General features: G+C 39.9%; 1 protein-coding gene across 1 annotated transcript; it reads right to left on the bottom strand.

Moving 5' to 3' along the window:
• Positions 1-30573: 30573 nt before the first annotated feature.
• On the bottom strand, positions 30574-65034 carry LOC126469542 (uncharacterized). Its single transcript, XM_050096660.1, has 4 exons — positions 64963-65034; positions 54678-54738; positions 43510-43656; positions 30574-31499 (listed from the first exon to the last, which is right to left on the bottom strand). Exons 1-4 carry the CDS (start codon positions 64966-64968, stop codon positions 31351-31353), a joined length of 363 nt encoding a protein of 120 aa, XP_049952617.1. The 5' UTR covers positions 64969-65034; the 3' UTR covers positions 30574-31350.
• Positions 65035-72089: the final 7055 nt, after the last annotated feature.

The following is a 72089-nucleotide window of genomic DNA, read 5'->3' as shown; positions in this document are numbered from 1 at the left end:
GAAAGTCGTAGGCCACTGTGTTGTCCACAGTGAAATGTAATGCCTGAAATTTGGTATTCTTTGCACATACATATTGTATTACCTGGTGATATTCGAAATGGAATGTTCCATATCTCTAGCTCCAAGTACTATTCCGAGTTCAGAGTCTGTTAATTCCTGTTGTGCAGCTATAATCACGTCGGAAACCTGTTCACACAAATCTCATGAGTACAAGTGACAGCTCCACCAATGCAGTGCCTATTTATACCTCTTATATGTGGTGCTACTGCCATTGTGTATGTAGCTGTCCATGGTGGACGAGTGGTTGAAGGCGCTTCAATCAGGAACCGCGCGACCGCTACGGTCACAGGTTCGAATCCTGCCGCGGGCATGGTTGTGTTTGATGTCCTTAGGTCAGTTAGGTTTAAGTAGTTCTAGGTTCTAGGGGACTGAAGACTTCAGATGTTAAGTCCCATAGTGTTCAGAGGCATTTGAACCGTTGTGTATGTATATATTGCTACCCCATCACGTTTCTCTCTGCAATGTGTATTGACTACAGACACTATCCTTCCAAATATATGAATGTTAATAGGAGTAAGCAACAGGTTGTACCCAATTGTCATCTTCCTCTCAATGTATTCTATCATACTGCACAGCTGGACCACTTGTACTGTATGTATTATACTCAATGACCAAGCCATTGGACATTCTACAGTACAATTAATATGACAAAGTGTCCTCTCCTGGTAGCTGAGTGGTTAGCACGATGGAATGTCATGCCCAACAGCCCAGGTTCGATTCCCAGCTGGGTCGGAGATTTTCTCTGCTCAGCGACTGGGTGTTGTGTTGTCCTTATCATCCTCACTTCATCCCCATCGCCATGCAAGTCGTCGAAGTGGCGTCAACTCGAAAGACTTGCACCAGGCAAACGGTCTACCCATCGGGAGGCCTTAGCCACTTGGCATTTCCATTTCCAATATGGCAAAGTCACTATCATGCGCCAGGATTATGTTAACCTGTTTAGATCTATTAACAACAAAAATTGTAGCTATTGACTTTATCAGTATTGTGGAACCACTAAACTAAAGTAGTTTAATGGTTATTGTGGTGACTGTGATAGTACAGAATAGTCTGATAAGTCCAGAAGATCACCTGTGGGTTGGTGTTTGGTGCTGACAGTAGTAAGTTGAGAAAGTGCATGTTCTGGTCAATTATTTGCGCTAGCTCTGCATCAAGGACTCATTGTACTGCTGGACAAAAAAGAATAAGTAAATTTAACACATAGATATTAATAACATATGGGGTGATCAAAATGTTTCCGTTCGACGGCGTTGCTGCAGTGTATACGCAACATAGCGTTACTCTGATATGGTTGTATGACTGACATGTAGGCAGGGGATTAGTGTGGCACTTGTGTCTTTCAGATGAGCATGTGGTAAATGCAGAAATGTAAACTTTGGCGTTATTACCAAACATGTACAAACAGGACTAACATATTGTTATTCTTTCCTTGGTTGCCAAACACCAGTAGACATCCATCATTGGTGCATGAAGAACGTATGTGGGGCTGCATGCTTCTCGAAAGCCGTAGATGGCGCAAGGGATACTACTGCTTCATGATAACGCACACCCCCATATCACAAATGTCGTAATGCAGAAGTTATGGCAAATCATGTGGGAGATGCTCAAGCACCCACCCTATGATCCTGATCTCCCCCATGTGATTATCACTCCCTCGATCTCTAATAAAGTGTCTTGAAGGTTCAATGGTTTCTTGAGGACGAGGCAGTTATAGACTTCACCACGCAGTGATAATAGTATATTACCAAACTGGTACCTCCAACCTGTCAGTGGGATGATTGCCTCAACGCTCACCGCAGTTTTACGTTATTGGCAGACCGGTTCTGGACTGTACAGCCGTCAAACAGAAACTTTTTGATCGCCTCTTAATAATAGCATTTTAATAATACTTTTTAATAATACTAATGAGGAATAGACAATTATGTACTCACCTTTTTATTGATCAGTCTCTTCTGACAGTTCATCGTGATTCTTTGGCTACAGAGTACAGACTTTGAATGTCTGATGAGACTCACACAATCAGAATAATGAAAAAGGGGAAGATAAGAATAACATGTTTCCTATTGCCCCAGGGGGTCGCCAGATGCCCAGAGGATGGGGTCCAGTTACCTCAACATGCTATAACAATGGTTCCTTTTTCTCAGAAACTATACTATTGTTCAATGATCTTGCCATTGCCTGGATATGGGAATTGGAGGGACTGGTAGAGAGGTCTTGTGTTATCTTTAGATAAGGATAGCAATGGACCCTTTGTTCCAGTACTGGTATAATAACTCAACTACTGAAATTGATACATTGAAGTTAGCTGTAACAGGTGTTAGTGATGTTCAGTGGTTGGAACACTTCTGGTCAGACGAGTACAGAGTTGGCAACATGTAAGCAAAGCGGAATAAAGCAAAAATAAGTCTAATAATGAATAATAAAAATTAGCATGTGGGTAAGCTATTATGAACAGCATAGTGAATGCATTATTGGTGTCAAAAGGGATACAGAATCAATGCCTACTACAGTAGTAGAGTTTATACTTTTATTACCTGGACAGATGATGAACAGATTGAAGTATAACATTATGAGATAAAAGGAAGCATTCGGGCGAAAATTAAATGTGATTTGTGACTGGAATTAGATAGCAGGAAAAAGAAAAGAAAGAAAGTATTAGGAGAATGTGGACTAAAGGAAATGAACTAAAGAGGATGCATCTTGTAGAATTTTGCGCAGACTGCAACTTAATCACTGCTAACACTTGGTTCAAGAATGACAGAAGATTGCATATGTTGAAGAGGCCTAAAGATAATGGAAGCTTTCATATAGATTATATAATGGTAAGACAGATTTCTAAGCCATATTTTAAATTGAAAAAAAAAACCATTTCTTCCAAGAGCAGATGTAGAACAGATGAAAATTGAAGAAATCTGTGAACTGCAGGAAATTAAAGAGGTGGGAAGTGGATTAACTAACAGAAAAGAACAGCCATTATGAAGAACTCCAAGGGGAGCATTACGTGCTGACTGACTGCAACAGAGGAGAGTAATACAACAGCAGACGAATGGCTTACTTTGAGATATGAAATAGTAAAGACAGCAGAGAATCAAAAAGGAAATGCCTAGTCTAAATCCTTGGATAAAGCGTTTCGTCTTGAATTTAATTGACGAAAGAAGAAAATTAAGAAATGCAGCAAGTGAAGCAGGCGAAAGGGAATATGGATTTCTAAAAAATGATAGTGTTAGAAAGTATGGAGTAGGGAATCAGGAATGACGCCTACAGGAAATTAAAGACAACTCTGGAGAAAAGATAAGATTCTTTATGATTATTAGGAGCTCATATGGTAAGCCAGTATTAAGAAAAGAAGGGGGTGATTCACTAAGACACGCTAATATATTATTCTACAAGTGAAACTAAAGAAAAAAGTTAATATAAACATAGGTCGAAATAAATTTAGTTACAGAGTTACGGATGATAAAAGGATTTGCCTGAAATTTAGTAACTTCGGTAATATGAATCCATGGAAAAACTGTACGCGGCTAAAATAAAGAAATATTTCCATTTATTTTGATGTTATTGGTATGGTGAATCTAATAAAACATGTCCCAGACGTGTATCCTAAGTAGCTTTCCAAAACATCGAGAGAAACAAAGATTATTATTCAAGTAAACATGTTTACTTTGCATTAAGAATGTAGAAACGCCTATGCCATTGCTGGCAACCGTTACTTAGTTGTTTCAGTCGTTTCCTAACCATGAAACGAGTTAGTTTCCTGTATTGTTCAGTGAAAGAACATAATAACAACAGTATTTAGTGAAACCACATAGTAACTGAAACGATGCTCTACTATGGAAAAGGGAAATATATAGGAAGGACTGCACCCCTTTTGTTATCACTCGTATTATTTAACAATCATATAAACAAAGTCCTTTAGCACATCAATATCTTAATCTGCTACCAGTGTCCTTTTTTCAAACAAAGTCTATCTCATATATAAGAAAATTATAAAACCACTGATGGCTTAAATTAATTCACAATTGTATGTTGTTTAATAACTATAATAACTATAATTAATTATAATAACTATAATAAATATCCGAGTAAACATAATTAGCACTGGAATTAATTAGCGAGGAGTGACGCCAGGTCGCTCGAAGACCGAATGAAAACTTAACTTGGAGAAGCCAAGGCGGAAGCCAACAGTTCGAACATGACCCACTTCTTGAGCTTTGACCCGGAGTAATCTCCCGTTATCCAGGATTTCACAGTCCTAGACACCCCTAGGTGGAAGGTAGCGCTTAATCCAAAACACCAACCATCCAACTAACATTTAACAAGTGCACAGAACAGGTCCGCAGGGACAGTGTAATCAACCACCAAAAGGTATTAAATAACACGTTAAATTATTCACTAATGAAATGGCACACTGCCTTTGCCTCACTACGAATGAATTACACAGACAAGGTACAACCAACAGCGCAAATATTATCAGTAACCTTAAGGAAAATTGCCTGCTATTAAGATATAAAAAAATTTACAATTACTAGTAAGGCCAGCGGGCCCTCCAGTCTTAGTCACAATTAAACTACGTGAACTCTTGTGCCCCACTGTTCAGTGAAAACTGTAACGAACACCAATCTGAAAATTTCATTATAAGTTTTATTGGAACTCACTACGCTAAGGCTACCAAACACTCGAATACAGTATATTTGATAAACAGATTATGTCCTTGCAGCTGATTACGATTAAATAAAAAAAAATTTCCCACGAGCTGGAAGAGGCATGCTCATGCATTATATTAATATTTAACATGTATCTTAAACACCATGAACTCTTTATAGGCACACCTTTAGTTCCATGGTAACACCCATGTGCTTACAGTTACCGGAAGTTAGGTAGCAGTCCTCAGCACCTCCACTCACATGCCCTAAGTACAATCTCACTTAACTTTTCGCTGAACTCCCGATATGTCTTGCGTCGGATACAGCAGATGGCAATAAGGCAGCGGATGACCGTAGACAGCCGTGTCCGGAACTAGCAGCACACAACCCAAAGCAGCAACAAGCCTCCTCACAGGCGACAGGAAAGGCTCTCCACCAAGCTGCCCCATACACATGGTCAGTTCCCGATCTACTACAAGTGCACTCCAGCCTCAGGCAACATCGAACGCCAACTGTCCACGTTCTTCGCGAAAGCCTCCAGTTAACTCCCCCGGTAAAGGTAAGGCAGCCAAGACTCAGTATGCATCAGAAGCAAAGATAAGAGCGCGAAGGCGAGGCACTTGCAAAATAGGCTGGCGTGCCACCAAAACGCCATGGCTTAACCTCCCCCGCTAAAGCCTGACCAATGGGACAGGGAAGTGCCGAAGGAAGGTCACTTAGCCGGCCTCAGCTGACTTACATGGACCCGAGGACCTGAGACACCTTCCAAGTAGCCACCTCCTTAACTGACAGATTTACTGGGTCCAACACCTTGGTGACGACATATGGTCCCAGATAACGGTATGGTTCCAGTCTCCAAAGTTTTTCACAAACAGCCTATTGCCTGCCTTATCCCTAAAAGGCCACCTTCCCAGGTTATAACGTCGAGATTGTCGCTGGTGGGCTAGTTGCATGTTGTTACAGGACTGCCGTCAGTTTCACGAAGAGTATTGGGTGTAATAGAGATGGGTAATAGGTCATTAATCCTCCAAAGGTGGGAAAGGGGTAAATTAATCGGATAGGCTAACATTAACTGGGCGGGAACTGCTCGTGAAGCTTCATGTTGGGCCATATGAAAGGTGGAGTTCAACCAAGGGAGGATGGTATCACAGTGACAAGGGGAATTAGCATGATAAATAATTAGGGCCGCCTTCAGATTACGATTAACCATTCCAGAAAGTGAAGCTTGCAGATCTTAAGGCGTAGTGGTCACATGGAGAATGCCTTTACGAAAACAATAATGCTTAAAATCCCGGGACACAAAGGCAGGAGCATTGTCACTAACCAACTGTTTAGGTGGACCAAACCATGAGAATGTACCCATGAGGTGGCAGATGGTTATCCCCCCCCCCCCATAATCCTCCTACTCAGAAGGAACCAGACGTAACGTATAAAGTCATCAACTGCCACAAACACGTAATGGTGCCCTCCTTTTGTTCGGGGCAAGAGACCCACAAAATCTACAAACATTTTGCCCATGGGTCGCTGCTCCCAACGAGACTGCAATAATCCCAAGGAGGTGTTCAAACAACCCTTACCCCTCTTGCATTCCTCACATTCACCAACCAGGCAACGCACATCACGGTATAGTGACGGCCAGACAACATGTCACCGCACCTTGGCCAAGGTCTTGTAAAGTCTGAGGTGATCTCCTTACACAGAATGATGGAAATATCTAAAAACCGGATCAATCAAATCTAGGGGTAAGCAAATCCTAAACTCGCCGGGCTTCCCAATCTCCTTACACAAGACACCTCTTCTCAAAGAATAACCCGGGAACTCTTCTCCAGCCTTAAGTTTTTCATTAAGGGGACCCCAATGCGGATTGTGATCCTGCTTAGTGTGAAGGTTGGCGAAGAGCTCTGGAATATCCATGAGAACACTTAACCAAAGTACACTGCGACTCAGGTTGTTCACTCAATTGAGAGTCGCGATCTTCACCAAACATTTGACTAAGTGCTTCCACCACCTGATTATCGGTTCCTTTGATGTAGTGCACCTTGAATGGAAAGGCAGAAATGTGGACTGCCCACCTAGTGATCCTCCCTGTTTCGCGAGGACGAACCAGAACCCAAATTAAAGTCTGGTTATCGGTCTCCAGGTCAAACTCTCTATGCTCTAAATAGAACCTAAATTTTTCTAACGTAAAGAGTATGGCAAGTGCTTCACATTCATAGACGGAATAATTTAGCTCTGTTCTACTGATCTTCCTTGAAGCATACACAAACGGCCGTTTAACACCCTGATCCTCCTGAAGTAGTACAGCAGCAATTCCTGCATTAGACACGTTTGTCTGGACAATAAAGCGCTTCTTGAAATTCGGAACTCCCAACACCGAGGGATTCGAGATAGCAGTCTTAATCGCTTCAAATGCTGCCTGCTGACTATCTCCCCAATTAAAGTCCTGTCTCTTCTTACGTAGATCATTCAGAGGACCGGCCAACTGCGTAAAATTGGGCAAGAATCTTCGAAAATAATTGGCCATGCCGATAAAACGTGCCACCTCCTCTTTGGTTCTCGGCGGAGGGTACTTCTTGAGGGAACTTGTGCGCTCTTGGTCGGTTCTGACTGTCCCCAGAAATAAGATGACCCAAGAATGAGACGTTCTGCCTAGGCAGAGTAATCTTAGTTGGTTTGACAGTTAATCCAGCAGCACAAAACCCACCGAGCACCTGCCTACGATGGAGGAGTTGGTCCTCAAAGGTGCGACTATACACGAACACGTCGTCCAAATAATTGTATGCGAATTTAAACTTCAGGTCTCCGAAAACATGGTCTAACAAGCGCGCCAACACTGCAGCACCAGTGGCCAAACCAAAAGGAACTCTGTGGAACTCAGAGATTTCAGTCAGTACAGATTGCAGTGACCTGCTTAGACTATTCACTCAGAGGAATTTGAAAATAAGCCAGGTTCAGATCTAGAACCGTAAACCACCTGGCGCCCGAGAACCAGCTAAAACAATTGTGAATATCTGGTAGAGGCACAGAATCCAGAGTAACCTTTTTATTTAACACAAGGTAGTCTACCACTGGTCGAAAACCCTTGCCATTAGCCTTAGGGAAAAGGAACATAGGGGAAGCATAAGCAGAGGTTGATGGTCTAACAATGCCATCTTTTAACATGCTCTGTAACTTATGCCTTAATATTTTCATCTTTGGGGGGTGAAAGACAATATGGAGACTGCTGAACTGGGATATTATCAGATAACTGAATTTGATACTCAATGAGTTTTGTGACTCCAAATTTATCAGAAAGAACGTCGGGAAAATCGTCTAACAACCCAAGAAGCTGAGCACCCTGATCATGTGAGAGGTGGCTAATCTCAAATTTGCTATCCCCCTTTTCAACCACATTCACCGAAGCAAACTGACAACACACACAAAGCGCAATCTTTTGCTGAGGTCTAAAGCTAAAACTGAAAGTTTTGCTCGCATAGTCAACTATCAGTCCGGTACATTGAATAAAGTCACAGCCCAGTAACAGTAACATCGTCAAATTCTTAACGACCAAAAGAGTAATAGGCCAAGTGAAATTACAAAGAAACACTTCCCTGGACCTGACCCAGCACAAATAAAGCCTGGCCATTGGCATCTCTGACATCTCTGAACTGTCGTTTTAACAGACATCTTATTCAAATGCCGGAACTCGAGGTACCAATCAAAATCAATTAATGACACCGAACTGCCTGTATCAATTAGGCCACACAAAGGTTCCCTTCCTATTTGGGCGCAAATATAGGGTAGCTGGGGTCTGGTGACAGTAGGAATATGAGAACACCGAAGCCAGAGCTTATGCTTCCTGCTTCTGCCACTAGCTTGGTGTCAGCCACCTCATTTAGATGGTTTCGGAACAGGACAGTCACGCGCTACATGTCCTTCATCACCACACCTAGACCAATGCCTTCTGGACGCAAATGCAGATTCAACACGTTCATTACTATTCAGTGCGACCATAGGCACCGTAACTGAAATCCAATCAATCCCAAGCCAGGAATCGGCGAACACAAGAGCTTGGACAGACTGAACCAAGGTGCCTAACTCCGCAAAACTACTTGGTCGATTAGAAAATATGAGGTGAGACTGATCTTCGGGGTGCATGCTCTCCAAAATATTTGTTGCTGTATCTGCTTCAGAAACCGACATGTTCAAAGCCAACACAGCAGTTCGGATTCTGTCTACATATTGTTCCAAGGTTTCTACCGACTCTTGCACTCGCCAATAAAACGAACATTTCAGTTCATTTCTCATTCGTGCCAATAATCTCCAGGAATTAACTTGCACTCTCAGATCTTTGATTGAGCCTCCACACCTCACAATATCTGACACCAATTGGTTCACGGCCCCCTTGGTTAATGGGTAAAGCAATTGGGGAGCAGCTCTGTGGGGAACACCTAACGTGTCAGCCCAAATCTCAAGTTTAACTAACAACCATAATAATTTCTGAACCTTATTTAAGTCATCCATTGATACTTCTGATAATCCTGACAACAGGTTTATAAGTCTGGTCCCTTCAATCCCACAAACCAACCAACCAGGTTTATAATAGGGTTAGGTAATTTACTGAAACAATCCACAGCCATATCTTTAGAATGCCCTACTTGTGAAACTGGAATTTTACTGGACTGCTGATTTCAGTTGATGCCTTGCTCTGAATTCGTTCCCTCGTCTTCCACATGTAACGATGCGGTTCTAATTTGTAACCCATGCACACGATCCATAACCTGCTTAACTTCCTGTCTTTCCATGTCTTTAAGCTCTATGCTGTCCTAGTCTTTTAAACGATTTATGAAATGAATTAACTGTGGTTGAACACGACACACTTTTCTATGTGTGGGTTGAAATGTTCCTATCCATCTCCTCTACGGCACCGTCAAGAAATTGTAAGACGTCACCTACCTTGCCAACGACGTCGGGGGAGATGGAAACTGGATGGTCTAACACCATGCGCAACCTAGTGGCTAATTCTGGAACACTTCTGGCTACCGGTTGCTCTCTAATATGAAGCTCGCACTGTAACGATTCTTTCTTCAAATAACTGATGCCTGGACACTCCCTTAAAGCCATATCAGATGACAAGCACCTGAGAAGAAAACGAATGTTAAGTGAGAACTTACAACAACAATATTTCAATCACAAATCCAAAAATAAACGAGTGATAAAAATTAGAAGGGAAAACAATTCTACCCCCCCCCCCCCCGCCCCCTGCCAACAGAACGAAACCATGCTCTGCTACCACTGAAACGTTGTTCTACTAAGGAATAGGGAAACAAATGGGGAGGACTGGACCCCTTTTCTTATCACTCGTTTTATTTAACAATCATGTAAACAAATTCCTTTAAAACAACAATATCTTAATCTGCTACCAATGTCATTTTAGGAAACAAAGTCTAACTCATATATAAGAAAATTATAAAAACACTAACAATTATGCTCCTGATGGCTTAAATTAATTCACAACTGTATGTTGTTCTTCAAACAAAGTTTAATAAATATAATAAATAACCGAGTAAACGTAATTAGCACTGGAATTAATTAGCGAGGAGTGACGCCTTGTCGCTCGAAGACCGAATGAAAACTTAACTTGGAGAAGCCAAGGTGGAAGCCAACAGTTCGAAGAAGACCCACTTCTTGAGCTTCGACCTGGAATCATCTCCTGCTACCCAGGATTTCACAGTCCTAGATACCCCTAGGTGGAAGGTAGCGCTTAATCCAAAACACCAACCATCCAACTAACATTTAACAAGTGCACAGAACAGGTCCGCAGGGACAGTGTAATCAACCACCAAAAGATATTAAATAACACGTTAAATTATTCACTAATGAAATGGCACACTGCCTTTGCCCCACTACGAATGAATTACACAGACAAGGTACAACCAACAGCGCAAATATTATCAATAACCTTAAGGAAAATTGCCTGCTATTAAGATATAAAAAAATTTACAATTACTAGTAAGGCCAGCGGGCACTCCAGACTTAGTCACAATTAAACTACGTGAACTCTTGTGCCCCACTGTTCAGTGAAAACTGTAATGAACACCAATCTGAAAATTTCATTATAAGTTTTATTGGAACTCACTACGCTAAGGCTACCAAACACTCGAATACAGTATATTTCATAAACAGATTATGTCCTTGCAGCTGATTACGATTAAATCAAAAAAAAATTTCCCACGAGCTGGAAGAGGCACGCTCGTGCATTATATTAATATTTAACATGTATCTTAAACACCATGAACTCTTTATAGGCACACCTTTAGTTCCATGGTAACACCCATGTGCTAACACAGGGCTTAACAAGTGGCCGGTTTTGAGCGCGAGTACTCGCGTCTGCTCAGGCACCTGCTCTCGAGCAGGTGCAAGGTCGTGGAGTAGGGAGGTAGGGGAGGGAGGGGAAATGCGCGCGCACGTATGAATAGGACCGCAGCGTGCCTATTGAATTCGCGCCGACTGTGTAACGTTAAAAGTACTACGATCAGCTCTAACAGTGACTTTGCTGGTTAAGAATCTTGTCAAGTCGCCGTTGTGTAACCTCAACCATGCTTTCGCAGTTCAACCCCCATTGGGAGGAATTGTATCTGTTTACAGAAAAAGATGGTGTTGCAAAATGTTTAGTATGTCACAAAACGCTGAATTCTTTTAGGAAATTTAATTTGCAGCGACATTATATGTCGTACCACGCGAAAGACTGCGGCAGTGGAAAATTTGATGGACCAGATCGTGCACAGGAAGTTATTGAACTTAAAAGGAAGCTATCCGAAGAAGATCTAGATGACGAAGAAAAATCAACTGAGGCAGCTCTCAGAGTGAGCTACAAAATTGTTTTGTTTTTAGCAAAATACCTGCGCCCCTTCACTAATGGCGATTTAATATAAGATGTTTGGTAGTTGCAGCGGAACATTTGTGTCCTTCTCAAGTTGAACAGTTTCGGATTGTGTCATTATCTGACATGACCATTATGCGTCGTATACAGGACATGGCAGACGACGTCCAGAGCCAGCTTTCAAATATCTATAAAGATTTTATGGCGTATTCTCTAGCTCCGGATGAAAGTGTTGATATCACTGGAACAGCGCAGCTTTCCATATTTATTATAGGTGTTAACAGAGATCTTCAGGTGAGGAAGGAGCTCCTCGATGTAGTAGCCGTGAAGAACACCACAACCGGAGGTGATATTTTAAGTAGTGTTGAAGAAAGTGTTGAAAATAAAGGATTGTCGTGGAATTCTTTAGTTACAGTGTCTACAGACGGTACACCAGCGATGACAGGGAAAAAATTAGGATTCGTTGCGCTGTTGAAGGAGAAAATGCAAAAACTGACTGTGCCGAATGAAATAAGAGGCGTTCACCGTGTGATCCACCAGGAAAACTTATGTGCAAAGAGTATCACTCTAAAAAATGTGATGAGTGTTGTTGTTCGTACAACCAATTATATAAGGAAGCATGGGCTACAACACAGACAATTTAAAAGCTTTCTTGAGGATGTAGAAAGCCAGTATGGTAGCCTGCCTTATTACAGTGAGGTCCGCTGGCTTAGTCGTGGCGAGTTATTAAATCGAATTTTTGCCTATTAGATGAGATAAATATGTTCATGGAAATAAATAACATGTGTGTTCCTGAATTGAAAGAGCCTTCATGGAAATGTGATCTCGCGTTCTTAGCAGATTTAACTAGCCATCTGAATGCTTTGAACATTTCACTACAAGGTAAAGATCTGCTAATTACTTATTTCGTAGATCGAATACGAGCTTTTAAGATAAAATTGACACTTTGAGTGAGTCAGCTGGAAGCAGGAATCTAGCTCACTTTCCTAAATTATCATCCATGCAAGATGTTCACAAAGACTGTGAACGTTATTCACATAGTTTAGTTGCCCTTAAGGAAGAATTTGATCAACGCCTTCAAGATCTGAACGCACTAGACAGTGATTGTGATCTGTTCTCCTCTCCATATTCAGCGAATATTGAAGAGATTCGTCCTGAGCTGCAACTAGAAATTATTGACCTGCAGTGTGACAGAGAATAGAGAGACAAATTTCAGGACAAGAAAAACATTTTGGAATTTTACAGACACTTCCCTCAGGATAGATTTCCTCATTTGCACAAACTGGCGGCTACAATAATATCAATGTTCGGTTCCATGTATGTTTGTGAATAACTGTTCTCTGCAACGAAATGTAACAAGACGCGCCTGAGAAACGCATTGTGTGATCGAAATTTAAACTGCACGCTGCGCCTACGATGCGCAAGAATAATTACTCCAAACATAGACGCAATTGTAAAGGGCAAAAAGTACAAGATAACAGAGAATCCCACACTTCAGTGACACCTTTTATTGTGCAACAGTTCACAAATTAATACGAATGTAGAGGCATACACTAAGCTAAAAAATTATGTGGCACGTGTACATTCTCCTTTATTTGTTTCATTTGTCACAGTAATAATTCGTGAGTGATATCCCTGCAGGTGGCCGCGGATTTACATTGACTGGCGGCAGCTGTTGTGTGCCCCACGTGACTCTCCACTCTGCGCTCTGGTCCGGTAGTGGGGGTAGCGTGCTCGCGCTGCTCCGTGCTTGCGCCTTGCTCCTCACACCTTGCTCCGCGAGCACGTATGTTGTGAAGCTCTGTGCTAACAGTTACCGGAAGTGAGGTAGCAGTCCTCAGCACCTCCACACATATGCCCTAAGTACAATCTCACTTAATTTTTGGATGAATGTCCGATATAGCTTGCGTTGGGTACAGGAGGCGGCAATAAGGCAGGGGACGACCGTAGACTACCGTGTCCGGAACTAGCAGCATGCAACCCAAGGCAGCAACAAGCCTCCTCACAGGCGACAAGAAAGGCTCTCCACCAAGCTGCCCCATACACATGGTCAGTTCCCCATCCACTACAAGCGCACTCCAGCTTCAGGCAACATCGAACGCCAACTGTCCATGTTCTTCGCGAAAGTCTCCAGTTAACTACCCCGGCAAACATAACGCAGCCAAGACTTAGTATACGTCACAAGCAAAGATAAGAGCGCGAAGGCGGGGCAGCAAAACGTCACAGCTCAGTAACTGTTGTAGTTTATAGATTATTTATGAAATAGGGATTCCTTTCAAATTTAAGACAGAGGAATACGCCGATATGGTGTTTATATATGGTAAATGCTATGGTAATGCTATGGCTGCAGTTAACAGATATTGCATACGTCATCCATCTCGGAGGATTCCGAACGCACGAACTATTAGTGGAGTATTTCGAATGTTGCGAAAGACAGCTTCTCTACCTAGCGTTCATAATCAGTACGAGCGCTTGATACTTCAAGACGATGATGAGGATATTATGGATGTTGTTCAACGTAACCCAGGTACCAGTACACGACGTATCTCTCAACGATTAGGCATTTTACAATCTAAAGTATGGCGTACACTGAAGTATAATGATCTGTATCCTTACCATAAATAAAAAGTGCATCATTTACATCAGGGAGATCCAGCCCTTCGCTTGGAGTTGTGCAACTGGTTAAATACTAATCGGCAGTTACAGAAATACATTTTATTTACTGATGAGGCTTAGTTTACTCGCGATGGTATACACAATTACATAATGAGCACATATGGTCTGAAGCAAACCCACATGCAATAGTACAATGCAAATACCATCAACGATTTAGCATAAATCCATGGTGTGGTACAATAAACACTCACTTTATTGGACCATTAATTTTCCCAGGACGTCTAACTGGCGATATGTACTTGAAAGGGTCCTGTAGCCACCTTTCATTAGTCCGGTAGCCCATTTTCATTACCATTTCTCTTTCTTTTCCTTGTTTCTCTATTCTCTTTACTCTCATAGTAGTGTGATTGAATGAATGTGGTTGTGTGTCACGTTGCTAGACGGTGGTGTAGTCTGCTGCAGAAAGTCTGCGATAGTCGTACAGATTCAGCAGCAGTTGCACAGAATAGGCAACTCTCGTAGTGGTCAAGTCGGCAAAGAGGTTTCCGCTAATTGTGAGAAATCCACCTGCGTTAGGTTGGTGGCGGAAATGGCATCTTGGGGTTTTCCGGTCCACGCGGAGCGTGGAAGAGGCTGGAGGAGCGGGAGGCAGTCTGCCGCCGGTACGGGAAGCGTCCACAGCTGTGCTCCAGTCGAAGAAGGGTGAGTTAGACTGACCGCGTGGCGCGTTGTTACTTGGCGAGGGGAGAGCTGTTAGACTTTGGTGTCGCTTTTCAAATCTGGAAGATTGCTTTGCCTTGTCGCAGCAAGGAATGCAAAACTTTGGCAGATTTTTCTTTTAGCAAATTTTTGTAGCAGACTTGGATCCGCCGGAAGAGCGCCACACAAAGGTGTCGATAAGAAGTGAGCACTCGCTTCTGTATGAATGTCAGTTTGCCTTCAGCTGTGCCTGTATAAGCTTTCACCTTTCTAAATATTTAGAGCCTTGCCTTCTCGTAAATTTTCCTTACTTTCCGAGTCTTTCGTCCGTGGGGAGCCAACCACGTGGTAGAACATTATAGTTGTTGGGCTACCGGCATCACTAACTGTCCGATCGCATGTTTGTTTTAGAAAATGTTAACATGATTGTATTGTTGGAATTTGGCACTATACCTAGGAACTGTGCCTCCACAAACCACATGTTATAAGGAATCGTGTACATGCCTCACATCCTTAGTTTAGGAATAAATGATTTTATCTACAATTTTCTCTTGTGTTCCGAGATTACGTTTTTGCGCCTAAGCCACTCACCTCGTAGCTTTCCCATTAGCACATCCAATGCGTTTCCTTATGCACAGGTCCAGTGATTAGTCTCCTCTTGTATTTTATAACAAATGCTTTAGATTAAGTCATATTTTCAGGTGTGTTGCTGGGAGCTGATCTTATGCAGTGTTCATGCATTTTCTATTTTATTTTAAATGTTTGATTGTCGTGAACAGCGCACGGGCAATACTATTAATTACATCGTATCTGCTGTGAGCGACCTCACAACTATGCATTTTTGTGAGTTTTTGGTCTGTGATCAAATTAATTTATTTTCCGACTCGACCTAATGTTTGATTAGTTGTATGGTTTGAGTCGGTGGCGATCCTATTCTTCTCACGTTGATTTCATAAGCAATAAGTATTTCCATTCCCAATAATAAGGAATAACCCGTAGTAACGTGGTTAGTTACATGCTTACAATTCTTTCTAGAAGAAATGCCCTGCTTGCTCAAAGATGTTTCACTTGCTATGCTACTGCACATGTATTTTCAACATGACGGTGGGCCTTCACATTTCACCAATGCCGTTACTACACATTTAAATGAACATTTTCCCCAGAAATGGATTTGTCGTGGTGCTACAAGTCTGTGGCCACCCAGTTCGCCCGATTTAACACCAATAGATTTTTGTGTATGGGAATGGATGAAAGACATAGTTTATGAGGAGAAAGTCAATACACGTGAGGCATTACTTGGTTGCAATATGAATGCAATATACGAAATTAAGAACAACGCTGTGAAACTGAAATGAGCAACAAAATCTGTTAATACACGTGCAGCTAAATGCACTAAACTCGGTGGAGACATTTTTGAACATTGGGAATGTATTGTGAAATTGTATGTACACTATATAATTTTCCAGTTCACGAGAGAGGCGTGGTGCAGCTGTCAGCAGCAGTCTCAGTGAAGACGAAAGACTCTAGACAACCATATGGACCTGCCAAAAGTAACAGCTACCACAAGACGGTCTGTGCTACGCTTCAAGGAAGGAACAGAGAAACAAGATATAGCAGTGGAAAGGCTACAACGAATAGACCATGGTGAGACTCGGAACAAATTTTTATTATTAAACTTGAGAAAATAGTTCAGGAAAGCACTTTATGTAATGGTCGTTCATAATGAAATACGTTATGAATCGTAGGATTAAGATGCAGAAATAAGAAATAATTCACATTAAAGAGCTGATCGAGGTTCTTTTAGCCACATATGTAAATACAGTAGTCAGCAATGCAATACTTACATATCCGACGCATTTTTATATAAATTTAATCAAAACTGAATTAATGATGAATTGTGTGGGTGCTGCAGGGCTGGTGATAACTACCGTCATTATTTAATAGGTTATTGAATATAATGACATTTGAGTGTGTAATTGCGCCCACTACACTAAATTCTGTAGTGATTTATATACTGCTGGAGATGCTCAAGCAAATAGTTGAACTTTGTCTGACTTTTTGCCCATTCCACAGACGATCACGACCTTTATAACAGAACTTGTGTTTGTGCACCAATCTGAAATTTTCTTAAAAGGCAAAAAATATTCAGTTTATTAAAGAACTTTGTCGTTCATTAGTAGCACTAGTTTACCTGAATATCAGCTTAATAAGAAATTTAACAGTAAATGTAGTAACGTTAGATATAACATAGAACACAGATATTGTCAGCATCAGAAAGAGAGTAGTGTGGCCGTGAAACCGTGATAAGCGAATCATAAACATTTAACAAGCTCTAGCAACACTGATATTTTCTTATCAGTATGAATTGGTCACATTGAATCACACATCTCCGGAAGCATCAGGAGGGTAGTAAAAGGTTTCCCGCTACTTCCCATGCTGTTTTACATTAATCTGACTTGCACTTTTTAGTGTGAAACGAAATAAAACGCATCGGTTGACGACGACAGAAAATGACTGATGTCCAAACCCTAACCAACAATGTACGATAAACAAGCGGCCTGTATCAGGAAGAGGAAGTCTAAGAAGGAAGGGTGCGTGGCTCTAGTAACTAGCAAGCTTACCTGTAGGTTCTGCATCTTTGAAATCCAACAGGACATCCTCGACGTGTTAAACTTATCTGATCTTATCTGCAGTACAACTGGTAGTATGTTGCACTTAACCATATGAACTCTAATGACGAATTGTGCTACCGTAAGAACGCTCTGAGGGAAGGTGGTAAAGGTGTAAATGTGTAAGAGACGAATCTGTTAATTTCTTCATATATTGTCAAGGCTCAGTATCCTCCAATTTTGTCGGTGCACGTTCGTTACAGCAATAGTATAAAGTTAAAAATCTTTGATCAGAATTCATGGAGCTCACACGACCGTGGCCTCTTACTAGCGACCCAACAATATGGGTACTCCAGAAAAAGTACTCGTGAACCAATTTACACTACTAGGCTGCCACAACCCTGCTATGCTTTGCGACATATGTTTGTTGGTTCCTGCCACGTGGTACTTTATGCCAGAATGTCTGGACATTTTTGCAATCGCTGCACTTTTTAATCTGATAGTCTCCTAAAACGAAAATTATAAAATAATCTCGCTGTTGCAATCAAGTGGTATTTAGCGACGATAAAATCAGAATACTGAGGCAGTAACACTGCAATAGTCAAATCATCCAACTTACCGACATCAAGTGTAGTCGTGGCATCACGCCAAGCATATGCTTTGTGCACTGTCAGACATCATCTAAGTCTGTGTAAGTTGTCACAATTCGAAATATACTTTGGCAACGTCAAACAAATTCACTTCCTATGCAACTTTACTTTCTGCGTCATTATTGAGTTAATATGAGCAAAATCAGAGCCTATAATGTCATGATTATAGAACTGACATTCACTGCATGCTCGGCCACTCCACCTGCCAATCGTGTTCTCTTCTACAACAGCACATCATCGCTACAGCTGCCCATCCTGGGCTTAGTGACATCACACCATAATCTTACAGAATTGTTAAAGCATTTAATATTATAATAATTTACATCGATTGCTCCATGAGAATCACTCTCAGCATGATAGCAGACAAAATTTTTCCTATCTCTATGACAAGGCATAATTTCTTCATGCAGTATTTTGCCTCTGTCCTTCAATGCTACCTTGGATTCTCCCACCAAATCGTACTGAAGGGGTGCCCACTTCTGTAAATTACGCTTTATTTTTACTTAGGACACAGTTAATATAACTCCACCAGCAGTAGAATGTTACTAACAGATTGTGGACTGAGTCCCTGTCACTGGTGACTGGCGTTTCTGTGGCCACCACCATTCTGGTATTCGATAATGATGCCCTACACATGCCTATGGCTCATATGAATTTAGATAAATTGTTTGAATTAAAATTCAAAATCTCATGATTCTCCATTCAGATCATGATGCTGTTTTTGCCAAAATTATTGCAATAAAATTTTCTATACATTTATATATAATTACAGCAGCGTATTTCTCTCCTTCACTATATTAATTTATTGACTAGGAGTGTGATGAACATGCACATGGGACAGACATACCATTACCACATCTCAGGGCTGTAGCTTAAACCCAATGACATTGTCTCTAGAGGTCGGTAGGATATGATGCTTATGGCTGAAGGATGGCGAAGCATGGAGTGTGGTTGTGAGGGCCTATCAGATCCCCTGGGGAGCTGATGAAACACGATTACTAGATTGCACACTGATCTTTTGGTTCTATAATTTAATCATCTCCACGGCAGCAGTGACAGCAGCAGAAATGGCCCATGGTATTGTAGTTAGATAAAGTAATTAGATAAAGTCCATATGGTAATGTATCTATTTTATTTTCCAAAACATATCTTTTGTCATCATGAGAACTTAATGTGTTTTATGAACCTCAACGGAATAAATTCAATGTTTATTACTTTGAATGAATTCATTGTTCTATATTATTCGAAATTATTCAACAAACAATGTTTATAATACTGCAAGTTTATTTAATTTTTTAAACATATATCTTAACTCCTTTTGATTTTTTCACAATATTAACAATTTTGTGAGCATACATTTTTTATCTTAATCAACAAAATTCCTCTATTATTTTTCCATTACATTCATCTTTGATTTTAGCTAATACTACTTTGTTTCCTTGAAGAATGTTGTAAAATTTATCATTTGGATAATCATTTGTATGAAATTTATCGATAATTTTCTTCATATCTCTGCAGAAATCTTCTGTTTGTATGTTATAAATGTAAGTGTTAGTATCTTGATAACAATGTTCATTTTGCTTCTAATTTTGTTTCATAGATCTAAAATGAAAATTATACCTTAATTCATTCAACAAATCAAACATGCTGAGTCCTGCATAAACTGGTTTGTTGAACATGAGTTTAATGTTAGTCATGTTAATGGTAGCAAGAGTTTGATTAAATATTGTTCCTCCTTTGAAGTTTGGTTTTTCTAGAAGTTTGTCTCACTTTTTGCATCTGAAACTAATTTTATACACACTTCCATAAGTTTTTCAAACACTGGATTATTCATCATGTTGCAGAAATTTTTTCAATATCATTTTTACTTTAGTCCTCATTTCTGTATTTAGCTCTATGTACTTTTCAACCCATCAGATTGGTTATATTATAAAACATAATGTATCAAGCTATGGAAAATCCAGGATGGAATGTAACAATATTATGAAAAGGATAGCTGTTACTCTCCATATGACAGAGATCCTGGGCTGCAGATATGCACAACAAAAAGACTTTAAGAAAGTGGCTTCTATGCCAGATACTAAGGTCATGTGTGGCTGAGTTGTGTTTGCATGAGAGTGTGTGTCTATGCTGCATAATTTCGAAGAACGCCTTATTGTGCAAAAGCTCACTTTCTGACGGTCTGTCTATCTGTGACGCAGCATCTCTGGTGCATCGTTAGTAGCAGCTATCCTTTTCATACTATTCTTAAAACATTATGTATTTTTGCTATCTTCTTTCCAAGAGACAGATATGATTTAAGATTTCTGTATTGACTTACAAAATTATGTTTGTAATTGAAAGTTTTTAATAACTTTCTCCTTTAGTTACAGGCACAATTGTATTTTCAGGAGCTGCGTTTAAATCCACATGTTAATTTTGTAAATTTTTTGGATATTATAAATCTACTATCAGAAATGTCATTTACTATTTTAGAATTATTGGTCTTATCCCATTCAAATACATCATAAGGCAAATATTGACTCATAGCCCACCTACATCAATTATTTGCATCTGCTTATGTAAAATAATGTGATCTCTTATTTTAAACACAGTCTCTGAAATATTTATTGTTTCTTTGAAATATCTCTAATACATTAAGATATATCATATCTAATTCCTTTTTCCATCATTAAAATCAAATGAGAATGCAGGCTTTCTAGACGAATCTCGAGGCTAAAATCTTCTTGAGTTGACAGTTGAGTCAATGTATTGTCTCCAGCAACGTTTCAGCAAGCTTCTTACTTTCCATCTTCAGGCAAAGTGTCGGGTTCACGTCTTGTCTGGATCTTTATAGCCACTGGACCACAGGTTTCTCTGCATCCTTGGTGCCAGCTGGGCCAGCCAGGCCCGAGCGCAATCGGTGTGGCAGTGCATGGTGGTGGACAGCTGCGGGCACTGGGTCCTCACGTCTCGTCTTGGTGCGACATATTTAATCCAAGCGTCACCCCCAACCTGCCTCCATTGGTGCACTCTCGTCTTATTCTCGCTAATGTTGTGTTGTACATGGTGCTGACTTGGAAGCCACTATCCCAGTTTACCCATATCTCCAATACCTCTTTAATAACAGAGTCCCAGAAACCTTTCGCTCTACACAGTCTCTTGGTTTGCTCAAATTGAAACGTGTTCTTCACTGAGGTTGTGCTCCGCTACAGCAGATTTTTCCTTTTGTCTGAGGCAAACGCTTCTCAAATGTTCAGAGATGCGTTGTGTGATGCTACACTGCACCTGTCCTATATATTGTTTTCCACATGCACAAGAAATGCTGTAGACACCTAGTATTCTTAGAGCTAAGTTGTCCTTGATTGAGACAGAATATACATGATTTTTGCTGGAGGATGGAAGACGGTTTTCATCTTGTTCTTCTCCAGTACCCTGGCAATTTTTTGCCATGACCGACCCTGTGTAGGGGAGGAACGCCAGACATTTGTTGTTCTCTTCTCCCTGAGGGTCCTCCTCCTTCTTCTTACTTATCTTGTGAGTGCATCTAATCTGTGTTTTGGTGTAGCCATTCTTCTGGAAGGTTTTCTTCAGGTGCTCAATCTCAGTAAATAATCTTTCCTTGTTATGTATGTCATGAGCTCTGTGGACAAGGGTAATGAGCATGGATTTCTGTTGTGCTGGGTGATGGCAGCTGTTGGCGTTGAGGCACAGGTCTGTGTGTGTTTTCTTTCAGTAGACTGAGTGTCCTAGTGTGCTGTCTGTTGTCTTCTTTATTAGGACATTGAGGAAGGGTAGGCACCCATTTTCTTCTAATTCCATTGTGAACTCGATGTTCTCGTGTATGCTGTTCAGATCACTAAGAAATTCTATTAGAGTGTCCATACCGTGTGGTCAGACCGCGAAAGTGTTGACCATGTAATGATAAAATGCCTTGGGTTTAAGGTGTGCTGTTTCCTTGAAGTATTCCATGAACAGGTTGGCGATACATGGTGCCAGTGGGGATCCCATAGCGATTCCATCCAGCTGTTGGTTAAACTTTCCCCCACGTTGGAAATAAGTTGTCGTGAGTGCATGGCAGAATAATTCCACTGTGTCTTCGTCGAAATGATTCTCAAGTAGTCTCTAGGACTTTCGCGGTCTGGCCGCGTGTCTCGGACACTCTAGTGGAATTTCTCAACCATCTGAACAACATAGACGAGGACATCAAGTTCACAATGGAATTAGAAGAAAATAGGTGCTTACCCTTCGTTGATATCCTAATAAAGAAGAAAACAAATGGCACACTCAGTCTACCGAAAGTAATCACACACAGACCTGTACCTCAACGCCAACAGCTGCCATAACCCAGCGCAATGGAAATCCATGCTCGCTACCCTTGTCCACAGCGCTAATAACATATGCAACAAGAACCTGAAGAAACCATTTCAGAAAAAAGGCTACACTGAAATTGAGATTAGATGTGCTCTCAAGATGAGTGAGAAGAAGAAGGAGGCCTTCAGGAAGAAGAGAACAACAAAGGTCTGGCGTTCTGCCTGTATGCAAGGCTGCCCATGGCAAAGACTGCCAGGATTCTTGAGAAGAACAAGATAAAAACCATCTTCCATCCTCCAGCAAAAATTAGGAATATGCTGCACTCAATGATGGACAACTTGGGTCTAAGAACACTGGGTGTCTACAGCATTTCCTGTGAATGTGGAAAACAAATAACGGACAGACGCAGCATGGCATCACACAACGCATCTTTGAACATGTGAGAAGCGTTTGCCTCGGACAAAAGGAAAAATCCATGGTAGCAGAGTGCAGCCTCAGTGAAGAACACAGGTTGTAATTTGAACAAACCGAGAGACTGTATAGAGTGAAAGGTTTCTAGGATCTGTTATTAAAGAGTCAGTGGAAACATGGGTCAGCGATAGCCTGGTCAAATGGGATAGCGGCTTGAAGCTCAACACCACGTGGAACACAATATTAGCGAGAATAAGACGAGAGCACACCAATGGAGGCAGGTTGATGGCAGTTGCAATAAACAGGCCACACCAAGACGAGACATGAGGACCCAGTGCCCATGGCTCCCCCCCCCCACCACCACCACCACACGATGCTGCGCCGATTCCGTTCGCGACTGACTGGCCTGACAGGTGCAGAGGGTGCAGAGAAACCTGTGGTCCAGCAGCTACAAAGATTCAGACAAGATGTGAACCTGACACTGTGGCTGAAGATGGCACGTAAGTAACTTGCTGAAGAGTTGCTGGAGAATGATGCATTGACTCAGCTGTCAACTTGAAAAGATTTTATCATCATTAAAATCATGTTAAAGTCATCTAATAACTTTGATTTAACTTCAGTCATTTTTAATGCTGGATCAGAAAGCTAAACCTGATGTTGTAAAATACCATGATGGTTCTTAATCATAAGCTTTTATACAAGGTTTTTGTAAAAATTTTGAAAACTTCAGATAACAACAAGGTATCCATTTTGAGATATAAATCATGATGTACACCAAGATTTTTGTATAAACGTTTTCCCATGTCTACTTTCTTGACCGGTAACACCACATTCATTTAACTGTAGGAATAATGTTTTGGAGGAAAATGTGTTTTTGAAATCGTTTCCTACTATCTATACATCATGGTCCCTTTTTAACAGTAAATTTACTAAACTTTCTGTAAAAAATTTTCTAATAGTTGTCATTTGATCCTTTTTCAAATTTGATAAAAGTGTGCTGAGATTTGAGCCATACATTTAAATGTATCAAATTTTCTTTTTCGCCATAACAAAGTTCCTTTATAAACAACTGAAGTCATATCCCGATAATAAACAATGGATTTATGTATTTTCCAGTTAAATAATAGTTCAAATATATCCTGGGGAAAACATTGACATATAGTCCACCTACAGAAACTATTTCATCTGCCTATGTAAAATAATGTGACATCTTTGAAATATTCATTGTTTTCTTTGAAATATGTCTCGCACATTAAAATATATAAGATGTAATTCATTTTTACATTATTATAATCATGTTTTAAACATCTAATAATTGTAATTTAACTTTAGTCATTTTTAAGACTGAATCAAAAAGTTAAACTAGATGTTATAAAATACCAAGATGGACCTAAATCACAAGAAATCTTAGTCTGACCTACAACTTCATATAAAATTCTCGAAAACATCATATAACAACAAGATATGAGTTTTGAGATATAAATCATGATATACACTATGATTTTTTACTTTAAAATTTTTCCATGTATACATCTTAATTTTTTTGTTTCTTTAAGAATAATGAAATCTGTATACTGAATATGTTTTTGAATTATTATGTCGTGACTGTAGTTTATATGTTACTCAATTTCAGAAAACAAATTACCAATTTCTTCAAATTCTTTTTCTATACATTCGATTAATTTTTTATGTCAGTTTGGTCCTCTATGTATTTTGATGTTTATAAAGTCTGTCCATACATTTAATGTAACAATAAAAACCACTTGAATCATGTTTTTGGTACCTCATTGTGTATGATTTTTCTGCATCAAGTTCGCCATCATACGTTTTTAAAAGTAAACATTAAAAATTAGGCAGAAATAACAAATGAAGCTCTCACTGTATAATTCTCGATATGAATTCTTCTGTGATAATTCAGACTTGAGAAGCTTATTTATTAAACAATTTGGAATATGATTATCTAATTTTCCTTTATTATTAAAATGTAATATACCCCTACAAATAAAATCTGAGTGGAAATAAGTCGAGACAAATCTTTAATCCAACAATACTGTGAGTTATTTTCATCTTTGAAATACAATAGATTAATACACTTATCTTTTTTACATTCAGTTATTTTCAGTGGATATACTTGATATTTTTAATCAAATGAATAAACAATAATAGATACATTAGTTTTAGTGTCAGTTTTTGAAATGTCATCAATTACAACACAAAAAGATATGTTACATACCTTTCTATAAGGTCTGTAGCAAATTACTTGTAGTAACTAATTCTATGTGCATTTTTACCTTTTCATTTAGTTTCAGTTTTTGAAATGTCATCAATTACAACAGGAAAAGACATGTTAGGTAAATTTCTTTAATGTCTACAGCAAATCTCTTAGATCAACTAAATCTATCTGCATTTTTACCTTTTTGTTGATATACTGGATGTAATGCTGAAGCTATAGCCCAAAGAAGAAATTTTTGATCATTATTTTATAATAAATACAAACATGTTTCTGTTTTGTTTCTTCTAGTAATTTGATGTGAGATGAACTTATTAGCTGCTAACTGTAAACCAACAGTTCCTCTAGTCTCCAGCCATATCCTCAAGGTTGAAGTTCTGAAATTTGAACTACAATTTCCTTTTTTTCCATTTTAAAATTATTCATTGTATCTCTATCATTCATGAGTGTATTATTATGTACATGATATTTAAATTCAATTGTTTCTTCAGAATCTAACGTTTTCATCTTATAACATAAAATCTACTTTCAATCCACGATGTAATTTTAAACTTTCCCTCACTATATCCATAATTTTTTGTTTTGATGTATTCATAAAGACATGTGGATCAAGGAAGTTTTAATTTGTTCTCTAAATTTGTAGTCCACAATCGATTTCCAATTACATCATCAATTACATATTCATTAACTGCTTTTCAATCTTTTGGTTTTCAAATATATTAGTAGAAAATGTAAATAATTCACCCAGTTCTTTAGTTTCATCAGTTGCAAAAATTTCATCATCATTTTAAGTGTCAAAATAAACTAACTCAACAAATTTATTTCATTTTAACCATCTTCAATTTAATTATAAAATCAATTAAATTATATTTCCTTAAATTATTAAATGTAGTAAAATATTTTTTTCAATAATCTCGAATTTGAGCTAATGTAAAATATGTCAATTTTGTCACCACTATTAAAGAAACATTTTACTAGAGATATGAAAATGTGAAAGAATTAAAAATTATTAAAAACATATAAAATTAGTGAACTATATAAAAACAAAATAAAAAGAATCAAAAATTAATATAAAATAACTGAATATAAGATAAAGGTAAATTTAACAAAGTTAAGGATAAATATAGTTTTAGTTCAAAGAGTTTTTAATTATTTGTAATGGGGTTCAATCTGATCTTTGCAACACCTGATTTCTTCATTATTCAGAACAGAAAAATTTTATTGCAAAAATTAAAAATACAAGTCAAGAATTAATAAAGAATTATTACAAATTAATTGAATATATGGTAAGAATAGACTTAATAGAATTGAATTTTTTAAAAGTTATCTTATCTGCCATATTTAATTGGCTTCAAACTGATTTTTATCACAAGATTTATTATATTTTCTTATTTCTAGAATAGTATTTTTTACAGGTTCTTGAATATTAGTCTTTAAAGGGTGGATTTCACTAAAAGCAATCAATTTCTTTAAATTTCTTGATAATTTATACCTTTCATTGTTAACTCTGCTGAATTTGACCTTAACTCTGATAATTCCACATACTTTCTTTTGTTATATTACCAAACAGAGGTTTTTCATAATTTGCATGGATTTCAATAAAACCAATCAAAATTTTTAATTTAATACATTTTCGTTTTTTATCAGATTAAGTTTGTTTATAATTTTCCAACGATCATAATATCTTTCAGTGTACACCATTGGAAATATTTTTTTAATTTGTTCCAAGTATAACATTTACGAATATATTTTCCACATCGACACAAATTTCGTTTAGTATTAAACACTTTTTTATGACACTCATTACAACATTGTCTACATGTTGACCTATAACTACCTTTTATATACTTTCATAATTTAAAATTATCTTTTTCTTTCTCAATATCACACTCTTACACCTTTTAGTTTTGACACAGTCTAAAGATTGATATGGCAATAGCTCAATCGTTTTTGCTTCACAGAAAAAATTTATATAATAAAAAAATTATAGTAGTTGAATATTTAAGTTTTTGTAATTTGTTACTTAAAACAGGAGTTAATTCAGATGATTTAATATAGTTTTAAACAAATTATAAAAGATCTAAGTAAATAAAAATTAATAAGATTTAAAAAATTCTAATAATAAACTCTTACAATATTCGCTGTTTTCATAGACATCAACTTCATCAGCAAACAAACTATTTTATAGTAATAACGTTGATTAAAAATTATTTTTGCTTTAAAGCTGTAGATGTTGCTGAAATATTAGAATGTAACGGAATTTGTAAAGCATATAAACATATTTATAAAGATAACAAAAATGTATTACACAATTTAAACGAATTCAATTAGAATGTGTTGAAACACAATGGAGAATGGTCTATATTGTTTAATGAATTAGATGGTATTAATTAATTTTATGATCACAAAAAGAAGAAGCTAAAAAATGTAAACAATCGTTCACAAGTGAAACTTTATCATTGATTAGAAAATTTGGTGAATATTATGTACAAAAAGAAAAAGAACAACTCCCAGTAAATTTGGAAATAAGTTTAAAATCGAAGCTCAAGCTATAGATAAGTAGCCAAAAGAAACATTAAGTTAGCAACACAAAAAAAATATTATAGATAATAGAGCAAAGTGATGTAATGTATGTTGTCATTACAAAATAATTACAAAAAGATCATTTATATAAATTTGGTGGAACAATAAAAAAATTTAATCTATATTGCCTACATATAATCCTGGTGCACAGCCTGCTTAGTACATGTGAATATTACTACATGTGGGATTGTATTCATTAAGACATGATTGAAATATCATTTGAATTTTCTATTAAATTACAACGAAGAGAAAAAGCTAAAGAACTATATAATATGGTTTTTCACGGCATTATATACCACTTTGTTGTTTTTATTGATGAAGAGAGTGATTTCTTGTTAAATATATTAAAATTAAATCATGATGAAATTTTAGAAAAAATATTTAACAACATATTTATATCTCCTCAGACTAGAGAGACACTGAAAATGTTTGAAGAAATTACAACTAACATTAACGACAAGATACCTTATAAAGTTGTATTAGAGAATCTCAGTGAAGAAGAAATAAAACAAACATTAAAAGAAGATTACCCAATATATCTCAAGAAAGACAAAATAATCAGAAAAGCTACTGAATAACACTTTCATGATAATGGTTATGAAGTAATGAAACAGAAAGCTATATTTAATGTAGCTATTCAATAAGTTTTAGAAGTTATTCAATTCACTTGTAATTACCTTGAAGAACAAATTTTTTTTCCAAATTTTCCCTTCACTGTCCTATTACAATTTTCACTAATAGATGCTTTTAATTCTGAGAAGTTTGGAGTAATGGTTAGTGTTACATTTTTTATGAGTTCTTGAAAATCTTTGTTGAATAATTCTCTTTCACTATCTACTTGATGATTTCTCAGCGTTCTTAAAACCATATATTTGTTTCGAAACAGCTTGGAATGTATCTATCTGTGTTATTTTTAACTAGAATAGTCCAAGCAGATTTTTGAGAAACTTATGCTGCTATTAATAAATATTTACATCCCTTATTTAATTTTGAAATCCCTTTTAATTTTCCAGAATTCATTTCTACTTACCTGTATGCCACAAATCACCAAATGGGAACGAAACAACATTTTTGCTTTCAAAAATTTTTCATAATAGCTTATGTAATTAATTATTAATTCTTCACGAATATTAACAGTAACAAAAATTACAATTTTTTTTAGAAATCTTATTTTTTTAGTTCTACTACTCTATAAATCCCTTCATTTCTCTGTTGTCCATTTTTCATAAATGTGCTTTGGAGTTAATGACTTTCTGTAAATTTTTACACTTACGACAGCAGTCATCACGAGGCAGAGAAAATCCCTGACCCCACTGGGAATCGAACCCGGGAACCGGTGCGCAGGAAGCGAGAACGCTACCGCACGACCACAAGCTGCAGACAGACTTCTGTTGTCACCGAAGTTTCCTCCTATCACTTCTGAACTAACATCCAGAGGATCTCCATTCTGAAATAGCATCAAAGGGGGAACGTATTTTATGGAGCACTGTCCCCTATATACCGGTATGTCACCTGTAATAAATTCCCTGTAATATATGATTGGAGTCAATGGAGAATAAATTAATGATAGAGCAATGACGTGATATCTGTTCCTTCTATCGGTACAGCATATTCATTACGCAATATGTTTCGCATTTCTGAAGGGCTTTCACTGTCATTTCACTCCAGTGATTGGTAAGAGAGGTTTATGTTTGTGCTCGTGTCAGGAATGAACCAAATACTCCCAAAATACAAGCTACATTTCACTACCTAAGCTAACGGTGTGAGGTCGGTTTCTTATTATCCTAATAGTTGTAGCCATGTCTTACATGCCCTTTTTGTGTTACAAACTGTATTTACTGTTTCTGTCTGCTCCAGTTCTGGCCTGTGAACTAAGATACAATGTGACGTTACTTTACTGGATGGTTTATGCACTTTGAAATGTTAATTCTTTAATGTTTATTTGCGCAATGCGTTTTCCATATCTTTTCCTATGATGTTATCCGACTGCTATAGAGATGTTATCGAAACATTCAACTACACGAAACTTTTCATCCTTATCGCTGAAATCCTCGAGTCTTTTGTCTTAGAAGAATTACTCTGCTATACATGTGTAGTATCTGCCTTGTGTTACCTTTAAGATGATGTGAGCTCAGCCTCATAGATCTTTTCTTGAAGTTACTTCATATATAAGTGATCCAGTGAAACAGTATACCTTCAGTACTTTCTTTTTGATATGTAACTTGTCACTTGTTGCATTTGTTGTTTCTGTTTTAACATACACTATTTTCACAGACTGCACCATATAAACTTGTCCATTAATTTTTATACTCACTCATTGCTCCTATCTTATGCCCTCAGTATTGTATAAAACTGTTAAATATCTGAATAATGTTACATGACTCTCACATCCTTTGCGGAATTCATTCTCATGTCTAACCCTTTCGACGTCTGACGTTCTCGTCCATTCTTCTCGCCTCTCTATTTTGTCGTACCGCTCGCTGACGTTGTCCGGGGCCTCCCTCGCGCCGCCATCACCTGGCTACTTTGGCATCTTGGTGGCGCACCTTCAGTTTGCCGCTGACTGACCGCCTGTCTTCATAAATTTTGCTCATAGCTACAATATTCATTTGTAAAATAAAACATGCTTTTACTTAGCAAATTCCTACATAGAAATAGGGTTAAGTTCAGAGTGGATTTCTTTATCCTTCCCATAGTTTTAATTGCTCACCAATTATCAAATGCCAGGTGACACCGAGATTTCCGAAGATGTTGTTAAGTCAAAACAGATACATCAACAAGAACATTGCGTCTGGAAATAATGTGCACAACAAAAGGCAAATTAATGTAGTAGTAAGTTCTCGTCACCTGCAAATTGCAGCATGCAGCTAAAATGCGTCTCTCGTCTAGTTTTATGAAATAAATATGAACAAAGTGATTGATATATAAAAACTGTGATTTATTTTTAAAAATCATAAGCTTGTCACAAACCTCAAAAAATTCCATTTCAGTATTTGATAATTTTAAGTTTAAAGCTGGGTTCAGACGAGAATATTTTTGTCACGATATTATTACCTTATTTACATGAAACAAAACACTGCCTCTTGGCTGCTTACCCATTTGCCACATCTGAATCCAATTAAACATTTGGGATATAGTTCCTTGGCAACTGGTCTGTCGAAATTCATCATTTGTAGGTGCCAATGAATGAGGAGTTAGATCGAAAATAATATTACAGGATACATCTAACGTTTGTTAGCTTTGTAGATTTTATTAGAGGTTTGTGACATCAGGTTGTAAAAACACCATGAATTCCTGGTATTTTTTCCATAATGGTAATTCTGAAGTAGTGGTTAAAACTTTAGTCATTAATGCTGACATAAGACACACATTTTACAGTTTTAATGATTAATTCAGAATAATGTAGCTTTCAGAAATATAAGAACAATTCACTCTGTGGTATGTCTACGTTTATTCAGCTTGCAATCATAGTATGGTTTTTCTGTGTTTAATCGTCTTGTAATCAGAGTTGGAACACTACTAAGGATGAGGGAAATTATTTGTACCACCTAGTACTTCATTAGTGTCGTCAAAATATCATTGTACTGCAGGACACGTCTAAAAAAATTAAAATATTTAATCCTGGTCTCTAAGTGGCTTTATTTGGAAGTAGAAATATCTGCACCACTTGCAGAGACTATAGTGCTTGAACTTATTACTCAGATGGGGGATTAATTTTGTGTTCACATTCGACGTTGACGTGGTTTGTTACGAAGCAAGGTGCATCTAGAGGGCAGTAGCGAGAGCAAAGGCTAACGCACACGTGGTCTGAACACGCAAGGCGATCTTCGCAGTCTTCATTCACTGAAACAGAATCAGAAAACCTGTTTGTAAAAGCTAACAAATGTTTAATACACTGATTTTACAACACAACTTTGTCAAATAATGTTTTAATTAATGTGCATTATTCACAATCACAGTCATCATCATTTTACAAATCTACATATAGAAGCTAACAAATGTATGACAGACAATATATTATAATTCAGGTTTGTCTACAAGTGGTTGAATAAATGTGCATAACAGTTACCATCATTTTCGTGTGGCAGTACCTCTACCGATCGTCACATGGTACGCCCCCTCAGGTGGGGAGGACTGGATCTGGGGAAGCATCCGACGGAATGCTCGGAGCTCCGATTCTCAAGCACAGGAGGTAAACGCGACAGCACCACAGAGAAGACCGTCTGGCAAAGTCATTGCTAATACTTTTCCTATTAAATGACCTCTCCACTCCCCCAACATACTGCAACCTGTCAGCTGCCAGTGTGATGATCATCATCCCACATGACTTTTTAAAACTTACAGGGCTATTTGCAAATAATGAGTGAGATTAAAGTCAACGGCCTCGGCTCAGTCGTAACATCGGTTCCTGTCAGATAACCGAAATAAAGCGATGTTGGACGTGGCTAACATTTGGATGCAAGGCCGTCCAGGTCTGCTGAGTGCTGTTGGCAAGCAATTTGCACTCAGCTCTTGTGATGCCAGCTGAGGAGCTACTTAACTGAGAAGTAGCGGCCCCAGTTACAAAACTGACAATCCATACAAGCATCCTGTGATGGATGTCGTATGAGGATGAGACGGTGGTCGGTCGGTATTGATGGGCCTTCCGAGATGTGTTCGGACGGAGTGGGGTTATAAGTATGTAAAATATATAGAGTAATATACCGATGTCGAAAATTTTGTGGCGACGCGCCCAGATAGCCGAGCACATTAAAGCGTCGCTTCCGGGATATGGGGAGACGAGTGTGCACCTGATCGAATACGCCTCGCGGATTTACGACGAGGGCCGGTGATTGGCCAGTGCGGCTGTGGTTTTCAGTCGATTCATCACATCCCGCTGGGCTGGTAAGCCATGTCCCGTCTCAGACACACGCTACACAAACATTCAGAAAATATTCTCACACTTAAACGTATATGTACTCTAGAGGCAGTAGATGGGGTACACAGATTCTGTCCCTGGGGGAGTGGTGGCGTCAGGAAGATCATCCGGCCACTCACCACCACAGACACTGTCTCAACCCACAGAACAATGACGTCGCCATAGAAGAAACGGGAAAGAGCAAAAGAAGAAGTTCATGATTTGGCAATTATGCACTGCAGAGCAATCAGTAGGTGCACGTGGTAATTGCAGATTATTAGATGAGAGTGTAAGTGTGAAGTAAAGTAATATAGGTAGCAGGAGCGTGGTCTGAGCATTGTGGGAGGTCTGGGAAGACAGTTGAATGTAGGTGTTTGATGTCAAATGAGAGTTGAGAAGATTGGTAAAACAGTGCCTTGATTTATTGAAGGAAGAAGAATGGCAGGATCATAGTTGGTAAGAAGGCTGGAGACCTGTGCAGATTTCTGGATTGGGAAGCGATAGATGGTTAAAGTTACCTTGAGAAAGATTATAGAATGTGCAGAAGCGAAGTAAATGAGATATTTATTGGTAGAGGTACATCTGTATCTAGAGGGACACACTGCAAATCACATTTAAGTGCCTGGCAGCGGGGCATATCTGGTGAGAACACGATAGGATTTTGATAGCCAGGTTTACAAGACCCAAAGGTTTCCCAGACGTATTCTAGTAATTTAAGGAGGTATGAGGGCTTAATTACCAACGGCCTTGCAGTACCTAGTGGAAACACTGGTTCCTGTCAGGTCATCAAAGTTAAGCACTATCGGGCTCGGCTACCAAAACAAACCATTAACTTGCACCACGAACACGGATTGATAAATGGCGCACCACAGTGATGACAAAGGTTTGCACCATCAATACCGAAGGTTAATTCCTTTGGAGTTAGAATCCGTGCATTCTTAAAGAATGCATATAGATTTTTCACCATAGAATCATACAGCCAATCGCTTGCAAATAACTGTTTTGTACATTCACCTCGGTTTCGACGCCTCTAAGGATGTCTTCGTCTGAATGAAATTTTAGAAACCCTATAAAATAATATATAGAAAATTAAGTATGACAAATAGCATTAGGCCTAATCACGATGACAATTATCATGATTTACAAAGGTTACTCACGTAAAATTACATTGTGAGAAAACAATTATCAGAATTAAGAGCAGATATACTCAAGTAAAAAATTAAATTAAAACACGTTCCAGCCTTTGACACGTATGCCTAGCCTGGAACAACATCTGCCATGAATACAATACAAGTTGCGCCGCCTATCGGGCGCGGACAGAGACATGTACCCATTTGAAACACTATAACAGAAATAACTGAAAAAATGACAGTTAATTTTAAAAACAAAAAACAAAGGAAGAGAGGTTAATATATTTTTGAAAATACACCTTAGTCAAGCAGATGAAGTATAACAAAGAGCCATCTATTAGGCTTTACAGAAATTACAATTAGGTAAAGTACAGAATAATATAAAAAATTATACAAACAGCTGTACAATCTAAAAAATATCTGCATGAAGGTAATTTTAGTAATATACATCAATAAGATTCGAAGAAAATGATGTTTCGGAACTAGAGGCAGCAAGACATAGTAGAAAATAGTGGAATAAAATTACACAATTAGTGGATTAAAACCATTAAAAAAATATTTGTTACATAATTGTAACTGTTCATTGAGGATGAGGCCATCGTTCTTAGAAGTATGTTTGAAAATCTCCAGCTCTTCGAGTACGTCCAACCTATGACCTGTCTTTGCTCTATGTCAAATGGAAATTTCTTCAACGCTTTTTGCTTTGTGACCGCTAATTAACAGATAATCAGCAAAAGTGGAATTATGTACATTAGTGCCTCTTTCTGCCAATAAATGTTCCTTGTACCTTACACTAACAGATGTTTCAGTTTGTGCTGTATAATAAACGGGACACGTATCACGAGTGATTTTACACACTCCTGGATTGTGTGTAGGAGCAATTGTGGACTTTAGATTGTGAATGACATTTTTTTGGAAGTTATTGTAATTAAAAATATGGATGAAAAGTTACCTTTTCCACTAACAAAAACTTTCAAAAAAAATCTCTTTCACAATCTCAAGTCCACAATTGCTCCTATACACAATTCAGGAGTGTATAAAGTCAGTTGTGATACGTACCCCTATACACAATTGGGCACATGTCATTGTCCGCTCCCGACAAGCGGCGCAACTTGTATTCATGGCAGCAATGTAAGCCATTGGGGCGATCAGTCAGATGTTGTTCCTAGCTAGGCATACGTGTCAAAGGCTGCAACGTGTTTTATTTTATTCTTTGACTTAAGCATATCTGATCTTAATTCTGATCATTGCTTTCTCGCAATGTAATTTTACGTAACCAGCGTTAGTTAAACTGGTTATCCTTTAAGAGTAGATGCAGATGGTGCAATAATATGTTCTGCAGGCACAGAAAAGACAAACATCCAGAGGCTGAAATTTGTCTAGTTGTTCCAGTTGGTATGAACTGCAACGTCATGCACTTTCCAGGAGGGATAGTTTGCTCTAAAGAAGTATGATTTTTGTACGCAGACCAGGAATCAAGCAAAAGTTAGTTATTTTGACCAGCTGTTGGCCAAAAGCAGTGCTCGTACAATAGTTGCAGTTCCCTTACACCCATTTTCGCACTCTTGCTTGCTGTGACGTAAATATTCCCTATCGCCCCTGCAAGACCACGCACACGAGAAAAAATCGTAGGGGCCAGAGCACCTCCAACTTCTCGTAGCACAATAAATAACTTTCCAGCCAATTTACTATCGAGATTAACAGTCGGCATATTTGTTAAGGCATTGATGTTAGTTGATTTTGATACAACTCTCTTGGTACCTCTGATTTCCAAGGTTCCTTTCATATGCATTTCTTCTTCAAATCCTGACTGGTCAGAGTTGAAAACAAATTCCTTACTGAACAATGGCACAAATTTGTTTATCTCATCTAGAAATTGTTGGGCCGATTGCATAGTTTGCTGTACATCGTCAAGATGACGCTTTGTTTGAAATTTCGTTGTCTTATGTCTTCCAATTCTGTACGACCGTTTGAAGTTATGCAACGATCCATTGCCTCCCTTGAAATCACTGTAATTTATGTCGCTCGCAATTTGATGTGCATAGCGTAGTTGGTCATTATCATACACATCCTGTATCGAGTGTCCTTGAAACGTGAAAATACCAGTTTCTGTAATAACTACGCCTTGTCCTCTCTTGAATATTCACTACACGGTCGTACTGCTGCGGACTTATTCGAAATCTTTTCTTGATTCTTTTTTTTTTCTTTTTATTTATTTTTTTTTTTTTTTTTACTATGCTGCGAATGATCTTCCATGTACGTAATTGTGTTTAGTAACCCTCCTTGGACAATAATTTTCCTTTACTTCGTTTCACTGGAGACAGGTTTTTTGGCTTCCTGTCCGATAAGGATGATAAACTACATGGCTCGTCACCTGTTTCGATATCGCTTTCACTTGTGAAGTACGTGCAGTCATCATTTTACTCCTCATGCACATTGTCTGCATAGTCGAGCGTATACGACACCACACATTCCACTGACTCATATTGCAAAACCGCTAATATTTCATCTGCCATTTCTTTCTCACTTTGCTAAATTCCTTGGCTTCCTTGCTGACGAAATGTCAACTTCGGCAACTGTTGTTGTAGATACAACGCAGTGGTTGCTTTGTTTATCGTTGCCATTGCTCTGCTTTGTATTAACACGACTAGCACAGTAGCACTGTTGTGAGTTACTCGTCGACTAAACAGTTCAACTACGCTCCGTAGCCTCATGCTGTACTCACCATGGGATATCTCCAGTCTCGCTCCCTATTACCATTAGAAGGCAATATTGTACTTGCATGATAGGCAATAAGTGGGGCGTCGAATGCCGTAAACATCATTGGCCTTCTCTGAGCTGGCACTCAAGAGGTTCCCTGTAAGACTGTAAGGGCGTGAGAACATTTGGGAGGAGCGGAAATGTAAGCTACGTTAACATATGAAAGTACTGATCCGGAATAAGTATGAATGACGGTGGAAGGGTGTAGTAACCGTGTTCCCGCTGTTAGCAGTTGTAGTCGATTGTGCCTTTTCTGTTCGACAGCTAGTACGTGGGGTTTACAGGTTAGTCTCCAGTCGAAGGTTTGTCGTAGAAATTTTAATGTCTTAGTAAGCTGAATAGATGGTTATTTATGGTTCAGCTGGAAAGAAGAAATTCGTACTAGGAAAGTGGTTCGTCCTGTGATTATTGTCTGGGTTTTAGCAGACTCCATAAGCAGCACAGTGACAAGGAATTGGTAAGGTCGACTTGAAGGGTCTGTGGGAGGAAGGAAGTATGGGCGGAGGGAAGCCAGGTGGTGCCGTCGGCTCAGAGCAGTTGGTCGAGGGGAAGGGGGGGGGGGACAGCGGGGAGGGGGAGGGGGGAGGCGGCCTGGCCACGTCGCAAACCATAATAGTGGGGAGAGTTCGGGTGTCCCTAGCTAAGGTTTCTGTTGCAACTCCTATTAACCTGAAATGCCTGTTAATACTACCAAGACCATATGTTGCCATAATTTATTAACACTATCTTGAATGAAATGATGGAAATTCACTGATCATAATACAAAGGTGTTACTCGTAAAAGTATTTTCAGTTTACATTTTTTAAGCACATAGCCGGAGTCAGCCCAAACATAAATACTGCCCACTGCGTGTTACGTGTGACATCCAGTGCTAACAGCAATTGTGGAATTGTTACAGTGCTTTTAAAGCTGAATTTTACGAAACTAGTCTACTACAATATTGGATTTAACGATACGTGCCGTAGCTAACACTCTTCATATTTGACGTGCCGTCTCTTGATGCGGTCCGTGACAAAGTCATCATTATCCGTATGCAGCAGCGCTTCTCCATCGGTGATCTATTTGTAATTATTTTCGATCTGTTGTCTGAGTCAATACGAAACAAATATTGTACTACAGTAATTTGGGACCGCTATCGAATGGATACAAAAATATTCACTTTTGTTTGAAATGGAAACAAACTGACGTTTTCTGTTGATTGTAGAGTCGTATAAAACACGTACTGAGCAGTATTTGTGTGGACTAACTCCGTGTACACATTTCAAAACTCTAAGTTGATAATATAACTGAAAAATCAGCTACAGAATCGCTTGGACTCCTTGAAAAAAAGAAAACACCAGAAAGTAAATTTCTGAAATCAAGATATAAAAGAAGATGTAGAAAGATGGAACGAAGCCTTTAGAAATTTACTACAAAAACAACCATCTCAGAGCAAATAATTATACAGGAGACTGTCAGCTGACGCTAAGACACATACAGGGGTTGAACAAAAACACGGAAACATAAAAAATACAACAAATTACAATGCCTAATACGGTGAAGGAATCCCGTTTGTATTCAAAACAGCTTCCTGTCGTCTCGGACTGGATATATGCAGGTGCTGTATGGTTTTCAAGGAAATACAGGGTGATTCAAAAAGAATACCACAACTTTAGGAATTTAAAACTCTGCAACGACAAAAGGCAGAGCTAAGCACTATCTGTCGGCGAATTAAGGGAGCTATAAAGTTTCATTTAGTTGTACATTTGTTCGCCATTTCAGCCAATAAAGTTTTTGGTCCCTTTTTCTTCGAAGGTGCTACTGTAACTGGACTACAGTATCTGGAGATGTTAGAGAATTGGCTGTTCCCTCAGCTCGAACAAGAAGCACAACAATTCATATTTCAGCAGGATGGAGCGCCACCACATTGGCACTTATCTGTCCGTAACTACCTGAACGTCAACTACCCGAGGCGATGGATCGGCCGCCAGGCAGCCCGTGACAGAGCACTTCATCACTGGCCTCCAAGAAGCCCTGATCTTACCCCCTGCGATTTTTTCTTATGGGGGTATGTTAAGGATATGGTGTTTCGGCCACCTCTCCCAGCCACCACTGATGATTTGAAACGAGAAATAACAGCAGCTATCCAAACTATTACGCCTGATATGCTACAGAGAGTGTGGAACGAGTTGGAGTATCGGGTTGATATTGCTCGTGTGTCTGGAGGGGGCCATATTGAACATCTCTGAACTTCTTTTTGAGTGAAAAAAAACCTTTTTAAATGCTCTTTGTAATGATGTATAACAGAAGGTTATATTATGTTTCTTTCATTAAATACACATTTTTAAAGTTGTGGTATTCTTTTTGAATCACCCTGTATTATACCATTCTTCCTGAAAAATAGTCCTGATCAGCTAAATGATCACATAATCCTTGGCAGTAATGTAACCTTGACGATTACCAGTGAGGTCCATGGAATAAGATGACATGGCTGTCCAAAATCATCACCGAACCACCCTATGTATCAGTCTTCGGACGTAAAATCGGCCAGAAGTTACAAAAGGCGTACAACAAGACTCATTCGACAAAATGGCTTTCTTCCGTTGCTCCAAATTCCAAATTTTGTGACTTTGGCACAACGTTTTCCAGTTGTAGGCATTTGCATCACTAATGAGTGGTTTTGGAATTCCAGCTCGCCCTGCTTATGGAGCTCCCTTCGCCTTGATTCGGTGCTGACAGGGATCGCGAGTGCGACAGTCAAATTCTGCTGTGACTTTTGCAGCTGTCGTCTTCTTATTTTTCGTCAAAATCCAAGTATCTGCATCTATGTTCAAGTATGCATTTCTCGCGGTGTTTTCATATTTTTTCCAACACCTGTGCATTTCCAACACTGAAACAGATACAGCTTTCAAGACTTTGAAACATCTCAGCAGTCAACAAATAACAACATTCGAGATATTGCAAAAAGAACAAAACAGGTCCAGTGGCACCGCCTATGTTCGGCGTCAACGTGCAATAACCACCCACAGACGGCAGGTGGCAGCACTAGCAGCAGAGGCTATATAAAACGTGTCGGTGGGACGCAGAAAACAGTCGTAATGCGCAAACGGGGCGATTTATCTGACGTCCAAAAGGGCATGATCATTGGCTTTTGGGTCAAGGTTCGAAGTATTTCCGAAACTGCTAAGTCTGTAAACTGTTCGCGTGCCGCCGCGATTAAAGTATCCCGTGTATGACAAAATGGCGCTATCAGAATCCGGCGCCGAGGCAACTGTGGCGCACCACGAACTGTGGATGACAGGAGTGACCGACGGCTGCGGAGATGTATACGGACGGTTAGACGAGCAACTGTTGAGTAACTGACCACCCAGATGAACCGAGGAGCTACCAACAGTGTCTCCTCAACGACCGTTCAGTGAACGTTGGTGTGTATGGGCCTCCGCAGCAGGCGCACGGTTTATGTACCCGTGCTGACCTGCTCTTCATCGGCAACGAAGGCTGGAATTTGCACGCCAGTACCGCAATTGGATGTCCACTGAGTCGCACAAGTGTTCTTTTCATATGAATCGTGGTGTATGCCCAACTGGCCTCTAAACGTCAGAAAGCAAACACCTTGCAAGAATCGTTGTAAGAATCCAGGCCGGAGGAGGGAACATTATGGTCTGAGAAATGTTTCTGCGGCATTCCCTGCGTGATCTCGCCATTCTGGAAGGCACATTGGATCAACACATGTATGCATCTATTTCTTGGGACCATGTCTACCACTACATACAATCTGTTTTTGTTCGGTACAATGGCATCTACCAGCAGGACAATGCAACGTGTTACACAGCTCACAGGATGAGTTTACCGTACTACCCTGGCCACCAAACTTCCCGGATTTAAATTCAATCAAGAATATGTTTGACGACCTCGACTGGGCTGTTCGCGCCATGGATCCTCAACCAACCTAGCGTAGCTGGCCACGTCACTTGAGTTGGTATGGCTGTACATCCCTGTTGGTACCATCCAGAACCCCATTGACATTCTTATTGCACGTCTCGAAGCGGTCTGCGCTGCAAAAGGTGGTTATTCAAGATTTTTAAAGATGGACTATGTATGAAACTTAACACTCAACCGCCTGTCACACTGCGGGTCTATAATTTTCTGACTGTAGCTAGGCAGTACTGCACCGACGTGTTATGAATTGATATTGGTGTGTTTGACGTATGCTTTGAAGTTCCTGACAAGGTCTGATGCTGCTTTCCACCAATTTTAAAAGAGCTACTCTCCACTTTAAATACTGAGCCACTTAGTACATACGCTCGCGTTTAAGGCTAGGGCCAACTTAATACATGCCCTTTCCTCCGAAGAAAGCGCGCAGTTTGCGCTTCCCCTGCGCTACATAATGACGTCTGACAGCCCATTTTACCGTGAACGCTCACTACACAGCGAGCGAGCGAGCGAGAGCGCTGGTGCTCGCCTAGCCCCCTTCTGAAAAGAGCCGCTATAAACTTCTGTGGACAGCTGGAGAGGAGGAAAGAAGAGCAGACAGAGGAGGAGATATTGCAGTGAATAACACAGAGCTAGAACAAATGGTATAAGCCCTAAATCAGACTGAAAAAAAATATTTATATTCTACCATAATATCGATGCTAAATTACTTCCACATCTTGCAGATATAACGATAGAAATATGTTCTACATTTTTAAACATATGTTGGAGGAAGAAACACGTTCCACAGCTGTGGAAATACTCAGTGATGCTTCCTACATTCAACAAAGGAGACCTGTTAGCTGCAAAAACTGAGGCAGACTAAGCTTACTGAATACAGCATACGAGGTATACTCCAAAATTAGTACAAGAAGAATTAGAAAATTGCTGAGGTCATCTTAAAACAAAAATAATCAGGGTTCAGGAGAGGAAGAACCTATATCGATAACACTGTATAACTGGGTTGAAGCAAATTACTGAGCAACGTAGGGAGCACAGTAAGGAAGCACATCATGGTTGTGGTTCTTTTTTCAAATGACGTTGCTATTGTGTACACCTATTTAGCGGGCTACTTGCAATGCTGCTATCCACCTCTGAAGCCGGACAGACACTTGCCAGAGACAACTGTTGCGGGCTATACCGTGTTAATAACAGGGGAACCACTGACAGTGGGAATAGGTACAGAGTATGCAGTGCAGTAGATCAGTTCTGAACAGATGCGTAGTAAACCCGTACGCCACTATCTCCTACCATCAGGCTGCAAAAGCTATTGCCATACACCCACATATGTACCTCTATCCAATGGGCATCACAAGGTACGGAGGTTACCATCGGCTCCGGAATACCGCCATTCCATACTCAAAGCATGGAGAAAGCTCGCCTGTGGTGATGGGTCGCGGTATGCGTTTGTTCTCGCAGATGACGCGGCACGAAAGGACAAACATCTCACTTGCGAAAAGGACTCTGTTCAGGATGGTGGTAATGGTAGTCACCTGTGGAGAATAAATATTTGAAATGAAATGGGCTCTTATTACGAGTGCCGGCATCTCCCACGAACGCACCATACAGGCATGTGTGTGTCCACCTACATGCCCTGTACCTTCCACTAGACAACGCAGCTCCTCATCTCTCCCGAAGTATTTCAGAAAGATATGAGGGACACTTTATGTACATCACGGTGCTTGTGTGCCTCCCCTCCCTGTAATTTCAACCCCCTTGAGTACATCTGGGAAATGTTCGCACCTCGAAAGTAGACCCGACAATCACGTGAGCTGTGGATGCCGTTTGAGCCGCGTCATTGATCAATGTGCTTGTGTGCCTCCCCTCCCTGTAATTTCAACCCCCTTGAGTACATCTGGGAGATGTTCGCACCTCGAAAGTAGACCCGACAATCACGTGAGCTGTGGATGCCGTTTGAGCCGCGTCATTGATCAATATGGTGGGCAATAATTTCGGTATGACGCGTCGCTGCCGTAGCCATAGCGAATAGACAACTACACCCTACGAGCTAGGCATCGATAATAAAGTCCAAAAAATAGTAACTAAGTTCACTGTAAAGGTCTGTTTAAACAGCCGGGGATTCTAAATGCACCATAAGACTAAGTCAACCAATCAGTTATGTACTTTAAGAAGAAAATCAGTAATTATTACATTAACAACAGCATTCGTGATCATTAAGCAAAAGCAAGAGTTAACTTCCATTTACTGAGAAAAGATAAGTAAAAAAACACAGAGTATCATTTTCTACCAGGTAATAAAATTATGCGATAAATTTCCCAAAAATATAAAAGAGAGAACTGAAATCTAAGATCTAAAAATTAAGTTAAAGGATACTGCTTAAATACTGCATACTACATAAGCTAGAACTGTTTAGATAACACAGTGTAAGGTTTGGCAGAAAAATTACAAAAATCGATAATAAACAGTTCTGTCAATGTACAGTCTATTGTCAAGGTATAGACCATGCTCAAGATGTGTGATGGGTAATGTGCCAACCTAATCCTACTCATACTTTGAATCTAGTTCTCAAATAGAAGGATGCTGACTTAGTTTATCAGACAGATAGGTAAACACGAAGAATATAATACAAAGGCGGAAACATATTCGTGTTCCTGATGTCAACAAAAAGTGTGTGTGTGTGTGTGTGTGTGTGTGTGTGTGTGTGTGTGTGTGCATAGTGCAAGCAGTGACTAGTGGAGTAGTATTAATAATTAGTGTGTCAGCATTTTTTGATCATTAGTCAGTTTGTTTATAAATATGAATATACAATAAAGCATTGTACACAACAAATAAATCCTGTGTCAGTTAACCTGACAATGACAGTATGACTGTGCCTATGAATTAATTAACTTGTTAACTGTAATCTCGTTTTCTGAAGATTACATGTCAAACATCATTAAGTAAATTATCTGTGGAGGAATAAAATAACGAAGAGCTTCTCATTAGCGTGCCATATATCGTACATAGTTATGGTACATTACGTAACTTTATGAGGTAGTGACGCTGCATACATAGATCGACTCATTAGTGATACATAAAATCTATGCACTGGACATGGGACTGAACGCTGCAATCGCGCTTTTGCAGCAGTTTAGCCTCTGGCCTGCCAGCATACCTGTACATTCTCCTGTGGGACTGCAGCCATTGTACGGGTTGCCGTAGAATCCTTCGTTGCACTCACAGCTGGGATATAGACCCTTCTTGCAGAAGGCGTTTTCCCCGCAAGGAGTGGTACACACGCCACTCTGTCCAGCACTCACTCCTGTTAACATAACACACACTTACTGCCTGGGGGCTGGCATAGCTTCATTTAGCCTCGAAACACTTTACAGAACTTACTCAATCTAGTTTGTTTATATAAATTAGAAGCATAACATACCTATTACACCACAGAACAAACATAACAAAAAACGGAAACTACAATCCTTATAGTTGATGGATGCCAGTCTATACTCGTGTACAGAACATCTAATGACGAACAGAGAGAGAGTATATACTAAGAAACAGATAACCCTATGGACAGTACGTATCGTTTAAAGACGTCAGGGAGCAGCACGATTGTGAGAGGAAAGTATTTTATAGGCTCTAGATGCAGGTTGCTTTTGAGTTCTGCATGCCACTACTAGGAATTTGTTTATTGGAAAAATGGAAATGTCGTGTGGCTAGGGCCTCCCGTCGGGTAGACCGTTCGCCTGGTGCAGGTCTTTCGATTTGACGCCACTTCGGCGACCTGCGCGTCGATGAGGATGAAATGATGATGATTAGGACAACACAATACCCAGTCCCTGAGCGGAGAAAATCTCCGACCCAGCCGGGAATCGAACCCGGGCCCTTAGGATTGACAGTCTGTCACGTTGACCACTCAGCTACCAGGGCGGACCATTTGTTTATTGAATGATAAAGTTTTGATTAAAATAAATATCTGTAGAGTTGTACTACAGTAATCGTATTGTCGAGTACTAAGCATTCGGCTGTTTTATTTTAGTATGACATGCTGCTAATATGTTAATGAAGCACAATATTTAACTTTCAACTCCATGTGTGCGTTTTATAGTGGAGGATCGACACTGTTTTGTAAACCTCGAACAATATTAAAGACCTACAAACCTGTACCCCAACTTACGGTCGAGACTGTCCGCATAAGTCTTCCATCATCCTGGTTCTGGACATTTCTATCAACAAAAATAACAAAAATAGGAGAAAGTGACGCCAGTCGCTTATGGACCTCAGGGAGAACACGTTTTCTGACAGCGGTTCATTTTGTTGGGCCTCGACTCAATGATATTTTGTGTTCTGTATGCTGCAATTTGCCACAAAGCCAGTGGTGGTATTCTTCCTAGATCACAGAATCCCTTGTGCCGATGTAGTCATGAAAGTACCGCGTAACGCGAATGATAACTTAAGTACATTAGAATCCGACCTGAAGATTTCAAACGCTACCCATTAGAAATGTACTACAAAAAAGATTGCTGGAGAGAGAAAGACAAAATGAGAAAGAGAGAGAGATCAAATGATTCAAATGGCTCTGAGCACTATGGGACTTAACATCTGAAGTCATCAGTCCCCTAGAACTTAGAACTACTTAAACCTGACTAACTTAAGGACATCACACACATCCGTGCCCGAGGCAGGATTCGAACCTGCGACCGTAGCAGTCGCGCGGTTCCAGACTGATGCGCCTAGAACCGCTCGACCACACCGGCCGGCTAGAGAGAGAGAGCACAGAGGTAATGTGGAGTGCATAGCGGAGGTCACTTCCTGTAAATATTGCCGACTTCTTGCCAATCCTATTAGCGTATGGAGGGAGGGTGTAACCATTACCTACAGATCTCGGTACGCCCCTCAGTCTCTCTCTCCTTATTCTCATCATTCCTGCACGGGATAACAGATGGTGGCATCAAAATTGGTTGCAATATTGCTCGAATATCAGTTATCTACATTTATCCACCACAGTATCTTAAGAACATAGTCATCTTCCTTTCAACCATCTTCGCTTAACTTCCCTGCTCAACTTTTGCATTTTCCTTCATGCTATACTGACCTGTTACGACCTTTGCTTTGCATTTCTAGCTTCGTTCAATGTTTGCTGTCATGCCCACTGACATGCTAGTAGTGTTGGCAGCCTCTTTACAGACATGTCGAATCTTTTAAGCGTTCTGTCAATAAAACGCAGTTCTTGATTTGCTTCCCTCACAAAATTATATATGTGTTCACTCCATTTTAAGTTGTTTGTAATTTTAATTCCTAGATTTAGTTACAGCTAGAGTCGAGTTGTATTCGGTGTGAAAACTCTATTAGTCAGAAAGAAATTAACATACTTAGCACGAGGCTATTGACATTATATTACCCATATTCTACAGATCTTGCACAGAGCAGCTTCTACATCTACCAGTACATCAATATTCTGTAAACCCCCTGATGGTGCGTGGTGGAGGGTACTTCTGGTACCACTAACACAGGCCCCTTTCCCTATTCCACTAGCGAATGACGCGTGGGTAGGATGCTTGTCGGTAAGTCTCTGTATTAGTTCTAATTTCTCGAATTTTCTCGTTGTGAACATTTCGCTAGATGTATGTGGGTGGAAGTAATATGTAGTGCGACTCTTCCCAGAACGCAACTTTCTCAGTATTTTAGTAGTAACCCACTTCGTGATGCACAACGCCTCTCTCGTTCCGCATGCCATTGGAGTTCGTTGAGCAACTCTGGTGTCACCACTCTTTGAATATTTTCTATCCTTTCTATCAGTTCTACCTGTTAAGAATCCCAGATTGACGAACAACACTCAAGAATCGGTCGAACACGCGCGTTGTAAGCCACTTTCTTCATGAATGGGTTGTATTTCCTTCAGATTCTTCCTATGAATCTCAGTCTGGCATCTCGTTTTCCTACTATTTGATTCGTGTGGTCATTCCACGTAAGGTCGCTCTGAATAGTTACTCCTAGATATTTTACGGTAGATACTGTGTCCAGAAATTTGTCATTAACAGTGCAGTTATAGATTAGTGGATTTCATTTCCTATGCATGCGCAGTATTTTTCATTTATTTACGCTCAGGTTTAACTGCCAGAGCCTGCACCCTTCATCAATCCTCTGCAGGTCATTCTGCAAACCGATACTGCCTTCTGGCGTTGCTACTTTCGTGTAGACAACCCCATCGTTTGCGAACAGTTTTAAAGAGCTCCCGACGCTTCCTGCGAGATCATTTATATACATTATAAAAGTTAACGGTCCTTTCACACATCCTTGGGGTACTCCAGAAGTTACCTTTATATCTATCGATTCTGTTCCGTTAAGAGCGACGTGTTGAGTCCTGTCTACAAGAAGGTCTTGAATCCATTCGCAAATCTGGTCCGATACGGTAAGCTCGCCTTTTTCTCACTACACGGCAGCGCAGGGCAGTGTTAAATGCCTTCCTGAAATCAAGGAACTCGACATCAACCTGGCCGCCGTTGTCAACAGCGCTTTGGATCTCACGGAGGAACGGAGCGACCTGAGTTTCGCAAGATCTCCGTTTGAGGGATCCAAGTTGATTTTTATAGAGGAGATTTTCGTTCTCCAAAAACGTCATAATTCTTGAGCATAAAAACATGTTCCATAATTCTGTAAGAGTGACGTCAGCATTATAGACCCGTAATCATGTGCATATGTCCTGCGACCCTTCTTCAAAACGGTAATATTCCGCCCTTTTTTCGAGTCGCCAGGTACACTTCGTTGTTTCAGCGAACTACGATAAACTCCTGCTAGAAGGGGAACAAGTATTATCGCATAATCTTTGTATAATCTTACAGGTATCTCGTCTGGTCCTAATGGATTTCCACTACTAAACGATTGTAGTTGCTTTGCTACTCCGCGATGGGTTATCTCAATATCTACCATTTCGACGTTCGTACAATGATTGAAAGAGGAGACTATATTATGATCTTCCGTGTTGAAACAATTTTGTAAGGCAATATTTAGTATTTCGGCCTTCTCCCTGTTATCTTCGGTTTCGGCACCACTATAGTCACTGAGTGAATGAATAGAGAGTTTGGAATGGCTTATTGATTTTACGTAAGACCAAACTTCTTTGGATACTTAGTAAGATCATTTGACAAAATTTTGCTGTCGGAGTCATTGAACACTTCTCTCATTCCTCTCCTTACGCTCTTTTTCGCTTCGTTCAGCTTTTGTTTGTAAAGTAAGTTTATGACTTTTATTGAATCTGTGATGAATCTCTCTGTTTACGCACCATTTTCCTAGGTCGCCTATTAAACCACGGTAAGTTTTCCCATCCCTTAAGATCCTGCTCGGAACATACTCGCCTAAGGAGTACTGAGCGATCCATTTGAATTTTTTCCATTTGTGCTGCACATGTTCGTTCTCAGCACTGAATATTTGATGTTGATAACTCAGATTCTCTGCAATCTCTATCCTGTCACTCTTGCTAAGCAAAAATATTTTCCTACCTTTTCTCAACTTTCCTTGCAAGACCCGAAATGATAATTGCAATCACAGCCTTATGATTACTGATACCTTCTTCTACTTTAACTGATTTGACAAGTTCGGGTTTGTTTGTTGCTAGGAGGTCTAAGATGATACATTCATGAGTTGGTCTTCTAATTATCTGCTCGAAGTAATTTTTGGACAAGATATTCTGATCAGGTGTCGACGTTAATGACATTACGCAAGCACTCTCTGAGCTCCTGACACAGTCGGTCTATAAAAGCACCCGATTACCATTTTTGAGCGACTTTTGATGCTTAACTTCATCCAGATTAATTCACATTCGCAGTCCATGATAACCAAGTTAGATATCTAATCCCTTACTGCAATGAATAAGCCGCCACCACTGGCAAGTATCCTATCCTTATGCTAAATGTTCCAACCTGAACTTAGGATTTCGTTGCTATTCGCTTCCGGCTTCAACCAACTTTCTTCTCGCAATTCTGTCTGGGAATTATAGCCTTCAGTAAGCGGTACTAACTCTGGAACCTTTCCTTGGACGCTCCTGCAGTTTATTAATATCGTATCACTTTAACCTTTTCTATGTCCGACCTGCGAAGACGAGCATCCCCTGAGAACATTGTGGCTGATGTGTTTGTTGTTTCGCAGGAACTTCGTCTCTGAGCACATGAACGGCGGGGGCGGGGGTGTTCCACTAACCTATAAAATCTTCCTGTGCACGCCACACTTACTCCGCTACCCTAGTTGTGTAGTGCACGCTAGATGCATTAAGCGGAACCCTACAATTCTCCACACGATGACGGATGTCGAGAAATTTACATCCAATATCGTCACAGAATCGTCTGAGCCTCTGGCTTAGACATTCCACTTTACCTTAACCAGAGGACAGCGTTCGATCCTGCTACAAATAGTGAGGTTAGACTGCATACTACGTGCAGTGCTCGTTGCTTTTACCAAATCAGCCATCCGGCGAAAGGGACCGAGGATGGCGTCAGAACCAAAGCGACAGGTGTCGACAAGCCGTCTTGCCACTATTTGCAGCAGGTTGCACCCAGTGTGCTCGATAGCAGCCAGCAGAGCTTCCTCTGCGTCTTGGGCCAGACCCCACCCCCCACCCCCGCTCCCCTCCGGCATTCCTTCCCGCTCTACCTGCTATTTTCCTGCGATGCTCCATTACCCGCCTAAAGTCGGAGCTCCCAATGACTAGCATACCCGCCCTCTGCGCTTCTTCGGACTGGGCAGAAAAATAAGGCACTGGCCCAACAGGAGAGGCAACCCATGCTGGCTCAGAAGTATTATCAGCACTGGCCAGCCGTGTGGCCTGTTCTCTCTTTCACTTTCTGCCCAGTGACACGCGAAACCACAAAGAAGTGTTCGCCACTCACTCTTGAGTAAAGACAGACCTGTCAGATATTTTACATCAAAAGATTCAGCGACCACCAGGTCACCAGGGATCCAATGGCACCAAAGGTGTCACAGGTCTCGTCAGTGGCGCCCTGATGTCACCGCAGCTTTGAGCAGTAACCAGAAGCCTGTCGATGTGGCCAACGCAATTTCAAGCTGTTTACGGAGAGCAGCCAATTCTTCTAGTGTCCGTTCACAACAAGTACGGCCTCTAGCCACATTGTGCTGCGTAAAAACCTGAATAAGACTCCATAAGAACACAAAGCAGTCAGGAGTAACTGAGAAAGTAAAACCAGGAAATTACGCGACTGTGGCGCTACTGAGGTAGGAATGTACGCAAAATATAAATGAGGAGGGTAAACAAAAATTACAATCTGCTCTGCAGGGTTCTCACTATAGCCTAAGATCGCAAGATCTGCAAGTTTCTCTACTAAAAATGAATGTATCCACAGTTGTATTTTACTAGAAACTCTACTTACCCAAAAGCTACTACAAGGAAACAAACACGCAAACTCTAAATGACTGATCTAAACTATACGCTATACTTAGATGAGATTAAAACGGAGTCACATGGCGTGGCGCTTCTCGTGTCTGGATCTACTCGAGAAAGTTGCCTCACACAAAGATACACACAAAAATTTACGCAAAAAACGTAGAGTAACTTACCACACTAGTCTATAGAGTAAAACACACAGGAATAATTAATTTATTTGCAAAAGTACGCGAGAAACAGAAACTAAAGTAAATTACTGGTTATCAGACAAACTGGTACAGCTAAAGGTGTCATCTCGGCTCCACTGCTGCAGCTATACTGAGGTTCATAAAATAGTCCACAAACTAACGCTGCACTACCCTGTGGTACTGAAATGACTTAACATTATGAAATGTTATTGTACGGCAGTGTTAATGTTAATTACGAAATAACCTAAAAAAATTCAATGGTTTGTGTAGATATTTTTCAACATGCTGTGGCAGGTTGTTGAATACGTGTGTATCCATGTATCTGACTCCTTTCTGTGTTAATTTTAACAACTTGAAGTCTTTATAGAAGTTGTTTTTGTTTCTAGTGTTATATTACTGCTTTGCACTATTTTCCGAGAAATATAAACACTGTTTAATGTAAAGGACATCAATAAATATAAACTAAAAAGTAATTTTAAGAGGTGTCTGCAGGCTGTTTTAGAACTAACACCAAATATAATTCTTATAATTCGCTTCTGGTTTCTCTAAAACTATCATTATCAGTTTGATTTCCCAAAAAACGATTGCATATCTCATTAGTGGATGGAAATTTGTGGAATATACTAGTTTCTTCATTTTAAATCACCTATTGCAGTAGCTACGCATACTGAAAATCCACGTAACCGAAGTAAGACTCTTCACTAATTTTAGGCTGTAAGTTTTCAGATTAAAGTTGTGATCTTGCTGTAGTCCTAAAACTTGACACTTTCTACTTCTTATATTTCATTCAATATTAAACCGTGGTCAAATGGTTTCCAACTACTGGTAACTAATTAGTTTCATTAATGTTATTTCATTTTTACAATATAACAGTTTGCTACTACCTGAAACAGAGTAGGGAATCTGCAAGGGGTTAGGAAAATTCGATTCAGTGTACGGATCGAGTGTTCGCTGCTGGAGTGATATCTGGGCTAAATGTAGATGAGGAAAAAACTGTTAATCCGGTCTCATAACAACAAGGCTGCCGACCTTATGGCACTAAATAAAGTGATAGTGGACAGAAAGGGGTCTACCACTCAACTGTACTTTGGACTGTCGGGAGGCAGCTATTTCGCTCGCAGTAACCCAGCGTTGCATCGGGGAGACCACGTTATAATATGTTGTACCTAAGTAGAGCTCCACGTAAAATAGAACAGAGCGGCCAGTAGAAAACTGGAGCGGAAGTTACTCAGCAAATACCAGTCCCAACATTATGCGATGCCTTTTTAAATACCGAAGATGATTTTCAGAAAGTAGCTCGTGTTCCGTGAGTTCGCATACTCGTACAGGAATCATCTGGAGAAATGAAAAAAATGATGATCGAAATATCCCGATGACACTTTAATCAGGAACAACTGGAAGAAATGAACGCCTGCAAGTTCGTCTGAAAGCTTTAACTCATATACAACAGAAAACAGTAACGATAAAAATGTAGGTCCTTTTTAATATTGTTGTGACATGACAATCTCCTAATTCGATCGTATACAGCTAACCGATATGCGATTTTGTGCAACACTTCTGGAGGCTACCTTCCACTTGAGCAATGTTTTGCGGTGGTTGAACTCGTTGTGGACAGCCGTCTAAAGAATTATTCACTGTTTGTATGTCATTTTAACGAAATGCCAATAATACTTCTACAGCCACTTTTATTTTGTGTGATATGAAGATGGTATCTGTTCCGAAAGAACAGATACCATCTTCATATAGTTAAGGCCAACCGGCCATTGACCTTCTGTGCGGATGCACACGCATTGCCCGAACTCTTACGGGACTCGGTAAGATTGTCTGCCGCGAGTAATGAGTGTAATGGGCTGGAGCACTACGGATGTAGTGTGTGGACATTAAGCTGGGAATGTGGGTCTCACAGGGAGCGTGCAAGGGATAAATCCCCGCAGTCGCACTATCCTCTGCGCCCTTGGTGGCTCAGATGGATCCCGGGTTCGATTCCCGGCTGGGTCGGAGATTTTCTCCGCTCAGGGACTGGGTGTTGTGCTGTCCTAATCATCATCATTTGCCAGCACGGTAGGTCAGCGTGTTCGGTCAGAGGGTTAGCTATCCTCTGTAATAAAAAGAAACTGAGTGAACGGATCAACGATGACCCTGAACGGGTGTCATCGGACGTCCGCCCCGAACAAATTAAACGAACAATATAGAAAAAAATGAGATTAAAAATAAAAAATAAAAAGATGGATAGAGCGTCTGCCATGTAAGCAAGAGATCCCGGGTTCGAGTCCTGGTCGGGGCACACATTTTCGACTGTCCCCGTGGATGTATATCAACGCCTATTGGTAGCTTAGGGTCTTGATTTAATTATCATTTCAGTTTTATTTTGGTCCCTCTGTACATAAGAAACGGCTTTTCCACGATCAGTAAATTATGTTCTAAACTGCTGGCCATTAAAATTTCTACACCAAGAAGAAATGCAGATGATAAACTGGTATTCATTGGACAAATATATTATACTAGAACTGACATGTGATTACATTTTCACGCAATTTGGGTGCATAGATCCTGAGAAATCAGTACGCAGAACAACCACCTCTGGCCGTAATAACGGCCTTGATACGCGTGGGCATTGAGTCAAACAGAGCTTGGAGGCGTGTACAGGTACAGCTGCCCATGCAGCTTCAATGCGATACCACAGTTCATCAAGAGTAGTGACTGGCGTATTGTGACGAGACAGTTGCTCGGCCACCATTGACCAGACATTTTCAAATGGCGAGATATCTGGAGAATGTGCTGGCCAGGGCAGCAGTCGAACATTTTCTGTATCCAGAAAGGCCCGTACAGGACCTGCAACATGCGGTCGTGCATTATCCTGCTGAAATGTAGGGTTTCGCAGGGATCGAATGAAGGGTAGAGCCACAGGTCGTAACATATCTGAGATGTAACGTCCACTGTTCGAAGTGCCGTCAATGCGAACAAGAGGCGACCGACACGTGTAACCAACGGCACCCCATACCATCACGCCAGGTGATACGGCAGTATGGCGATGACGAATACACGCTTCCAATGTGGCTTCACCACGATGTCGCCAAACACGGATGCGACCATCATGATGCTGTAAACAGAACCTGGATTCATCCGAAAAAATGACGTTTTGCCACTCGTGCACCCAGGTTCGTCGCTGAGTACACCATCGCAGGCGCTCCTGTCTGTGATGCAGCGTCAAGGGTTCAAAAATGGCTCTGAGCACTATGGGACTTAACTTCTAAGGTCATCAGTCCCCTAGAACTTAGAACTACATGAACCTAACTAACCTTAAGGACATCACATACATCCATGCCCCAAGGCAGGATTCGAACCTGCGACCGTAGCGGTCGTGCGGTTCCAGATGTAGCGCCTAGAACCCCTCGGCCACCCCGGCCGGCAGCGTTAAGGGTAACTGCAGCCATGGTCTCCGAGCTGATAGTCCATGCTGCTGCAAAAGTCGTCGAACTCTTCGTGCAGATGGTTGTTGTCTTGCAAACGTCCCCATCTGTTGAATCAGGGATCGAGACGTGGCTGCACGATCCGTTACAGCCATGCGGATAAGATGTCTGTCCTCTCGACTGCTAGTGATACGAGGCCGTTGCGATCCAGCACGGCGTTCCGTATTAACCTCCTGAACCCACCGATTCCATATTCTGCTAACAGTCATTGGATCTCGACCAACGCGAGCAGCAGTATCGCGTACGATAAACCGCAATCGCGATAGGCTACAATCTGACCTTTATCAAAGTCGGAAACGTGATGGTACGCATTTCCCCTCCTTACATGAGGCATCACAACAACGTTTCACCGGGCAACGCCAGTCAACTGCTGTCTGTGTATGAGAAATCGGTCGGAAACTTTCCTAATGTCAGCACGTCGTAGGTGTCGCCACCGGCTCCAACCTTGTGTGAGGTGTCGCCACCGGCTCCAATCTTGTATGGATGCTCTGAAAAGCTAATCATTTGCATATCACAGCATCTTCTTCCTGTCGGTTAAATTTCGCGTCTGTAGCACGTCATCTTCGTGGTGTAGCAATTTTAATGGCCAGTAGTGTAGATTGGCCCACAATACAAACGACAATTAGAGTACAATCAAACTCTGTCATGCATAACGTTCTTTACAGCGTGTTGTGACTTCTTAATGGGGGGAAAACTGAACCGACGTCCTAAATACAGGGAATACATCTGCTGCATCTGTTACGATATAGTGAACTGTGTGTCTTATCATCTACAAATAACCATTATTCTTCGATGAAGGAACAAGAGACCAATAGAAGATTATTTCTTGTAAACTTACGGTGTGCACCGGCATTCCAGTATCCACGTCCATGTCTGGATTGTTTGGTGCAAGGGAACATATGAGCGACTGTTCCAAATCCGTGGCATTTATCACAAAGTGATCACTGGGTCATCTATATCCAATAGTACTATTCTCTGCTTTCGATTGTGCCTGTGACTATTTCGTACCAAGTGGCATGCGCGTTTGAAGGCAGTGCTGAATGATGAATATCATTACAATTTTCATCTAGCCCCTTTTTGGGTGTAAAAAAAAATACAAATTGTTGAGGAAGCTGTTCCATAATCCTGCTATATAAACGGTATGTCGATACTGATATTTTTTCAGAGCATCTACAGACAGAACTGGCTAGCATGTGACCTTATCAATTTACAGTAAAAATGAATGCTGAGCAGTCTACTCGTTGTCAGTAGGTGTTGCCACTCGCATTACCACCTTGCAACTTACCATGGTTTAGCGCGATGCAGACCACTAGCAGCACCAGAAGAGAGCGGAGTTCTGCATTTATCTGAAAAATAAAATCGCTTTAATTTATGTGGTGTCAAAGAGCGGACATTTGGTAAGACAAGTTATCCACTAAAACATCAGATACGAGATGCTTCAGATGTTACTAGCATAACTCAGGTCTGTTACTCCGAAGGCCCATTCCTCGAAATCCATTTTGGCTACTTTTCTTTATCCCTTTCCGTTAAGATATGTCGTTTGGGCTAGTGCCAGCATGGGTATAAGTAAGACACAGTCTATTTTTACCTTGATAGTGACCTTAAAATTTCGTACATGTTCGACAGGGCAGTTGTCCCCTAGAACTATTTCGTGACTCACGTACTTTTTTCTACTTTCCTCAAACTTTTCCAATATTCATTTGTTATTCACTAATCTACAGTACTGATGTAAAAGATAATAATTAATTGAGAAATTTTTCTTCTTTTCCAACAGTCGAAGAGACATACTACATATCGAACGTATCGACTTGAAATAACTACGTAAAATGCAATTTTGTCAAATAAAGACATGGCTGGAGACCGTGGCTGCTGTGTGATACAAATTATGAATAGTGAACAGCAGCAACCAGCCACAAATTGGTTTCAGACAACTTTACTGAAAAAGTACCGTTCCTGGTTTTGGAAAACCGCCAGTAAACTAAATGTAACATGTGTTCTGGTAACAGCATGAAAGCCGCCTCAAGATGAATTTTATCATTTTGAAACCTGTAACAGTACTTTTTCAATGACCAATCTGTGGCTGGTTGCTGCTGTTCACCACCAACAATTTGTAAATCCCTAAAAACTTTACAGATACGATTGCCCTTACATGATAACACTGAAATAACTTTCCAGATTCTCTCTAAAAGCTAATCAATGAATTTCACTTTTACGAGTTCTAAATTCACCTAGGCGTGTGTGAAAATCACGTATGACAGACTGGAATTAGACAATGTGTAGCTAAGTTGATGGCTGTCCTTTCCTGGCTGCCACGTGACAACTACATAGGATATTGTACTGCAAATAAAAACTGCAACACAGTGTTTTTCTCCCTCGAAGTAGACATCTAAAGCCGGCCGCGGTGGTCTAGCGGTTCTAGGCGCTCAGTCCGGAACCGCGGGACTGCTACGGTCGCAGGTTCGAATCCTGCCTCGGGCATGGATGTGTGTGATGTCCTTAGGTTAGTTAGGTTTAAGTAGTTCTAAGTTCTAGGGGACTGATGACCACAGATGTTAAGTCCCATAGTGCTCAGAGCCATTTGAACCATTTAGACATCTAAAGGTTGTCTAATGATATTGAATGAGAAAAGATAGTAAAATTTCCGAACCGTTCAAATTTACCATTCCTTAGAAATAATGGAAAAGCTTTTCGGTTCTGTATGCGCTATGTATTAATGGTCTTCTTGACTGACAAAGAAAGTGGAAGTAACGTAAGCAAATTAAAACAAAATCTTTACACAGTAATTTCAGAATTAAATCGTTATTGTCATGTTAGGTGAACATCAGCAAACCATTAATTTGAACGAGAGAATCGGGTACCATCGAATATATACAGGGTGTTACAAAAAGGTACTGCCAAACTTTCAGGAAACATTCCTCACACACAAATAAAGAAAAGATGTTATGTGGACATGTGTCCGGAAACGCTTAATTTCCATGTTAGAGCTCATTTTAGTTTCGTCAGTATGTACTGTACTTCCTCGATTCACCGCCAGTTGGCCCAATTGAAGGAAAGTAATGTTGACTTCGGTGCCTGTGTTCACATGCGACTCATTGCTCTACAGTACTAGCATCAAGCACATCAGTACGTATCATCAACAGGTTAGTGTTCACCACGAACATGGTTTTGCAGTCAGTGCAATATTTACAAATGCGGAGTTGGCAGATGCCCATTTGATGGATGGATTAGCACGGGGCAATAGCCGTGGCGCGGTACGTTTGTATCGAGACAGATTTCCAGAACGAAGGTGTCCCGACAGGAAGACGTTCGAAGCAATTGATCGGCGTCTTAAGGAGCACGGAACATTCCAGCCTATGACTCGCGACTAGGGAAGACCTAGAACGACGAGGACATCCGCAATGGACGAGGCAATTCTTCGTGCAGTTGACGATAACCCTAATGTCAGCGTCAGAGAAGTTGCTGCTGTACAAGGTAACGTTGACCACGTCACTACGGGAGAACCAGTTGTTTCCGTACCATGTACAGTGTGTGCAGGCACTATCACCAGCTGATTGGCCTCCACGGGTACACTTCTGCGAATGGTTCATCCAACAATGTGTCAATCCTCATTTCAGTGATAATGTTCTCTTTACGGGTGAGGCTTCATTCCAACGTGATCAAATTGTAAATTTTCACAATCAACATGTGTGGGCTGACGAGAATCCGCACGCAATTGTGCAATCACGACGTCAACACAGATTTTCTGTGAACGTTTGGGCAGGCATATTTGGTGATGTCTTGATTGGGCCCCATGTTCTTCCACTTACGCTCAATGGAGCACGTTATCATGATTTCATACGGGATACTCTACCTGTGCTGCGAGAACATGTGCCTTTACAAGTACGACACAACATGTGGTTCATGCACGATGGAGCTCCTGCACATTTCAGTCGAAGAGTTCGTACGCTTCTCATCAACAGATTCGGTGACCGATGTATAGGTAGAGGCGGACGAATTCCATGGCCTCCACGCTCTCCTGACCTCAACCCTCTTGACTTTCATTTATGGGGGCATTTGAAAGCTCTTGTCTACACAACCCCGGTACCAAATGTAGAGACTCTTCGTGCTCGTATTGTGGACGGCTGTGATACAATACGCCATTCTCCAGGGCTGCATCAGCGCATCAGGGATTCCATGCGACGGAGGGTGGATGCATGTATCCTCGCTAACGGAGGACATTTTGAACATTTCCTGTAACAAAGTGTTTGAAGTCACGCTGGTACGTTCTGTTGCTGTGTGTTTCCATTCCATGATTAATGTGATTTGAAGAGGCGTAATATAATGAGCTCTAAAATGGAAAGTAAGCGTTTCCGGACACATGTCCACATAACATATTTTCTTTCTTTGTGTGTGAGGAATGTTTCCTGAAAGTTTGACCGTACCTTTTTGTAACACCCTGTATATTATGCTGCCGGGTTCCTCCAGTTGCAGAAAAGCGTTTGAGTTCTCACAGACAACCACTCCTCAGGTCAGCAGTCAGAGTTAGTCTGCATTTGTAGATGTGTTGCAGTACAATGATTCGGGCCACATACATATCCGCAATGAACACTGTTGTTATGTGCAAGACCTTAAAAATATATTTAGCGATGCAGTGTAAAAGGTATATATAAAACTTTCCATACATAATTGTAACTGAGTCAGTAAAAATATAAGAACGGCGGGTAATCGAAGCCAGGACCTTTTCCTAACACGTAATCACCAACTGTATATACCACCCCTACACCACACCGAGCTTTTGCTCATAGCTATCAATCTGTGTACTTATATTTGTATTTAGCGCAGTTAGTCTCGTATTAGTCATTCCTCCGCATTTATTGGCAGTTAAAAGTTCTTGATCATGTAAAAAAAATACGTATTTAATTTATCGATGAGATAGTCGAATGCTCCTCTGCTCATTCACGTGTATTCGAAGAATTTGTCTGGTGATCTTCGTAGTTGATGACATTTATGAAATTCTCCATGGATATTCCACCCTTTGTAAATTTCATGCACAGCATTCCTTTTCGCTTTATTTTCTTATCTAAACAGGCAGCGACACAGATGTTGCTCACGTAGGACACTTCCGTAACTATACGTGCGGTTGTGTTTTGTCGCCTGAAGCTGTCGCGCGCGTCGGTCGCTTCTGTCGCCCACGTAGGACACGGTCTTAGTGATAATACGGGACCACAGCTTTACCGGCGCCACTAACTTGGACAGCACTGGCCGGTCAGCTGGTATAGCTAGCCGCTGTGATGTGAGCTGCTGCTGTTAAGACGTACCGTAATAGAGGCGAGCAGACGAGCAATACAGCTTCGAATGTCATTTAATTTTTTAAGCAGAATGAAATAATACACTGCAAATCTGCCACAATACGCTACTTTGACGACTAGACGAAAACCGCAACACGTTATCATTTTTAACTAACGTACTGTTGTAATTAAAAACACGAATGATGAAAATTTCTGACTTAACCACAGGGTAATTTTTCTGCGTAAGCTGTGTGTACCCAAAGAGAGTATTGAAGGATTTCACCGTATAGTTAAATATTGAAGCCACTGAAGGTATTACTTACAGTCAGTCGTCCTGGGTACAGTATAGAGTGTGACCTGGTAAAGATTGCGTCGGCATCGAGACACACCAATGTTGAATTTGTATCTGTCCTGAGACGCCATGACCGGCCTCATTTGAACTCTTCTGTTGGGAGAGTTAATTTGGAGTTGGAACAGCTGCTTGTGTCGGGTGCAGGGGCTCATATTGGTGTGGTTCCTGTTGATTATCTCAGTAGGTGGGACTATACCAGGCACGGCCTACATCTCAACAGGAAAGGGAAGGGGAAACTGGCTGGGGTAATAGCAGGAAATTTAAGGGGGGGAGGCACTGCCATGAATGGTAAAATACCAGTGGTTACAGGTGTTGGAGCAGCACCTTTTTTAGGATAGGTAAGACAGAAAGATGTCAAGTTCTACGAGAGGTCAGGATTGAAACAAATCTTCAGTTTAGGAAAGAAATTCAACAGCACAATTCTAGCACATTGGATCACCAATCACAGCTATCAATTATAAATTTTCACCAATCACCAGAAATTTTATCTCCACCAAGTTGTATCTCAGTCCTAGGTAATTGCATTGATGAATTAAAGTCACCCAACCCAATTGACATAATCTGCCTCTCTGAACACCATGTGACCACTGGTATAGGAACTAGGCCTAAGCACAATGAGAAACTCAGACAGGAGAGTACTGCAAATGTTAGAATAAGGAAAGGTTCTCATAAAAGTATAATTAAAAATAATGTAAGTATATTTCATCAAAATATTGGGAGTTTAAAGAATAAAGTAGATGAGCTTCTGGTTTGTTTGGAAGATTTAGAAGCTGAGAATGAAATAGATATACTATGCCTGTCTGAGCATCACATTGTTACTGATATGAATAAGGTAAATGTAAGTGGTTATAAGCTCTCTGCACATGTAATGAGAGAAAATATGGAGAAAGGAGGAGTTGCCATATATGTCAAAAGTTATCATTGTGCAAAAAGTATGGAAACAAAAAAGTTTTGTGTAGAGAAACATATAGAAGCATGTGCCTGTGAGCTTAAATTAAATAAAGGCACATTTATAATTGTAACTGTATATAGGTCCCCATCAGGAAATTTTCATCTATTTCTGAAAAATTTGGACTCCTTGTTGTGCTATCTGTCAGACAGGGGGAAGCAAAGTATTATTTGTGGGGACTTCAATGTAGATTCTCTGAAAGAGGGTAATAGGAAAAATGACCTTGAAGTATTACTCGGTTCTTTCAATTTGACACCCATTATTGATTTTCCTACTCGGGTGGTAAAGGATAGCAGCTCACTGATAGATAACTTCTTTATAGACCAAGATAAGTTTAACCAGATAAATGCTCAGCCTGTTGAGAATGGTCTTTCTGATCATGGTGCACAGCTAGTTGCAATATATGACATAGCTCCATTCAGCAATACTAAACAGTCCTCCAAAGTAGTACGTTCAGTCAACAATTTAACAATTGCAAATTTCAGGGAAAGCCTACAGCAGTTAGACTGGGATGAGGTGTACCGTGAACCTGATGCCAATTTAAAATATAATTTATTTCATGACATTTTTGTAAATGCATTTGAAAACTGCTTCCCCAAGAAAATAGTTAAATATACTCGTAAGAAACCTTGTAACAAACCATGGCTTACTAAGGGTATAAAAATATCTTGTAACCGGAAAAGGGAAATGTATCTGACAGCAAGAAAGAGTAGTGACCCAGAAACTATCAAAAATTATAAAAACTACTGTGTTATATTAAGAAAAGTTATTAAAAAATCCAGGAGTATGTGTATCATGTCTGAAATCAGAAAATCTGATAATAAAATTAAAACAATTTGGAATATTATTAAAAGAGAAACAGGTCAACCAAGAGCAGAGGAAGACAGTATTACCATCAAATTCAATGAAAACTTAACGAACAAAAAGTCAGAAGTTGAAAATATTTTTAATAATCATTTTCTAAATGTTGTGGATATAGTAGGATCCAGGTGTCCATTAGAAGATGCTAGGCTGTTAATGGAAGAGGCCATACCTATGCAATTTGATACAATTGAAATCTCACCCACTTCTCCCTCTGAAATTAGGAAAATAATAAACTTGCTTAAAAGCAAAAACTCACATGGAATTGATGGCATTTCCAGCAAAATACTAAAAGCTTGTTCTCAACAGATAAGTAAGATTCTCAGCCACCTGTGTAATAGCTCTCTGGAACAGGGCATTTTCCCTGATAGACTGAAATATGCTATTGTTATACCTTTGCATAAAAAGGGGGATAGATCTGATGTCAACAATTACCGTCCAATCTCCCTTCTAACAGCTTTATCCAAAATTTTTGAGAAAGTAATGTATTCAAGAGTAGCTTCACATATCTGTAAAAATGAAGTACTAACAAAATGTCAGTTTGGTTTCCAGAAAGGTTTTTCAACAGAAAATGCCATATATGCTTTCACCAGTCAAATTTTGAATGATCTGAATAACCGAACACCACCCATTGGGATTTTTTGTGACTCTCAAAGGCTTTTGATTGTGTAAATCATGAAATTCTGCTAGAGAAGCTCAAGTATTGTGGCATAAGTGGGACAGTGCACAAATGGTTTAATTCGTACCTAACTGGAAGAGTGCAGAAAGTTGAAATAAGTAGTTCTCGTAACATGCAAAGATCAGCACATTCCTCAAACTGGGGAACTATCAAGAATGGGGTTCGACAAGGGTCAGTCTTGGGTCCTTTGTTGTTCTTATTATATATTAATGACTTGCCATTCTATATTCATGAAGAGGCAAAGTTAGTTCTCTTCGCTGATGATACAACTATAGTAATCACACCTGAGAAACAAGAATTAACTGATGAAATTGTCAATACTGTCTTTCAGAAAATTACTAAGTGGTTCCTTGTAAACGGACTCTCACTGAATTTTGATAAGACACAGTACATACAGTTCCGTACAGTGAATGGTATGACGCCATTAATAAATATAGACCTTAATCAGAAGCATATAGCTAAGGTAGAATATTCCAAATTTTTAGGTATGTCCATTGATGAGAGATTAAATTGGAAGAAACACATTGATGATCTGCTGAAACGTTTGAGTTCAGCTACTTATGCAATAAGGGTCATTGCAAATTTTGGTGATAAACATCTTAGTAAATTAGCTTACTACGCCTATTTTCACTCATTGCTTTCATATGGCATCATATTTTGGGGTAATTCATCACTGAGGAATAAAGTATTTATTGCACAAAAGCGTGTAATCAGAATAATAGCTGGAGTCCACCCAAGATCATCCTGCAGACATTTATTTAAGGATCTAGGGATATTCACAGCAGCTTCTCAGTATATATACTCTCTTATGAAATTTGTTATTAACAACCAAACCCAATTCAAAAGTAATAGCAGTGTGCATAACTACAATACTAGGAGAAAGGACGATCTTCACTATTCAAGATTAAATCTAACTTTGGCACAGAAAGGGGTGAATTATACTGGCACTAAAGTCTTTGGTCACTTACCAAATAGTATCAAAAGTCTGACAGAAAACCAACAAGTATTTAAGAAGAAATTAAAAGAATTTCTGAATGACAACTCCTTCTACTCCATAGAGGAATTTTTAGATATAAATTAAGAAAAAAAGAAAAAAAACAAAAATATTAAAAAAAATTAAAAAAAAATAAAAAAATTAAAAAAATAAAAAATAAAGAAAAACAAAGAAACGCAAAAAAAATAAAGTTGTTATATTAACTTAAGTATGTTGTTAAATTAACCTAATTATGTCATGTATTGGAAAATTCGACTCGTTCCACATCATTACGAAATATCGTATTCATGATCCATGGAACTAGTATTAATCTAACCTAATCTAATCTAATCTAATCTCTCTTAGCTCCTTCCTTATGCGAATCCGAGAAATCCATTTCGGTTCTGGAAGTGTCACCTGCTACGTTGATAACGAGCCTATCAACAACAGAATCCACGAAGCCAACCAGGAGCAGCATTTTCTCTTCTTCTTTTATGACGAGACGTTCTACATCCCGCCAGCGTTCGGCAGTGAAGTGTGAAAAAGCTGCGTGCGTTAGTTCCAGTACGTCTGGCAGCTTAACAGTCTCGTTACTTCTCGAGCCAAATCCCGCAGCTTGGATCCAGATCAGTTCTATTGGGTTCATATCGTAATGGTACAGCAGCAAATGTAAAAATGCAGTATTTGTGTGATGTGCTCGATGCTGCGAAAATGGTTGTTTTTCATGTTTCTACGACACTTATCTACCTCTGTGGCATGAAACGATGGACATAGTCCAAATAAAGAGGATTTGCTTTTTCATTTTTCCCTTAAAAATTAACTTGTCATATTTTCTTAATTTAAACAAGTTTTGTGAACAGTCTTTCATAAGACATCGATAACTGAGAATTTGTATTTGAAATGGAAACAGGAATTTCGCGTCCAATATGTAATTAGAAACAAGAAGACGTGCATTATTCATAAAAAATGATGATATTTCAAATTCAGCGAGGAAATAAAATCGTATTGCAGAGATTTTAACCAAACACCAACTTATCCAGGGGCTTCATGTTCTATTACGCTACCTTTTTTTCCCCCAAATCTTATTTTGTTCGGTACTGTTCGTTGCGTTTGTTCGGGGCGGATGTCCCATGACACCCCTTGAAGTTCATCGTTGATCCATTTACTCAGTTTATTTATTACAGAGGGCAGCTAACCCTTTTTTTTATCGTTGTGTTTGGTCGTCGCGCACTATCCCCTGTTATCTTTAACCTATATATTGAAGAGGCGCTGAAAAAAGTAAGGGAAAATTCACAGACAGGTGTAGTAATTCATGGTCAACGAATAGATATGATAAGATATGCCGATGATATAGCTGTCCTAGTTGAAAGTGAAGAAGATTTTGTAGCCCTACTGAACAGAATGGATAAAGTTATGGGGGAAGTATATAATATGAGAATTAATAAAGCAAAAACAAAAGTAATGGCGTGCGACAAAAAAGATCAAGTGAAAGTCCAAGTTCATGTAGGCAATGAACTGCTTGAACAAGTCGATAAATTTACTTATCTGAGCAATAATGTTACCAGGGATGGAAGGAGCAAGGCAGAATTGAGAAGTAGAATTGCTCAAGCAAAGGCTGCTTTTAACAAGAAGAAAAACATCTTAATACCTAAGAGCAGTTTGTGGCATGCTATGGGTGTGAAACATGGACTCTCGGGACAGAGGAAGACCAGAACCTAAATTCTTTTGAAATGTGGTGCTATAGATGCATGCTCAAAATAAAATGTATCGACAAGGTCACAAACGAAGTGGTTCTGGAAAGAGCAGGTGAGAAGAGAAGTTTCTGGAGTTTCATTCTTAAAAGAAGAGAGCAACTTCTTATTCTCTTCGAATTCCCCTGCATTCACTAGCAACACGTAATTTAACACTTAGTCTTTACTGTTAACTAAAGAACGACATTAAAGGTCCACAAAACTTCGACCGAGCGAAATGGCACAGTCTGCATTCTAGAGAACCAGGCTCCGATTTATAGTCCGGCCATCCAAGTTTAAGTCTTCCGTGGATTCCTAAATCCCTGAAGGCAGGTACCGGTGGAAAAAACGCGGCCGATATTCTGTCCCAAACCAAGTTTATGCTCCGCCTGTAATGACGTCATCGTCGACGAGACGTGAAACCTACATCATCCTTTCTCTGGTTTTTTCAACAAGTCATGAGGCTGCAAATTCATGCTGGGCACAACACCAGTAAGGAGTGACAAGTGGAATGGACTGAGTGGATTTGCCGTCTCCTGATTGTTTGAATACGCCAAAGAAGCGACTACTAACAGCTGTCCACTATAGTGGGCGCTATGCGACACTGTGTGTCAACACACGCGAGAAACGGAATCACCCATGTGGTACGTTACGTATCTCTTATCCAAAGGCGCAAAATAAGAGTGCCGAGAAGGCCTAAAGAAGCTGGGTAACGTACGATAGGAAGTGCGTCTAGTATCTTCGTTACGTGGTACTCACCGCCATGGTGCTCGCACAAAACTGTTCGCTGCGCGCAGCAGCTTGCCTGTCGCTTTATATACTGCCAGTCGCAGGCAGCAAACACCGCTTGATGATGTCACAGCTGTTGCAACATCTCACTTCAGAGCTACGCGCTCTCTCTTCGGTTGCGATCTGTGACTTGGAAACATCATTCAAATTTACACGATATCTGTAATAGTTTGATGGCTACAAGTATCACGTGTACTCATAGCTATTTTTCATGAAATGTCGAAATTATTTCATCTCTTAACTCGAAACTAATAGGAGTAGCCCGTCCCCCCTATTCCCCTCTAACAGTTCAGACCCTCGATACGCTCATGTGTACCACCTAAGCATCTGAAAGATGGAAGGAAAACAAAGCTTAACGTCGCGTCAACGCCAACTCGCTAAAGAGGTAGCGCAACGCCGTATGCAGTAAGGATGGAGAAGGAATTCGGACGTATGCTTGTCAAAGGATTCGTCATGGAACTTTAAGTAAGCAGTATAGTGAATTCACAACAAACCTGAATCTGGATGGCTGTGCAGGGATCTAAACCCTGTCCCCCTAATGTCTTATGCGCTTGGTAACGGTTTTAGAAAGGCGGCGTAAAGAGAAGTACATGGGCATGACACTGGTTATACACAACGTTATGAGTAAAGAGGTCGAGAACGTGCTAAACTTGAAATCTGCATTGTGCCAGTTGTGTGGACAGAACTTTGTATAGGACTGGGAAAAGGGAAATTCCTATATAATTATTAACATCAGTTCTGCCTCCCGTTCATACAGTGGATGTATCAATGCAGTTTTCCACTTATCCGGAAAAGCAATCAGATTGCCAAGTTTTTCATTATCAACATAATTAATTTTACGGCTTTTGGGCCAATTGTTTTCAAGAGTTTTCCAACAATTCCACTTTCAGCACAAGCTTTATTATTTTTTAACCTTTTAATTTGCATAGCAATTTTGTATTCATTTGGTGCTGATGAAACTGAATTAGCTGTTGGTAAACCTTTCGGGATGTGAGGTCACGGTCCAATAAACTCTTCTGTTCCTGACGTTTCGTCCAGGTCTGCGCTGGACATGCCCATAGGCGCTCCTCCGCTGAGTCTTGCCAACTGACCGGTCGGACGTCCGAGAGCGACATGAATACTCTAGGTCAAGGTAACACTTGATGAGCTGAGATAATCCTTATCAAAAATAAAACTTAACTATCGATTGTTGTCTAGTCAAAGATAAAACTGTCTAGCGATTCTGCAGAGCTGCTGTCCATATGTCGCTAAGTTTCATTGCCTCCTCTTTCCTGTTAAAATTATCCTGAGGCTTATAAATTTCAATGGCTTCTCTACATAGTCGTGGATAATAATTTGACGTTGTAGATAACATTTCTGTTTCAGAAAACTTCACTTCGTGGTTTCCTGACTGAAAAGCATGCTCAGCTACAGCTGATTTCTCTGTTTTTGCTAGTGGGTAAAGACATTTGTGCTGTTTTAGCCGTGTTTTTACGCTCCTCTTGGTAGACCCAATATAAACTTTACCATACTTAAATGGAATTTTGTGTACACCACATGTCGACAGAGGAGGGCGTTTATCCTTCACTTATAGGAGTACTTGACTTATTTTCTTTGTTGGTCTTCGACCGCGAGCTCATACCCCGAAAGGTTTACCAGCAGCTATGTCATCCGGTCGTCAAAGCCTTCATTCTACGAAACTGAATTAGTTTTTTAAACAAATTTCTGATGGAAATCTTTCTATGGACTCAGGGAACCTTAGAAGGTTCCTTGCTATTGTCCTTCTTGAAGTATATATTGTGGAGCTGATAACCATTTAGCTTCAACGCACACTTGTGCAGTCGGGCTAGATAGGGGGTAAGCCGATCCGAATCCTGGTGGCAAAAATGTTTTAGTGCCAGTATTTGGCAGGCAAGGGAAGGAACAGTGGTGGCGTAGAGTTCCTGATCACCAGACTTTGCGCCAATGTCGTGATTTAAAAATCAAACCTCTCCGCAGTGTCTCGTGAAGTGAGGGCATGTGACACTGTTGATGGTGATCCGTCCGTCGGATGGGGACGTTGAGCTTGGCGGCCTTGGTCCTATTCGTGAAGGGTAGGCTATGTGCCAGCGCCGGGTTTCACCCTCTCCCATCTCTCATCGTCATCATCATCATAATTATTATTATCATGTAACACAAATATTACATTACACTCGACATAGACACACACACACACGCACACACACACACACACACACACACACACACACACACACACACACACACACATGTAGTATTACAAATACTGTAGTGGAGCATATTGAAAATAAATAAACAGAGAAAAATCATTTAGCTTCGTTTCATTACTGTAATATAATAAGAAAAGTTGCAAAATATCCGGGAATGTGTACATTATGTTTGACACTGACAGATCGGACTATAAAATGACAAGGGCCAGTAGAGTTCGCTCTCAGAGGGTTCTGTACAAACTTAGTTATGTATATAAATAGTTCATCCATCACGGGAATAGAGAATCTCGACGATTTTTGCCCGTTATCAATATCGACAACGGCAAGATATCAGTTCCAGCAATTCTAAGACTTTCGAGAATATTTTAATTTTAAGTTTAAATTTTTGTGTTAATTTCGCTTTTTCTGTTGTAATTCCTGAGAAAAAGGGGTCTTAACAAACGGACAACAAATGACCAAAAAATACTTTTTCATGTGATATAATAAAAAATTAAAAATTTTACGATTTTTCTCTTGCTTCTTCTGTGAAACCTCCCATGTTGCCGAATTCCATGATTCTAGGTCAACGCGAAGCACCCTATAGGTTCTGACGAGTGACTTTGCGAGTATCAACACATGTGACATAAATGGCCGTATCTTTTGTTTGTATTGATTTAGAAGCTTAAAGTTCATACTCCGCCAAGCGACTGTAACCTTAACACATGACACAGATTTGAACTTGATACGTCTACCTGTTGCTGAGAAACAAGGGTCTTAACAGTCGGACAGACAGACGGGTAACAAATGACCAAGACAATATTTTTCATGTGATACAATGACAAATTAACAATTTTCGGATGTTTTCCTTTACTTTTACTGTGAAACCCTGCTTCTTGCCAAATTTCAAGATTCTACATTAACGGAAAGTACCCTACAGGCTTTGATGAGTGAGTTGGCAAATATCAAAATATGTGACGTAAATGGCCGTTGTTTTGTTTTCCGACACTTAGAAGCTTAATTTATGCACCGCCAATGGACTATAGACCCTAGTACGTGAAATAGATCTGAACTTTATAAGTCTACCTGTTCCTGAGAAAAAGGGGTCTTAACAGACGGAAAGACAGGAAGACAGACGTATAACAAATGACCAAAACAATTTTTTTTTCGTGTAATATAAAGACACATTAAAAGTTTCCGATTTTTACCTTTATTTTTACTGTGAAACCTTGCTTCTTGCCAAATCTCAAGATTCTGCGTCAACGGGATGTATACTACAGGTTTTGATGTGAGAATTTGCGAGTATCAGAGTGTGTGACTTAAATGGCCGTGCCTTTTTATTGCATTGGCTAAGAAGTTTAAATGTTTTACATCGGGAAGGGGCCACAGAACTTAGTGTGTGACATAAATTTCAACTTGATGCGGATTCCTCTTTCTGAGAAAAAGAGGTCTTAAAAGTCAGTCAGACAGACAACAGATAGACGGACAACAAAGTGATGCTAATGGGTTTCGTTTTTACCGAATGTGGTACGGAACCCTAAAAATCAAATCAATATGGAATATTGTTGAAAGAGATACATGAAATGAAACCACGGAAGATGATATTATTTCAGTTAAATAAATGTTCATGTGTAGCAGATATTTTAAATAATTACTCTTAAAAATTTACTAGAAAGCAAAACATTACTCTCTGGAAATAATAATGAGGGCACGCAGTGGAATAAAAATTGATCTCATTTTCTCACCCGAAATAAGGAAGATCATCACGACTTCAAAAGTAAAGCTTTATGCGGGGTGAGTAATATTTCCAACAAGACGCTAAAAAGTGTGGCCTTATGATATATAATGTTCTTAGTCATTTATGTGATCGACCACTAATTCGTGTTGTTTCCCAGACAGACTAGACTATAGCAATGTTAGATCTCTCTACAAGAGAGGTGACGCTGCAGATGTCAACAACTGCCGCCAAGTGTCACGCTTTGCATAAGTCTTTAAGATTCTTGAAAACGTACTGTAGAAAAAAAGGGTTGTCAACCACCTGTTTAGTAATGGGATATTTAGCCGTTCACAGTTTCAATTTCAAAAGAACCACTCTACTTAGCCAGTTGTTTACATATTTACTGTCCACATAACAAAATCTGTAAATGATAAGATATCGTGTTATTCATAATATTTTATTACAGAAGTTAAGTTCTCATGGAATGTGTAGTTCAGTACGTCCCTGATGTAGTTCTTATTCAAGAAAGAGTATGCAGAAAGTTACTGTAGACTGTTTGACTATTACAAAGAGGGATGTCACGTTATCTGAACGACAGCCGCTATGGCCGAGCGGTTCTAGGCGCTTCAGTCCAGAACCGCGCTGCTGCTACGGTCACAGGTCCGAATCCTGCCTCGGGCATGGATGTGTGTGATGTCCTTAGGTTAGTTAGGTTTAAGTAGTTCTAAGTCTAAGGGACTGATGACCTCAGATGTTAAGTCCCATAGTGCTTAGACACATTTGAACAATTTTTTTTTTTTTTCGTTATTTGTATGTGGAGAAATTATAATGGTTTCGATCACTGGCCCTCTCCTAGTCTTGCTTTACGTTAATGATCTGTCATTTGTTTGAGACAGGAAGCAGCATTAGTCCGGTTTGCAGAAACCATTATTGTGAAACCAAGCGAAGAAGCACTAACAGAGATAAGAGTAAAGGATGTTAAAGTGCAAGTTTCTGACTGGTTTTGTATAAATGTACTAGGCTTAAACTCATAAAAAAGCAGTTCATTCAGTTCTGCACTGTCAAAAATAACCTACATCTTATTAACCTAGTATACCAACAATAAATAATGAACAGTGCAGAAAATTCAGTTCTTAGGTGGTCATATTGATGAAAACTTAAACAGGTAAAACGATATAGCGTGCGTGTTGACAACATTTAGGTTCAGCTACTATAGCCATAAGAATCTGTTAACATTGGGGACATAGAATTCAGTATTTATATAGGGTGGTTATAATTAAACTTTCGCTACTTGAACCAGTGTAGACGGAATACTATTTACTGTGTGGGTACTCGACTTTATAGAAATTATGTTTCGATTTGTGTTGTTAGTAGTGTTATTGTCATGACTAGCCGTTATGAGCCGGTACTGGTATGAGGACGTAGGTTTCAAACATGTCGTCAGAGCAGAGCCTTCCTCGTAAAGCTGTTTTATCAAAACAACAGCAGTAGTGCTGCTGCTCTGCGAATATCGAATCATTAAAGAAATAAGAAGAGGTCTTCCTTTCGCACAAGGGCTCAAAAACATTATTCGGAAGTTTGAATTAACTGGCGATTTGGTAATTGCTCCTGGGAGAGACCAACGGCCAATTGCACCCCAAATTGTTAAAGAAGTTACTGTTCCATGGCTGAGAATGCTGGACGCAGTGTGCGATCTTCAAGCAATACACGCGCTGTATCACGACAGCTGAACATTGCATGGTCCACCGATCGAAAAGTGTTGCGAACAATTGTGAAATGGTATCCAGACTGTCGTGGATGTATACGGTCGTCAGAATGAGCAAAGTTTGCAACGTTTAACGCAAACACGTTACACAATTCACATATTTTACCCTCTCATGTGGAATTCAGAACGTGTTTCTTTCAGTGATTTATTTGATATTTCTCCACCATATTTCCTTACAAATGTTTCCTCAAAGTTTCATTGTTCTACAATCACTCGTTTTTGATAGGGACCCTCTCAAGTAGCGAAAGTTTAGTTATCAGCATCCTGTATATTCAGTATTTATTCTGCTGACACAGTCCCATCGTAATGTTTATCGGGGACATGACCCATGGAACAAGCAATTAACTGACTAAATGTTTTTTAAAAAAAGAACCCTTTTTTTCAAGTACGACGTGGGACGGTGTGGAAGGAAAAAAGTGCAGAAGAAAATTATAACTTTATCGATAGCTGAAATCAGAATAAACCTTATGATAACTTTATATGAATGTTTATAGGATTGTCTGATGTCTCAGGAAGATGTTAGAAGCATGACGGTACGGTGCGACCTGTGAAAGCGTAATACTATTCACATACTGTGAAGTTGCGCATCGAACACGTTAATGGTAGGTGAGGTGTTCAGATGAATACATTTCAAGACTCGCGTGGCAGAGAAAATATCTTTACACGGTGTTACCATTAGACGTAAGTTCAAGCTATCCTTTTCTGTAAAAATAAAGTTTCCATGGGTCCATAATTTATTGTCGAATACGAACTAAATGTATGTTCTGATTGTGTGGTTTTCCGTGTTTGATTCTGTGCGCCATGGTGCCAGGCAAAGGTTACGTCGACGTGGTAAAATCATTTGTCAAACACAAATTTTGGAGGACACTGAGTCTCCGTAGTACATCGTCTTAAGCCATATTTGGTGGTGTTCTTGCTGGTTGGCTGAAAAACCACCTTCCCGGGATCAAATTTTCTTTAACACTTCGACGTAATGCTATTCTGTCAAGCAGACAGCGGATTGCCTGGGAATGTTCCTCTAATAACGTAAGCATGTAGGTTTGTAGGCAATCTGACTGCAGAACGATGACCACCAGCTGTAATATTAACTCGAGTTACTGTAAAATGGGACATCGGCGTCCGCAGAAGACTAAAATTGTAATTTTTTAAAATAAATGAGTTGGTGGTTTCAGGACGAGACGTGCCAGAAAAACTAAATGCTATGCTTCATGCACAATCCGCTAAACGAGATGTTTAGTGAAATCACTTCTAGAAGAGTACGAGAATTCTGTAATACAATGACGAAAAAAATCGCAACACCAAAAAATAATTAATGTAGGTTAATGAAATTTCGGGGATACATTTGTCTGGGTACCATATTTAAGTGATTAACATTTGAAGATCACAGGCTTATGTAAGAGAGAGATAAGCCTCTCCCAATGTGAAATGCTGG

The sequence above is a fragment of the Schistocerca serialis genome, chromosome 3 (assembly GCF_023864345.2).
Source record: "Schistocerca serialis cubense isolate TAMUIC-IGC-003099 chromosome 3, iqSchSeri2.2, whole genome shotgun sequence".
NCBI lineage: Eukaryota > Metazoa > Arthropoda > Insecta > Orthoptera > Acrididae > Schistocerca > Schistocerca serialis.
This window is presented reverse-complemented; position numbering and strand designations above follow the sequence as displayed.

What these genes read in the sequence shown, in the direction of transcription:
- LOC126469542 (XM_050096660.1), bottom strand. An exon ending in CTGCATCGCGCTAAACCATG is followed by an intron (nt 43,657 to 54,677) that starts GTAAGTTGCAAG and finishes TTATGTTAACAG; the next exon opens with GAGTGAGTGCTGGACAGAGT. An exon ending in TCCCACAGGAGAATGTACAG is followed by an intron (nt 31,500 to 43,509) that starts GTATGCTGGCAG and finishes ATTCTGTTTCAG; the next exon opens with TGAATGAAGACTGCGAAGAT.